The sequence below is a fragment of the Vipera ursinii genome (genome assembly GCF_947247035.1).
Source record: "Vipera ursinii genome assembly, chromosome: 6".
NCBI classification, from domain to species: Eukaryota; Metazoa; Chordata; class Lepidosauria; order Squamata; family Viperidae; genus Vipera; species Vipera ursinii.
Window position 1 is genome coordinate 31,312,113 of NC_139515.1, and position 72,089 is coordinate 31,384,201.

At 43.0% G+C, this 72,089-nt stretch overlaps 1 protein-coding gene across 3 annotated transcripts; it reads left to right on the forward strand.

The window, feature by feature from the left end:
• The first annotated feature begins 20,260 nt into the window (after positions 1-20,260).
• Positions 20,261-48,446, forward strand: SAMTOR (S-adenosylmethionine sensor upstream of mTORC1). 3 transcript variants are annotated; one of them, XM_083366710.1, is made up of 6 exons: positions 20,315-20,431; positions 34,949-35,126; positions 37,776-37,917; positions 40,243-40,407; positions 44,506-44,620; positions 45,351-48,446. In XM_083366710.1, coding segments are annotated over exons 2-6 (1,053 nt in total). In that variant the 5' UTR covers positions 20,315-20,431; positions 34,949-35,125; the 3' UTR covers positions 45,981-48,446. The 3 variants fall into 3 exon arrangements, with proteins under 3 accessions (XP_083222835.1, XP_083222836.1, XP_083222837.1); XM_083366711.1 differs by lacking the exon at positions 20,315-20,431 and adding an exon at positions 31,148-31,183; XM_083366709.1 differs by lacking the exon at positions 34,949-35,126 and having other exon boundaries at positions 20,261-20,431.
• Positions 48,447-72,089: the final 23,643 nt, after the last annotated feature.

The window sequence follows — 72,089 nt, forward strand, 5'->3', positions numbered from 1 at the left end:
AGGCTGGATGGAACCTGGGCCAGGGTGGCAGGGGCAGTCGCTTGCCATCTCTGGGGCATCCCTGGGGGAGGGTCAGTACCGCTTGCTCACTCACTTCCTGCCCTGTTGCTTCCAAACACCATGTGCTTGCTACTCTGGCAAACTCTGCTGGGGTACGGCACATGTGCCCACAGAGAGGGCTCTGAGTGCCGCCTCTGGCATGTGTGTCATACATTCACTACCACTGTTCTAGTCATAGAATAATTGGTGCCGATGTATTTCTACTGATTACAGCTAGATTTTCTTGAAATGTAGATTAATATCTGAGCAAAACCACTTCACATGTTTGATGTTCATCTATACCAAAGTCTGCCTCTTTAGAAATATCAGAAAGCAGATTGATATTCATAGTTAGCAGGTTATTGAGAAGTAGGTGTCAGAACCCACCCAATCCACATCTTAGGAAAGAAGAACTCTTGGAGACAAGATTGTCCAAACAGGAACTTTTACTAAAACATGATTGACAGTGGATAATATAGACAGGATCTGAAGCTGTTTCACAGATCGATACTTTTAAAGTGTCCCCGAGTAATAACCCCACCCCTCAGTCCATTTGGTCAGTCCTGGATCAGTCAAGTCTCAGGTGTCAAACCCCTCATGGGGAAAAAAGAGAATCACCAGTACATTTGCAACATTATTACTTCCTCCCTTTCACATTCCATTCAGAGATGCAAACCAGAATTCCCTCCCCACTCCCTTTCTTTGTTGTTCAGTCTTTTGTGATGGCCACCAGGCAGGCTGAATAAACAAAAAGCCACATCCAAGGGAAAGAGATAGGGCAATAAACTCCCCTGTCTTCTCTTTCCTCCTTGGAATGGCAGAATCCAATAAGGGGGGTGACATATAGGTTTGCACAGATAGGGAGTTAGAAATGAAATATAAATGGATTCTGACATTCTGCCCTCCTTTTAAAAAAGAGAGCGGTCCACCTGTAGAGGAAACAAAAGATAAATGTTAGCCCGGTTTGTTAGGATAGTCTGTATGAAACTTCTTAACCAACTTGGGTGCTCTAATGTGATGTTTATTGACCCACTCATTTTCTGAGCAGGGGAGGTGTTTCCAAGCTACTAAGTATTCTGTTGCTCCATGGTGTTTCCTAGAATCCAGGATTTCTTTTACTTTGAAGTGTTGTTCTCCTTCCACCATGATAAGAGGTGGGGGGAGGGTTGTTTGTAGGGGTGACCCTTGTTCTCTTTTTAGTAAACTGCAGTGAAAAAATGGGTGTATCTGCCTAAGATTTTTGGGTAATTCTAATTCTACTGTTACTGGGTTTATGATTCTTTTAATTGGAAAAGGTCCGATATATTTTGGTCTGAGTTTTTTACAGGGTTGTACGGATTTTAGGTATTTTGTGGATAAATATACCATCTCTCCCACCCTGAATGATTTGGGATTGACTCTTTTTTTGTCTGCTTGTGCTTTGTATGCTTGTCTAGCTTTATCTAAAGCTTTCCTAACAATAGGCCAGATGTTTTGTAATTGTGCAATCCATTCCTTCAGTGTTAGGATTACTGGTTTGTTTGGGGTTAGTTCTGGCATGGGGTTGAAACTTTGACCATTAGCTACTTGAAAAGGAGTGTAACCTGTGCTGGAGTGGACTGCATTATTATATGCCACTTCTGTGAAGGGGAGTAGGTCTGTCCAATTTGTTTGCTGGAAATTAATAAAGCATCTTAAATATTGCTCAAGTATTGAGTTTGAACATTCAGCCGAACCTCCCAATTGAGGATGATGACTAGATGTCAGTCCTTGGGTGCCTCCTAAAAGGGATAAAAATTCTTTCCAAATTGCCAACATAAATTGCACCCGCCTATCAGATATGATGCGTTGTGGTGCCCCATGCAATCTGTAAATATGCTGCATGAAACGTTTCGCTAAGGCTTTTGCGGTGGGTATCCTTTGGCAAGGGATGAAGTGCACCTGTTTGGAAAACAAGTCTGTGACCATCCAGACTGCAGTGTTACCCTTGCTTTCTGGTAATTCCACTATAAAATCCATGGCTATCTCTTTCCATGGGGCTGAGGGGTTCACCACTAGTTGTAACAAACCTGGTGACTTCCCTTGCAGCCTCTTAGCCATTGCACAAGTTTGGCAGCTGGCCACGTAGCTTTCTATGTCCTTTTTCATACATGGCCACCAAAATTGCCTTTTAGTTAAAGGTAAAGTTTTTACAAATCCAAAATGTCCTGCTGATTTTGTATCATGGCACAACTGCATGAAATTGATCCTCTGGGTGGCAGGTATGTATAACTTCTCACCCACGCAGGGTAGTCTATCTTTGATTGTGCACATATGTCTATTTTTCTGGAACCATTCATCACTTTCCAAAGACTTTCGGAATTCTATTCCAGTTTGGCTATGCACCCACGGCTTCATTTTAGCTTTGGTCATGGTGGTGATTGGTGCTGCCAGTTGTTGCTCAGGCATAAGTGGTTTAGAGTCAGTGACCCGTGTGCTGTTATATTGGGGCATGTAAGATAATGCATCTGCCAAGAAATTCTCCCCCCCCCCCGGTAAGTGTTTGAGATTGAAACAGAATCGGTGAAAATGTTGGGACCAGCGGGCAAGCTTAGGAGTGAGTTTCCTGGGTGTTTTTAGTGCCTCCAAATTTTTGTGGTCTTTCCAGACCTGGAAGGCAATTTTATTTCCTTCAAGGAAATGGTGCCATGAAAGTAATGACCACCTCACAGCGTATACCTCCTTTTCCCACACGGGCCAACGTTGTTCTGTCTCCGTGAGTTTCTTGGACGTATATGCACATGGGTGCAACGCCCCTTCATCATTTTCCTGTAATAATACAGCTCCCACTGCCACATCGCTAGCATCTGCCTATATTACAAAAGGTTTATCGGGATCTGGGTGTCTCAGGACAGGTTTGGCAGAAAAACGTCTCTTTAGCTTCTCAAATGCTGCTTGACATTCCATTGTCCACTTCAGGGGCTGGCTGGGTTTCACTGGAGAGAACCCCTTCATTTTCAACAAGTTTGTAAGGGGCAGGGCTATTTGGGCAAACAAAGGGATGAATTAGCAGTAGAAGTTTGCAAATCCCAGGAAACTTTGCAATTGCTTCCTTGTGCAGGGGGGGGAGTGCTCATTCTAATACTGCCCTGAATTTCTCAGGATCCATTTTGATGCCCTGTGGGGATATGCAATACCCCAGGTAGTCTATTCTTTCCTGGTCGAATTCACATTTTGATAATTTTGCATATAGGTGGGTGGCCCACAATTTTTTCAGAACTGCTCTGACTAGATTAATATGCTCCTCTTTGGACTCAGTGAAGATAAGGATGTCATCTAGGTAAACCAGGATCCCCTTATATAGGTGCTCTCTTAGCATTTCATTAATTAATTGCATAAAAACTGTGGGGGCCCCTTGCACTCCAAATGGCAGTACTTTGAACTGGTAGCAACCCATTGGGTAATTGAACACAGTCTTCTATTCATCTCCTTCCTTAATCCTAATGTGCTAGTATGCTTCTCTCAGGTCTACTTTAGTAAAAATCCTTTCTTTTGATAAGTGGGATAGCATATCCTTCATTAGGGGTAAGGGATACAGATTACATTCACAAATTGTGTTAAGGGATCTGTAATCCACACACAAATGAAGAGTGCCATCCTTCTTCTCCCTGAACAGGACTGGGGCGGCCACTTTGGGTTTGGCAGGCTCAATAAATCCCCTTTCTAGGTTTTTTAATGAATCTTTTCATCTCCACCATTTCTTTTGGACTCATGGTGTACATCCTGGGCTTCAGGAGTTTTGCCTCAGGTTTGAATTCTATAGCACAATTTGTGGACCAATGAGGGGAAAGGTCATCTGCCCATTCCTCACTGAAAACTTCAGCAAGGTCCCTGTATTCCTCCGGTATTTCTGGTAACCCCTTCTCTTCCCCCACTGAGGCTGTCTCCTCACTTTGGGTTGGGGGGTGCTTTGGGGTTTTACATTCCTATGCTCCCCCTCTGGAAGTTGAGTTCTGCTGTCCTCCAATTTACCCAGGGGTTCCATTTCCTCAGCCATTCCAATCCTAAAATCATTGGGCATTCCATGCCTGGGGCCACTACAAACGTTATGTCTTCTTCATGAGTCCCCAGGGACAGGTGAATTAGTAAGGTGGCTAGGGTAGCTGGTACTCCCCTTGCTATTTACCCATCTAACTGGCCAAAGTAGATTGATTGTTTTAGTCTCTGTACTGGAATTCCCAAATTCCCCACCAGCGTCGGGCTGATGAGGCAGCGGGTTCAGCCAGAGTCTATTAGGGCTTTTACTTCGACCGCTTTGATTTTCTCCCAGACCTTACAATCAGCCAAAGGGTCCTCAAACCGTCTCCTCAAGGGTGACACGAATCGGTTGTAGTCGTTGAGTTCTGGAGTGTTGGAGTCATGCAGGTTCACCACCCAGTCTGCAGCTTGTCCGTCCAGGGCAGATTTCACGATGCAGATGTGGGCTTTGTCACTGGGGATGTCCCGTCCATATTCTTCCATGTAGCTGAGGACTTGGGTTAGTAAAAACCCCAAGCATGGTGGCTCTCCCCTGAATTTCGCTTCCAGGGGTGGTAGTCTTTGAATGGATGGGTGTCTGCACAGGGGGCGGTATTGCCCCCCATCCTGATCCCCATCTGTGGTTCAGCAGGCGGTGGGTGGTGCTGAGGTGGAAGCTCCTGATCCAGCGGACAGCCCTGGTGTTGCAGGTTCTGGATCCCCCCCCCACTGTCTCTCCAGTTGCGGGCCCAGGCACTGCTACGGCTGCGGTATTCAGGTTTCTCCTCTCTTAGTGAGCTAAGGGTTTTCTTCATCAGGTCAATAGCTTTCTCTAGGATCCACTACGCATGAGGTGCATAACTCCCGTCCTCTTCACTGATGGGCAGGGAGCTCTCCATCTCTTGCCTCCATTCAGGTTGGTGGCCACCCCGCCTCAGGGCCACTTCCCTCGATGCCTTTTCCCACTCGCTTTTCCTTCCAACGCCCATAGACCACTGCGGTTTGTGGTCGTGCATCTCTACCACCTCTTCCCTGGAGGAATATAACGCTTCAGCTTCCGATAGTTGATGGGGTTTTGGTCGGGGGGAAAGTTCCCTTTCCATGGGACTTTCCTGCTTCCTTGCCTCATCCTTAGACACTGTATTTTTTGCAAAGTCCCCTGGTAAGGTTCTTCCTTCCAGGTTGACTCTTAATGCAGATCCTGTCTAATGTCAGAACCCACTCCAATCCACATCTTAGGAAAGAAAAACTTGGAGACAAGATTGTCCAAGCAGGAACTTTTACTAAAACATAGATGACAGTGGAGATAATAGACAGCATCTGAACCTGTTTCACAGATTAATACTTTTAAAATGTCCCCAAGTAATAACCCCACCCCTCAGTCCATTTGGTCAGTCTCGGATCAGTCAAGTCTCAGGTGTCAAACCCCTCATGGGAAAAAGGAGAATCACCAGTACATTTGCAATGTTATTACTTCCTCCCTTTCACATTCCATTCAGAGATGTAAACCAGAATTCCCTCCCCACCCCCTTTGTTGTTTGGTCTTTTGTGATGGCCACCAGGCAGGCTGAATAAACAAACATTACATCTAAGGGATAGACAGGGGCAGTTAGCACCCCTGGCTTCTCTTTCCTCCTTGGAATGGCAGAATACAGTAGGGGGGGTGAGATTTAGGTTTGCACAGATAGGGAGTTAGAAATGAAATATAAATGGATTCTGACTGTAGGACTATGTTTAAAAACTATGTTCGTTGCATATGCTATCAATGAGACAGAACTCTTCAGTGTTTTAGGCTGCTAATTAAAGCCATTTATAACTGAACATTCTGGTTTTAAAGTGTATGCAATTACAGTGGTGAATTATTTCATAATACAACATTAGACAGTAAAGCAACTTACTGTATAATAAATTATATTCATTACAGCTTTCAATTTTTCTTCTATTTCCTTCAGTCCTGATGGCCAACCAACATAACTTCCACTTGAGCATGTGCAAGAGCTAAATTTGAGGTCAACAGGCATGCTTAATGCTACCCTAAGGTTTTCTTGTATATCATATGATTGAGACCTATAGCTGTGATTATTGCACAAGCGGACTTTCATTTGACACATTACATTCTAAACTAAAGTCATTTCTTGAACTTTGGACATCAGATGGATCTAGGCATGGTATATATTATACTACAGTGGACATTCTCACAGCTCTGGAGAGTGGGCACTAGCAGGTAAGCCTATAAAACTCCTAAAATCCCACAAAAATAGATGAAGTTAAAAAGATGGAGAGAGTGCACTCAAGCCACCAACCACCCCTGGTGTAGTGTGCCACTCTTGGATCCCTGTGCCAATATTCTTCTGGGATATTGTTTTTCTTTCATTTATACCACCCCAGCCACGCCCACTCAGTGGGCCACACTCATCCCCATCCCCCCCAAAGGGCACCACAATGCTGATGCAGCCTGGCACTTTGTGATAAATCAGCGGGTTTTGGGTTGCAGTTTGGGCACTCAGTCTCTAAAAGGTTTGCCATCACTGGTCTAGGGTTACCGATTGTGACATTTAAAAACCCAAAATCTGATACTCACAACTCGAAGACAAGTCTGGTTAACAAAGGCAAAGATTTATTGAAAACAAAATTGAAAATAATAAAGAAAATAAAAAAAGAAAGAAAGCATTTGCAAACACGGCCTATTAGACCCTTCCCAATTTGGATTGGGTTCAAAGAGCGCACTGAGCAAGTTTCAAACCAGGCATTTATACTTTCTTTTCTCAATACATGCCCCCCTAAGAAACTTAAGTTAGTCTTTGAAATCATTTACATTTCTAAAAGATCTTCTTTGAACTTTTACATCCAAAAGACTTATTGTAACAACTTCCTTACATCCGTCACTACATTATCTTGTTTTACTCACCACCTTGAGATGTTCCTATCCTTTTTAACATTTCAAAAGAACTTTGTTGATTACCATCTGTGAATTCTCTGTCTAAGCAGGAAATAGATAGCCCCACATCTTAGTGTTACATTTGATACAATTCATTGGTGTTACATTTTATACAATTTATAAAAGAATAACCTTTATTTATTTTCCTTTAATTCCACCCTTTTTCTCTTCTACCTGAATTATTCTTTTATACTTTTAGGAATTCATCATTCCCTAATTTTTCTTCAAATTCCTGTGGAAGCAAGTTATTATATTCTGAGTCTTCTTTCCCCAACCCTTGTTTTCCTACCTTTATTATTAACATTGTTTCTTTCTTCCCTTTTTCAATTGAAGTTGTTATTAAAGTCATACTTTTCATTGTTCGTCTTATTAGTATTTGTATAAGAGGAATCAAACATGGTAAAAACATAATAGCCAAGAATCCTAGTATTGCAAATTTTGCTAGTTCTTTCCAATTTGCAAACCACCCTCCGAACCAGTTATTTACCCCATCTAAGGTCAATCCCTTCCAGGTTTGGACTGGGACATGAGCTAATTTTATCATCTTGTCTGTAATTTCCTTTACTACCTTACCACTCTCATCTACTTCAATGCAGCAATTGCTCAAATTAAATTTTCCACACACATCTTCTTGAGCTAATAAGTAGTCTAAGGCTAATCGATTCTGCATGATGTAGGTTCGAGACTTTACACTTTCCTTAGCTAAATGTGTTAGAGTACTTACAGTGACATTGGTAATTACTTCAAGCACTGCTTGTTGCCTAATTACCCTATTTAGAATATAGATGGGCTCTCTGGCACCTAAAGTGCCATCTTCCGCCCGTGTAGCTGGTCCATAATAGTTGATGATCTTCTCTGGACTCCAATTATCTTTCCAGGTTCCAATTTTTATTTTTTGGACTTTATCATATACAGTTAGTCCCAGCAATTGTTTTTGTTTGATGGGGAGAAGGAAAAAGCTTGGCTTTATTATTCCTAAGATACAAGATCCATACCACCCCTTGGACAGATACCCATAGGCATATTTTCCACATATCCAATACATACCTTCCGGGGCTACCCAGTCCAGGGTGTCGTTTTCAGGATCTTTTAAATAAGCCATCTCAGTTATTTCAATGTCTCTTTCTTTGATATTCCACTTCCTCCCCACCAACTGTCATTGTTCAATACAGTCAAGCAAATCATGTCTCCTACTGCTACTTTCCTATTCTTTCTTTGTCTTTCATAACATACTTTCCCTACTAAATTTGTGGTTAATGCCCATGTTCCCTCTTTTTCTTTTGTGAACTTGAGAGTTTTATTTTTCCACATTTCCACCACAATGTCATGTTTTAATTCTTGAGCCTCCCATGGCCATTGTTCTCCCATATTTGTTCCTCCACAAACAAAGCAATTACTCACTGTTAGAGTCTTAGCAATTTCTTCAGCCAATTGTAGAAACATATTCACTGTTTTCTTAGGAAATTCAGGTAATTCTAATTTTTCGAATTCCTGATAATATGACCAAAAGATACTTTTGCGTATTGGTTTTACTTTAGTGGTTTCTATTTTTAATACTAGCCACTCCCCTTTTTTCTAGTGACTGATTTATATATATACACATTGGGTTACATTTTCAACGAGTGCAATCAGTCCTGGTACTCCCGATACTGATATTCACTTCCTAATATAATACTCTATCTTACACCCTGTACATAAAATGCAATCAATACAATGGTAGCAACAACACCCAAAAAGGCACTTACAAAACCAGCACCTCCGGGAGATATTGGATTTTCTCAATCTTGGCTTTCTCTGGTTGAAGTGGAAGCATCTAAAAAAATGCAATGTTTAGTCCTTATGCCTCTTTACCCCTCCTTCTGTCAAGAGTCCGTTAGGTCCTTCAAAACTTTAACTTCAGTGGATCTCCTTGGTGAGATACCACCTTCCACCTCTCTGGGGCTGGCACAGGCCCTTTCACTCGGGAGTAATGAGTCCAGCCTTTTTCAGATGTCTGGATGGCTGTTTCAGTAATTAACAAGACGATAAGAGGTCCTTCCCAAGTTGGAGTTAGTTTTTCATCTCTCCAGGCTTTTATCAACACCCACTGCCCTGCTTTGTATTGGTGTACTGCAAAGTCCAAGGGTGGAGTTTGAGCAAGAATGCCTTTCTGTCGCAAGAGAGAAAAACATCTGGACAGTTCAAGTACATATTTTCTTATTATTTTATCTTTCAGTTCAACTCGTGGCAATCCCTCCTTTCCCATATAAGGTACTCCAAACATGAGTTCAAATGATGACAATCCAATATCTTTATGTGGTTGTGTTTGTATCCTTAATAAGGCCAAGCGGAGGCATTTATTCCAGGGTAAATTTGTTTCCTCCATTAATTTAATCAAAGTTTGTTTTAATTTTTGATTCGAACATTCAGAAATCCCAGAACTACTGGGGTGCCAAGCTGTGTGATAAAGTCATTTAATTCCTACGGCCTCATTAATTAATTTTACTACCCTTGCCACAAAATGCGTCCCCTGGTCACTATCTATTACTTCAGGAAGACCATACCTGGGTATTATGTTTTCTAACAATATTCTGCCCGTGGAAAAGCTTCCACCCATCGAGTTAAATGATCCACTATGACAAGCAAAAACCTTATTTTTCCCGCTTTTGGTAATTCAGTATAGTCAATTTTAATTCTCTGAAAAGGTCGTATTGCCAACTCCCTTCCGCCCATTGGTTGTTTTCTTAGCGCTGCTTTATTTGTTTTTAGACAGACCATATATTTTCTAACCATTTGTAAGGCCAGGCTATATATTCCTTTACATCTGTGTATCAAATCTATTAAAGCCTGTGCCCCCCAGTGTGTCCCTTTACGTAACCTCTCAATCAAATTTCTCATGATCGGTTTATTTAATATCTTTCTCCCATCTGGCAATATCCACTTCTCACTTTCTTCTACTTCCCATGTTTCTCTCTTTCCGTATTTCTATAGTACATTCTTGTTCCTTCAGCATTCTAAGGCTTGTGTTAAGGCATACAATTCACATGTTTAGGATGACCCCGTTAGTGGCAATCCCCTTTTTTTCAACAATTTTAATGCATGCAATTCGCAAATCTGTGCAAACCAACTTAAAAACAACTTTTCTGTTTCTCCCTTCTATTATCCATTCATTCATTGCCCTTCTGCCACTCTGGCCTAATTTCTGTCTTTTCTGCTTCCACAGCTTCTATCAACTTTTGCATGAGCCAACTGTTTCCCTTAGCTATTAATCAATCCTCTACATTTCTCTTCTCCAAAAGTATTGAAGATTCCATAATCATATTTGGAGTATATGTTCCCCTTTTCCTTTATTAACAATCTCAGAGCCTGCTGTAAGGCATAAAATCCACAGGTTAGTGCTGATTAAGGGAGGGAAATTCTCCCAGCTTCCACTTCCATTTTCTTTCCACTTACTATCCCACCTTCATTGTGTCTTTTTTTTTGTCTTTTTCTTTTTTGTTTTCCCAACTACTTTGCTATGAGCAAGTGGATACCTCCTTTCGGCTTTCTGATTTAAAATTACCCACACTTAACAAGAAATGCTAATCACCAAGACTTCCCCAAATGTCAATTTTAGACAAAAATGCCACTGGCTGCCTCTTTCCCCCCACTTCTGGGTCAAAACCTCCTCCAAGCCATTTCTTTGCCTATATTTACAAACAAATTATCTAGTGAAGAGCCAACAAAGGAGCGCTCACCAAACTGTTAGAGCTTGTTAACATTAGGCTCCTTTTCTAACAGTTTTCAATACAAATCTTTAATCAAAACAGCATAGCTCATATATAATCCCCAAAATTTTCTCAACTCCTTTGTTTTAAACAAGGGTTGAATTACAATTCCTTCAATGCTCTTAGGTATTATTTTCTATCAGTGTGTCCTGCACACAGACATAAAAACATAAAAATAAAAACAACAACAAAAAGCAACTCTACAAAAATAAATAAATAAATAAACAAGCTTAATAAGATTTTCTGAGTTACTGAAATAGTCCTATACCAAACTTTAATATTGCTTTTAATATAAAGTTAGTCAAATTCCAATTTAATCCTATTCCAATCAGATGAAAACAAATTTCCATCAAGTAGGTTAAAACTTACAAATCTAAGCAAAACAATTCAAAGTAATCTCTTTTGGTTGATGAATATATATATATAGGTCTAATTAAAACTCAATTTCAAAAAAAGATTGTCTAACAATTAATCTCTCCTCTTTCAAGTAAAAAAATTGCAAGCTGAAACTGCAAGAGTGGGCATTAAATTTCACATCCACCCCTACTTCCTCAGACTGGAATTCTAAGCAGAGAAAAAAATGGTTAAAATGACCAGCCCCCCCCTCTTTTATCTCTCTCTCTTAAAGTAAGGAGGGGGGAATAGAAAGAGACAGGAGAAAAAGAGTAAAAGAAATTTTACAAAAATCTCACCAGTAAAAATTTTTTGCTCTCCTTCACATACATTTTCCATAAATTCTTTCACACATTGTCCATGAAACTTGTCTCATTGTTTTTTTTTTCATTTACTTTTACAACAATAAAATCTGCAATTTACTATTCCTTTCACAGCCTGGGACTGGTGGGGGTGAGTGATGTTTGAAGGCTAACACACACATTTACATATCAGCAAATTAACTCATTCACTTCCATTCTGACTGCTTGCATAAACAATTTCACATACAAAAATTTCATTTCATACTTTCTCCAGACAAACCATACATTGTTAAATAAGGTCTTTTTGTTTGGTGTTATCAGAGAGGATTTTGACCCTCTTCCAAGTCTTGGAAATAACACAGAACAACACAGACAGATATATATACTCAGATACTATTAAAACAACATTTATTTAGCCATATGGTTTGTCTTGCAAGACGTGAGAAAAATCATGAGGTGATTCTAACCGAACATGGTTTCTATAGGGCCCTTTCACCATCTCCTATTTTTCTCAACATTCCAAGTCCAAGCTTAATATTCCAAATGTCCAAATATATATATAACAAAACAAAACACAAATTTTAATAAATTAAATTAAATTAAATTAAATTAAATTAAAAAAATATCAATGTGGGGTTTTAGGCCAAAACAGGTCTCCCCTTTTAATTAAAAAGGGGGAAAACATTTATGGCTACCTCCAATTTATCCAACCAACTTCAAAAGACAGTGGGGAAAGATTAAAAGGAATTTTGAACCTGGAGTCTTTTGCAGGTGTAAACGGGGAGGGGAAAAGTAGCACCCTCCTCACCTCACCTTTGACAAAGGGAATTGAATAGTCCAAAGAGCTAGATTAAAAGAAAAAGATAGAAGAAAAACTTGCTTTTATTTCTCTGAATTTTCTTTTCTTTAGGTTTACAACAACAACTACAACAATTGCCCATGTTCTTTGAGAGTTTCCCTGATTATAGTTCCCTGAGGTTCTCGATTTTATGGCCACTCAAAATTTTCAACACCAGTTTGCTTCCCTACAGACTGTCCTTTCCCCTCGTGAGTCAACGAAATGCAACCTTTCAGGTCCACACTCGCTTTGGACTTACAAGTGTTCCCAGAACACAGCCCATCACACTCACACAGCCATTATTGCAGAAACCTCCCACAATCGCTCTCCTGACCACCCAGGTACAATTGCGTGTTTCCCTCCTTTGGGGCAAAAATTTCTTACCTGGGCCAGTGCACTGGGTTACCTGGTCCTGGGCCTCAGTTGTTGACTCTCTTCCTTTTTCCTATTCTTTGATTTTGTAGACCAGAATTGTTAATTTAGTTTGGCTTGGAGCCTGCAATGGGAAGCTAGATCTCAGACAATTCCAGGCAGTTGAAATCAACAGGTGCGCCCCTGGACTTTACTGAGAACAGCTCCTCCCTAGAGGCTCTTCAAGCCCCATGTTGGGTGCCACGATTGTGAGATTTAAAAACCCAAAATCTGACAGACATCTGGGTGGCAAGGCTCCGTCGATGGCGGCCGTTCCAGCCATCAGCCCCGTTGTTTTCTGTTGGAGCCGCTAAAACAGCGACGATCAGCTGTTTTGTGGCTCGGAAACCCTCTCCTCAGGAGAAGAGGGGGTGAGCGTTTAGGTAGGGGTAGAGCTTCCCTAGACCACCAGAGTTCAAATTCTGGGGGTTGAAGGGTGAGAGCCCCCCCGAAGCCTGAATTAGCTCCGGACTCAGGGACTCCTCTGCTCCAAGGATTTGGAGCAGAGCAGGACACTGCAACCATCCCTGCAATCAACAATTAACTTTGGATTACCTGGATGCAGGCATAGCTGTGCAGGAGAATATTGAAACAGCAAGTATTTGAACTTTAACTCTGTTTACTTTGAAAGAAAATGTTGCAAGCGGTGTGGAAAGTGAAAGTGCGCAACAGAAATTAACTGGGTGTTAAGATGGCTTCTAAACCAACTAAAGTTCCTAGAAGTGCTGGTGCCTCACCAGTTCAGCATTCTTCACTACAGGCTTTGGTGCCTCCTCCTGTGGCACCTGCACCCGCACCTGCATTAACAATAAAAGATTTACAAGATGCTTTAAAAATACAATCCCAGCAAATAGCTGAACTTATTGAGGAGAAGAATACTGAAATAAGAGCAGACATTTTAGCTGCATTTCAAGGGCTTGCAGTCTGTATTGAGCGTCTGGATGATCGTGTGGAAGAGCTCAATCAAAATAATTTGAGATTAGATGCTAAAATGTTGGAAGCTGAAAATGTGATGGAAAAGATTGATGATGATGTAGTCATGTTACAATATAGAGATATGGAGTTTGGTGTGAGGATTAGAGGAATGAAAGAAGACCCTAAGGAAAATCTGAAAGAGTTATTGGCACAACCTCTCGAACTGGTTTTGGAGCGTCAAGCAGAAGATATTATGGGGGATATAGATAAAATATTTCGTGTTAATTCTTGGATTGCAAGACAAAGAAAACTACCTAGAGATGTGGTGGTTTACTTTACAAAGAGATCAATTAGAAATGTGATTATCCAAGCCTTTTACAACAATAGATTTAAAGTTGCTGAGCAAGAAGTTCTAATTCTGAAAGAGATTCCTCCAAGAATTCTAAGGAGAAGAAAAGAATTTGCTTTTTTGGCAGATGAATTAAAGAAACGCCAACTTCAGTTTAGATGGGAGATTCCAGTAGGCTTGGTGGTGAATTATGCTAGCACGAGATATCGTCTTAATACAGTTTTGAAGGCACGAGATTTTTACTCTAACATATTGAAGGCAGGGTTTTCCGCCATCTTCAGAATTTAAAGGAAGGAAGGACGAAGGAGCACGTCAGCCTCGAGTGGAGAGTATACAAGGAGCTGAAGGAGTTACTTTGCAGAAGGATAAAGAATCTCAGCAAATTTCAGAAGTGGAGCCAGATGCCATTAGAAGAGGTTAGAGAACAAAGAATGACACGGGCTGCAATTAGACGAATGAGACAAAAACAAGAACAACAGAAAGCTACAATCATATCTCAAGAACCTACTTACAGTGAAGCAGTGGGAGGAGCAAAACCGAAGAGAGTGCAGGTGGTTTTGCAAGAGGCGCTCCGTAAGCTTCAGGTCACAAAAGATGGCGACAAAGTTTCTAACCTGGAATGTTAATGGCTTAAATTCCCCACACAAGAGAAAGAAAGTATTTCAGTATTTGAAACAATTTAGAAATGATGTTATTTGTTTACAGGAAACGCACATTCGAGCAGCTGATCAAAAAAATTTGATAAACTTTAGATTGGGTACACAGTTTAGTGCATCTGCTCCAGATAAGAAAAATGGAGTAGTCATTTACATCAAGAAGAATTTAACAGCTAATTTAATTGAAACAGACAAACAAGGAAGATATGTTATAATTGAATTGTTAATAGAAGGCAAGAAAATACTTTTGGTTGGATTATATGCTCCTAATCAACAGCAAGGAGAATTTTATAAACTTTTACACAGTAAGATAATTCAATGGGATTATAAATCGTGTATTTTGATGGGAGATTGGAATGGTGTCCTGGATGCACAAAAGGACAAAAAAGGTATTTTCAGAAGTATACCAAATCATGCTAGATTGCCTAAATCTTTTTTTGAGATGAAAGATGACCTGGAATTGAGAGATGTTTGGAGAGAAAGAAATATGCAAGAAAAAGATTTTACCTTTTTTCCGATAGACATCAATCCTTTTCTAGGATTGATTTTGTATTAACTACTAATGATTTTTTTTCTAGGATTAAGAAGATTAAGATATGTCCAAGAACTCTATCAGATCATAGTCCAGTATGGTTGGAACTGGAAAAAGAGAGTGGAGACAGGTAGTCTTGGAGAATGAATGAAAATTTGTTTAGATAAGAAAATGTGGAAGAATGTAAAAAACAGATGAAAGAATTTTTTAATACAAATATGCATAAGGGTACTTCTATTGAAATGGTTTGGGATGCAAGTAAAGCTTATATGAGAGGAGTGTTAATATATTTGAATAATAAACATAGGTGTAAACTGGAATATAAGCGAAAAGAATTAGAGGAGGAAATTAAGAGGAAAGAGAAGGCTCTAATTTTGAATCCATCTGATAAGAAGATTAAAGAGGTAATTACTTTGTTAAGAGATCAGTTTAATATGTTGATGGCAGATCAAGTGGCAACCAATTTACGGTATGTTAAACATAATACTTTTTGTAATGCTAATAAGCCGGGTAGGTGGTTAGCTTACTTGGTAAGGAAGAAACAAAGGTCACGTAATATAGATAGAATAGATTACAAGGGTAAAGAGGTGTTTCAGCAGAATCTTATTAAAAAGGCTTTTGTTGAATTTTATTCTAAGTTATACGTTAAGGATAAGATTCAAGATGTAGATATAGATACATATTTACAAGAAGTTAATATCCCTGTTATTACACAAGAGCAAAGGGAAGGGATGAATCAACTGATAAATGATGAAGAAATTATTTTAGCAATGAAACAATTAAAGGTGGGGAAAGCACCAGGAACAGATGGCTTGACTGCCATTTACTCTAAAGATTTACAGTTAGAAATGGTGGAGCCTTTAAAAGAATTATTTAGAACAATTCAATCTGGAGGAGAAGTTCCTCCATCGTGGAAAACAGCCTTTATATCGCTGATTCCGAAGGAAGATCAGGATCTTACCCAAACCAAAAATTATAGGCCAATATCGCTCTTAAATACTGATTATAAGATATTTACAAAAATTTTAGCAAATAGATTAATGAAGGTAATGCAGCAAATGATTCATAGTGACCAAACAGGATTTATAAGTGGTAGCCAAATGAAGAATAATGTGAGACATATTGTAGATTTATTGGAATTTTTAGAAAGAAATAACCAGGTCTCTGCAGTGCTGATTTTTTTGGATGCTGAAAAAGCTTTTGATCAATTGGACTGGCATTTTTTATTTAAGGTACTGGAGAAAATGGAGTTTGGGGATAATTTTTACAACCTATTAGGGCAATATATCAGAAGCAAACAGCTCACATAATAGTCAATGGTAGTTTGACAGAAACATGTAATATTAAAAAGGGTACAAGACAGGGGTGTCCATTTTCACCTTTGTTGTTTGTTTTAACATTGGAAATATTATTGATTAAGATACGAGCCTCAAATAAAATTAAGGGAATTAAAATAAGTGATCAAGATTATAGATTGAGAGCGTTTGCGGATGACTTGGTTATTACATTAAGTCAACTGACTTACTCAGTTGCAGAATTGATGGAGATAATAATGTCATATGGAAAAGTTTCTGGATTTAAGATAAATATGCAAAAAACTAAAATATTGTCTAAAAATATGACCATAGAACAAAAGGTTGTTTTAGAAGAGCTAACGGGATTTGAAATAGTTAAAAAGATTAAATATTTGGGGGTATATCTTTCAGCTTCAAATGTAAAATTATACAAAAATAATTATGAATTGTTATGGTTAAAAATACAAAAAGAATTAGATAGTTGGAAAAAATTACTATTATCCTTATTGGGAAGAATTGCAGCAGTAAAAATGAATGTTTTGCCAAAAAATTTATTTTTGTTTCAAATGATACCTACACTTAAAAAAGATTCAAATTTGGAGGAATGGCAGAAAGGTATTAATAAATTTGTTTGGGCAGGGAAAAGACCAAGAGTTAAATTTAAGATAATGCAAGATGTACGTGAAAGAGGTGGTCTTAAAATGCCCAATTTTAAATTATATTATGAGGCTGCTGCTTTATCATCAATTAGTGATTGGTTTAATTTAACACAAGGGAGATTATTGAATATTGAGGGTTATGATTTGTTATTTGGTTGGCATGCATATTTATTGTATGACAAGAAGGTGGATAATGTTTTTAAGTTGCATATATTAAGGTATGCTCTGTTGCGAGTTTGGAAAAAATATCGACATAAGTTAAATTATAAAATACAAATTTGGGCAATACCTAAACATGCAATAGAAAATATAAACATGGGATTTAAACATGATGTGATTACATACAAAGAAATTCTAAGGATAGAAAGGAATGTATGGCAATTAAAGCCATATAATATTTTAAAAGAAGGAAAGATAGTATAAACTTGGTTCCAGTATGGGCAGTTACAAGCAAGATGGAAAGAAGATCAGAAAGTTGGTATTTCGATAACTGATGGAAATTTGGTAAAACAAATTTATTTATTTTATTTATTTATTTAATTAAATTTCTATACCGCCCTATTCCCGAAGGACTCAGGGCAGTTTACAGGGCAGCATAAAATACAATATAAAAATAATATAGAATTAAAATACATTAAATTAATTAAGCCCAATTAAAACAATATTTAAAAAGCTAAAACCCCTTCAGTCCAGGTCTGATAGATCGAAAAACCAGGTTTTCAGGTCCCGGCGAAATGAACACAGATCGGGGGCGGTCCTAAGTTCCATGGGTAAACCATTCCAGAGGGCAGGCGCGCCCACAGAGAATGCTCTTCCCCTAGGAATAACCCGCCGGCATTCCTTAACCGGCGGTATCCTGAGAAGGCCCTCCGTGTGGGAGCGCAGGGGACGAAGGGAGCTTGATGCCGGCAGCAGGTGTTCCCTCATATAACCATTAAGGTTATCAAGCCATTAAGGGCTTTATTGGTCATCACCAGCACCTTGAATCTCACCGGGAGGGCAACCGGAAGCCAATGCAGCTCGCGGAGTAGAGGTGTTACATGGGAGTATCGGGAAGCCCCCATCACAACTCGCGCGGCCGCATTCTGCACTAGTTGAAGCCTCCGAGTGGTCCTCAAGGGCAGCCCCATGTAGACAGCATTGCAGTAGTCTAAACGAGAGGTCACGAATTAGAGATCAAGGTCAAGCACATATAAGAAGGATATATAATGCACTGATAGAAATTGACTCAGAAATGGAACTTGTTAAAGATTGTATGATAAAGTGGGCCCAGAACTTTCAGGAGGTTATAACGATGTATAGTTGGGGAAAGATTTGGGTCAGAAATGTAAAATTTACACAGGCTCAAAATTTAAGAGAGAATTTTTATAAAATGTTTTATAGATGGCATTTAGATCCTAAAAAATTAGCAAGTATGTATCCGAACTGCCAGCCCAAATGTTGGAGGTATGGTTGTGAGGATGCAACCTATTATCATATGTGGTGGACTTGTAAAAAAGTTAAAGCTTTTTGGATTAAAGTTTGGTGGAATATGCAAAAGATATTTAAGAAAAAGATCAGGTTTTTTCCACAGTTATTTCTGTTGGGTATTATTACAGATTGTACTGTCATAGATACTAAATTGATGTTGAATTTAATTACGGCAGCAAGACTTTAAGTAGCGCAATACTGGAAGAAGGAGGAACTGCCGACTATAGAAGAGTGGACTTTGAAAGTTTCAAACCTGGCGGAAATGGCAAAGATTTCAGCATATCTGAAAGAACAATTGCAACAGAGATATATTGTGGAATGGAGAAGATGGATTGAATATATTCAGAATAAATATGGGACTAAAAAATTTCATTTAGTATTTGAATAAGTATTAGTTTTACATGATGTATTATCAGTTATTCATTATTGGTTAGTAATTTAGTTATGTTTAAGGGGAGTTAAAGTGCAATAGAATTTAATATGTTTTTTTAGTTAGGTAGCATATTTTAGCTTAAGTTTGTAAAGTTAATACCCTGTATTCAGCTCTGGGAAGTGGGGGGGGGAGGGTTAGGGAGGGCAAGGGGGAGGGGAGGGGGAGGGAGGGAGTTTATGTTATTAAAAAATGTATTTTAAAACTCTTCAATAAAAAACCCCCAAAATCTGATACTCACAACTCGAAGACAAGTCTGGTTAACAAAGGCAAAGATTTATTGAAAACAAAATTGAAAATAAAAAAGAAAATAAAAAAGAAAGAAAGCGTTTGCAAACACGGCCTCTTAGACCCTTCCCAATTTGGATTGGGTTCAAACAGCGCACTGAGCAAGTTTCAAACCAGGCATTTATACTTTCTTTTCTCAATACATGCCCCCCTAAGAAACTTAAGTTAGTCTTTGAAATCATTTACATTTCTAAAAGATCCTTTGAACTTTTACATCCAAAAGACTTATTGTAACAACTTCCTTACATCCGTCACTACATTATCTTGTTTTACTCACCACCTTGAGATGTTCCTATCCTTTTTAACATTTCAAAAGAACTTTGTTGATTACCATCTGTGAATTCTCTGTCTAAGCAGGAAATAGATAGCCCCACATCTTAGTGTTACATTTGATACAATTCATTGGTGTTACATTTTATACAATTTATTGGTGTTACATTTTATACAATTTATAAAAGAATAACCTTTATTTATTTTCCTTTAATAAGAATCAGTCTGATAGCACCTTTTAAGATGCAGAAATTGTATTAAATGCATAAGCTTTTATCAGCTGTTTCTATTATAAGCAGGGTGATCATTTTTATTGAAAAAAATAAAAGATAAACCTGAAAAAGGGACAGAGGTTAAAGAACTTTGCTTTACAGAGGAAAATTCAAGAACAAAAATGATTACACAGAAGATTACATTAAATCTAAAGACAGTTTTCTGAAATAAAAGATGTGTGGTTGCTTTAATTCTTAAGGCAGATGCTTTCACAATCTCTGAAGTGAGCCGTAATTTACAACACCTTAAGCCTTGCAATGAATGGCGTTAATCTTAAAAGGCTCTACAAGACCTTTGGGTACAGCTGGTCCACTCTGAAACTTAGACTTAAAAAGGCAACAGCCGAAAAGGCTTTCAGACGTGAAGACTATATTTCCCAACAGGCACCGGGAACCTAGTGATCACATGACTCTTCCCATTCGCAAACCTAGCCTGCCGGCCGTGTCATAGAGACCACGGCCACCGCCCCCTTCTGGGGAAACGGAAGGAGGGGGGTTGCGGAGCGCTAGTTCTAACACCATGGAGGTTGAGTGTGGGACGCCTATCCTGTTTCTGCCTCAGCCCCGAGAACAAGAGCGGAAACTGCAGCAGGAGAAGCTCTCCGGGGTGGTGAAGAGCGTTCATCGGCGCCTGCGCAAGAAATACCGGGAAGGTAATAAGGTTCGGGTCTTAATTCGCCCCGCAGAGAAGTGGGTCTTCACCACGGGATGAGTAAGAACGGAGACCAGGGCCGGGTTCGCCCTCTTGCCGTGGCTCCATATCGCTTTGGAAGGGATTTGGGCCTGGGCACCGCCCGCCGCTTTCTTCTTTCAGTCCTGGGACCGAAGCCTAGGCAAAGGAGGAGGAGGAGGACGACGATGGGCCCTCAGCCTATGCGGGGGAGGAAGGGGCTGCGCCTCCTCCCGTGTAAATGTGGAAAACGGTAAAAGAAAAAATCCATTACCTTTGAAGGCAGGGACGACGTTATAGTTGAGAAATTTCCGGAAAACCAATCATTAGATCGGTCAGAATTTATCAAAGAAAAGGGCTTCACATTTCAAAGTTAGGTGATTTTCGGTCTATGAAGTGCCTTACTCTAAAGCACACATTTCCTTTTTTTGTAAAGAGTGGCATTAACCGCAATTGGTGAACTTTTAAAAAAAGAACTACCTGGCTAATTTTAGTAGGAGGTTCTTTTATAGGTTGCAAAATCAGAGTGCTGGTACTCTTTCTGAAAAGAAGCAGTGATGCAAAGGTCTGGAAAGAGATTTGTTCGGAATATAAAAACTTGATTCAAGAGCATGTATATAAGATTATTAGGTTTAAACATAGGGGTTCAGATTTCATTGTGACAATCCTCTGGTTTATTTTAGCTGTCAGTTGGATTGAGAGTGTAACACCTATCCTGTAAAAGTGTGACCAAGATTTGTTTTAAAAACAGCCATTTATCCCAGAATTTTATGGAATTTATGTTTATCTCAGAGTATTTCAGGCTGGGTACATGGGAATAATAGTGATTTAACTGTCAAATTAGGATAATCTTGAAAGCAAAACAAGAATATTGTAATGTCTACTCTTTCTTTGAACAGATACTATAAAAATGAAGTTTCTCATAGTTTCTAAAGCATTCTTTAACAAAACTGTTCACCATGACAGTAAAATGGCCAGGTATCTCTTCAGCTTTGAACCTTCAAAAAGTAACTAGAAATATTTAAGGGCAAAAAAGATAAAAAGATGAGGGACACTAGTACTGTGTAGGACCAGATCTTTGTTGTCCTATACAATTTTGTTCCCATACTGGAAGTCTTTCTTTTAAGCATTAAGCCATTGAAAGGCATTAATAGCAAGAGGGCATATCTACTTTGTAGATGTGTTCCATTTTTTGGGAAAAAAAGACTCTATTTGTAATCTCAAGGCTGAAGTGCATTTCCATTTCGTGGGACAGCCCCTTGGAAACACTCTGCAAATTGCCATTGGCTCAGAATGTGATACATTAAGTGGGGAGGAACTTCAATAATTGCACTGGTTAGCACTTGCTTTCTGAGCCCAATTTAAGGTAAGTATTAGAACAATCTGTGGTTTCTGCCACAAGTTCTAGGGTTTATATTATGGATTAATTGTCATGGAATGAGGCTGGCCTTAATGTTTAGGAGCCAATTTAAAACCACTTATTCAAGTTTTGAGGAATTTTTATATTGATATTTTAAATAGCTTTAATTAATTGCCTTGTTTTAATTGTAAATGCTTAGAGCCACTAGGGTTGCCAACAAGTACATGATTACATCAAATATCACATTTTTAAGATACCTTCAGAAACAACCTTGTGGTTTTAGTCTTAATTTATTGTCTCGTGTCATTGTCTTATATTCTTTTTGCTTCTTAGTTGTATGTTTTAAAAGAGAAAGGATAATACTGGGGTGGACATGATTTGTACTTGTGAATAATTTATTATAGTAGTTGTAAATCTGCTGAGTTGATTACTATTGTTCATAGTTACTCAAAGCCACACCTCATTTGATTCAGTAGCCATAATCCAAAATGAGTTTACAATTAGATCATTGAACTATCTATGTACATATAGAATATATTTAAGCTTAAATTATATGTAAACATTTAGCAACAAAAGTTTGTATACATATATCTGCTCTACACAGAAATATATATTGTTTTTACTTTGCTAAAATATGAGTATTAAACATGCAGTAGTTTTGTTAGCAAAGCAGACCTTTAAGGAATTATTATATGACTTCAATCTTGATTCCATTTTAACAATTCTGCTAATAGTTCATTATATAGAGGAAGTATTAACCCTAATAGGAATCCTAGTTCTGGAATTTCAAACTAAAATAAGATGCTGTTTGTTTTTCTTTCCCATGTTAGGAGCAGAAATCTAAATTTTAAAGATGGCTTTTGATTACTAGTTGAACTAAAGTATTCAGCACTTATTTTTATTTGATGGATTAAATGATGGCTGTAAATATAAGCAGAGTTGTTCAAGATTTAATAAATCTTAGGGTGGTGTAAGTATTACCAATTATGTTTTCCTTTGAATAACTGGAAATTCACTAAAGGGAGTGCTTAAAGCCTTCTTGTATCCACTGGCCAGAGTCTCTCTCCCCTCCCCCCCCAATCTTCCTTTCCCCATTGATAATCTGTAACAGCTGACTGTCAGCGTATATGGAGAAGCAAGGCTCAGGCAGTGTGGGTTCTGGCCAACTGATTTGCTACATGGATCTGTAGTGGTGAATAGGCTCTGGCCAGCTGAGTGCTGGTATACTTGAGATTTCTGACAGCCTGCTTGGCACTTCAGCCTTTCCTCCCTATATTCATTAATGGTTAGTTTGCCAGAACAGAGCCTGCTTGCCACCTCAGCATCTGCCTTAAATGGTAATTATATATTTAATTTTGTATTATATGCTTTGGTGAAAAATTTACATACAGAATTATTTATTCATTAAAACATGAACTTGATGAAAACATAGATGTTTATTTAATTTGATGTTCCCCATGCTTTTTGAACATTTTCAGAAAGTTTGACAAACATTGGGTGCTATAAATTATGTATACTGTTAAATGCAATATTTAATTTCTTAAATTAGCAATAATTACTACTTCAAGTAAGTATAAAGCATTTCCTTAGAATTAGTTCCTCATCTAATAAAATAAAATAAAATAAAATAAAATATACATTAGAGGAGTCTTCTGTGAACATTTAGGGTTTCCTAGCAATTGGTGTTCATGGGAAAAGCTTGCCATTTCTATCCAGCAATTCTGCAATTTTGTAAATTCTGGATATACTTTTTTTAGTGTCACTTCTTTGGAAATAAGAAGTTATACAATTTCATAGAATATTTTTCTTACAGATATTTTGCTGTAAAGTCAACCCAGTTATAGTCTGCTATACGCCTCTCTGATATTTATTATTGATCCTGAGATTCTAATGCAGGGCTACCATATGAGGACTGTAAAAATTGTGCTTTTGTCTGTATATTTGTTGTCATCTAGCAGTCACCTGGACTTTCTGCAGCTCAGATCTGGCAGCCCTATGCTAATGCAAAATAACTTAAACCAAAAAGAGAAGTTCTCTCATCTTGTTTTTGACAATACTCTACAAGGTGGAGGCAGAACTGAAAATGGAACATTTCAGTTCATTATATAGTTCCATAACTCATTAATGACCTGATCTTTTTAAGCAAGAGGAGGTGAATATAGCTTCTTAACTGCAGATTGCAGACATATCTTCTATTGATTGTATTAGGTCATTAATCAACTGAAATACTTTTTTTTCAATCATAACTATGAAGATGTTGAAGGAATGCACTCCATTTATGGCCTTTGAAAAGTAATAGTCAAAAGAAATTCTTGTGCCCTGGTCATCTCCTATATCAGACATGTCAAATTCAAGGCCCGCGGGCCGGATCCTGTGGGGGCTGCGGCATCCCCCATTGCTGTATGGGCTGGGTGGTCAGTAAGTGTGTCAATCCGGGGATTGTCCTGGCGATGGCTCAGGCTCTTATCTCGTCATTGATTTGGGCTTTTGGAGGGGCGATGATTGGAGCTGTCTATCTTCACGCGGCTGGAGGCCCTGGTAGGTGGTTTTGAGGATGGAGAGGCTGCCTGGTCTGCACAGGTGGGACTGAGGGTTCCCCTCATCAGGAGTTGGTTGCTGCCTCGCCGATCATCATGATCCTAGCGTATGGGGAACAGGAAGGTTGCTCTCCACTTCTCATCTCTAGCTCCTCGAATCTTTCCACCAACTTCTCCACTGGCTGACTGACTACAAGTTATGGACAGGTACTTCCACTCACCCGAATCCTCAGCGATTTTGTGGTTTTCCACCAATCTGGGGAATGTGATATGCAGGAATCCCCTCTTCGCAGTTCAATCTCATCCACCTTTGAAGCACTTTGTTGTAGCAAGGCCATCTCAAGGTGTCTGAAGTCTCTACTAGGTAAGGTCCACTCCGACGACCAGATTAGCTGTCCTCAGGGCTTGGGCTTTGCTCCCAACTGAGAGGCCTGGAAAAGCTTCTTCTCTGCCAGGCTGCTGGTGTCAGGCGCTCTTTCTTTCTCCATGCTGAAATCTTCCCCGAATCTTTGTCTATCCCTCAATTCTAGGGATAGTGACTGGGGCCCGGGACCCCAAGGTAGTTAGGTAAAAGTTGAGAGTTTTTGGCTTAATGTCATGGTTCCGACAGATGAAACTCTTCAAAAGAACTTTGAGGCATTGTTTACCTTAAAGCAGGGGTGTCAAACTCAATTTCACTGAGGGCCACATCAGCGTTATGGTTGCCCTCAGGGGGCCGGGTGGGTGTGGTCGGGTGGGCGTGGCCAAGTGGGCGTGACCGGGTGGGCGTTGCCAGCTCAATGTTGCTCACTCAGCGCAGCTTACTTGAAATGCCTGGGTCAGGAGAGAACAAGTTGCACCAGCTAATTTGATGTGGGGACATCTCATTACCCCACAAGTTCTTCACCTCCCCAAACATCTGCAGCCAAGCATGTGCAGAGGATGGAAAGGGCCTTCTTCCAAAGCCCAGGCATGATTGGTAGTTTGTTAGCTCAGATGTAGATAGCCTCCTAGTCTTCAAGCTTGGAGAGAGAGAGTGTGTGTGTGTGTGTGTGTGTTCCTTCTTCTGCCTTGACAGATCTCTGGAGAGCAAGAGGAGGCACGGAGAAGCACTTCCCAGTCCTGCATGAGGGAGGCTGGCCCTTCTTGAAAGGGAAACCCCATTTCCACTCATGCGTGGAAAGGATGCTGGCTTGTTGGAGCAGCCTTCCCTCATGCAGCTTCCCTGCCACCTTATGCTCCTCTCCAGAGATCTTCCCTCAGCAGCGGCCGGCAAAGTAGCTCGCACACGAAAGAATCCCGGCAGAGGAGCCCGTGTGTGAAATAAGCCCGGCAGAGAAACCGGAGCGGCTCCGCTGCTGGGGGCACATCTCAGCCGGGCCTTGCAGGATCCGGGTCGGGCGCCTCTGCTCACTCTCAGCAGCGCCCGGCAAAGGAGCCCGTGTGCAAAAGAAGCCCGGCAGAGGAGCCATCTGTGGCTCTTTCTCCGGCTACCTCAAGTCTGCCTTCCTGCCTGGGCATCACTCCCCCTCACCGGCTGGGTGTTGCTCGTCCTCCCCCCCCCCGTGTCCCACCTCACTCCCTCTTACCTCCTACCTCCTCCTCCTCCACTTTTTTTTTTGGAGCCGCAGGAGACTAACGAGATGCAAATGGTGCTGGGTTCCACCAGCCCACGTGCACTTGCCTCCTACTGAGCAAGTGCTCAGCCGGGCCGGCACCAAGGTGGTGGGGGCCGGACCTTTGTAATTTCTGGGAAAGTTGTGCGGGCCGGATTCAATCATGTGGCGGGCCGTTTGTGGCCCGCGGGCCTTGTGTTTGACATGTCTGCCTTAAAGGATCTTTTATTTGAGTAGCATAATATCGGCACTACATAATCAAAGCCCAAAACTGAATTCCCCTCCCTTGGGCATGTAGTATCAAAGCACAATTCCCTCCTCCAATTAACAGTCATAAATCACATTCCCCAATTATCTTGAAGTGCTGGCTTCCTCTCTGTTGTGATTCAGCGTCAGCCTGTGATACCAGCAGCTGAGTCTGATGATTCTGAAGAGGAGGAGGAGGAGTTTGGAGAGCCTTTGGTGTCAGAGGGAGGCTCTGATGCACTGCAGGACTCTCAGCCTGGCTCTTTCCATCATGTTCCTCATCAGACTCAGCTGTGTGAGCATGAGGTATTGGACGTAGGTGATTCACAGCTGGATCTATTCAGATATGCTAGGAGCAGGAGGCAATCCAGCAGAGTAGAATAGAGAAAGGCCATGAGGCAACTCGGTGAGAGTAGGAGAAGGCAATGAGAAGCCATGCCTTGGGACTGCTGATAAAAGGGGAAGGTGTGGGAGATGCTGGTTGCTGAAGGCAACCGTTTGAAGATCTTCTGCTAGAGTCCTGGTCTGTTATTCCTGTTTAACTCTTGTTTGAACTTTTGGCTTAACTCTTGTTTGAACTTTTGATTTCTTTGTAAATAAATTTGGTTGGGTTTTTCCAGCCTGTTGACTATAAAAAGGGGTTGTCCCTGACATTCAAACAGGGCCGGTCATAGGCTGGAACAGAACACTCTCCAGCTCTCCAGCCGGCCAATTCTTTATCAGCTCTGGGCTCAATAACCTTGATTCTCACGCTAGGTTTAGTGTTGTTATGTCTAGCTTGACTCATTCACATCCTCCCCTCCCAGCATTATCTAACTCTAAAAGCAAAAGGAAAAAAATGGTTACATTTCCATCTGTTGTCAATGCAAAAACATCCAATGTACAGGAGAGAGGCTGAAGTAGAAAAAATTACTTGAAGTGAGTCCTTGGTGAGAAAATGTGCTCACTTGGAAGTTCTTAGTCAAAGGAAACATCACTGGGGAAAAGGAGAGTATGAAACTGACAGCAAGGTTTTAAAAGGGGTGGGTTATTGTTACAGAGCCTTTGTTGCTCTGTAACTTTTCTGCATAACTTTTCTGCATAAACGCTGCTGGCCTGAGAACAGAGTAGTGGAGGCAGTCTTGACCGAGTTCGCCTGGGTCACATACTTGGTACAGGACTAGCATATACCAGAAGGAAGGGGAGTAGGGATTGCATTTATCTGATAGAATTCTCTCTCATCTTTCTGAGGTTTGGAGCTCTACTTCCCATCTTTCCGGTCAAAGGCAGTTATTGAAATGATCTTGGAAAAATTTAGTACAGTTTTTCTCCAAATTTTCATATCAACATTAAAGTTGACAACTAGTTTAGCTGTGTCATGACATCCATGGATTAAAGGGTAAAGGGAATAGGTGTCAGAATCCATTTATATTCCATTCCTAAACCGCTATCTGTGCAATCCTAAATCTCACCCCTTAATGGATTCTGCCATTCCCAAGGAGGAGAAGAGAAGATGTTAATTGGCCATCCCTATCCATTAGATGCAAGGTTGTTTATTCAGCCTGCCTGGGGGCCATCATAAAAGACCAGGGAAAGAACCTTTGAACTGAGAAGAACAAAGAAAGAGTGGGGGGGGGATTCTGGTTTGTATCTCCGATTTAGAATTTGAAGGGGAGGAAGCAAATGTTGTAAATGCATGAAGTTTCTCTTTTCCCATGAAGGGTTTTGACACATGAAACTTAACTGATCCGGGACTGACCAAATGGACTGAGGGGAGGGGTTTTTACTCGGGGACACTTTAAAAATATCAATCTGCAACACAGTTTCCAGATCCTGTCTAGATTATCCACTGTCAATCGTGTTTTAGTAAAAGTTCCTGCTTGGACAATCCTGTCTCCAAGAGTTCTTTCCTAAGATGTGGATTGGGGTGGGTCCTGACATTAGACAGGATCTGCATTAAGAGACAACCTGGAAGGAAAAACCTTACCAGGGGACTCTGCAAAAAATACAATGTCTAACGATGAAGCAAGGGAGGAGGAAAGCGCCATGGAAAGGGAGTTTTCCCCCGAACAAAACCCCACAAACGGTCGGAAGCTGAAGCATCATATTCCTCCGGGGAAGAGGTGGTGGAGACGCATGACCGCAAACCGTGGTGCTCCATGGGCGTTGGAAGGAAAAGTGAGTGGGAAAAGGCCTCAAGGAAAGTGATCCTGAGGCGGGGCGGCCACCAACCTGAATGGAGGCAAGAGATGGAGAGCTCCCTGCACATCAGTGAAGAGGAGTGGAACCTAGAGAAAGCTATTGACCTGATGAAGAAAACCCTTAGCTCACTAAGAGAGGAGAAAGCTGAATACCGCAGCCGCAGCAGCGCCTGGGACCGCAACTGGAGAGAAAGTGGGGATCCAGAACCTGCAACACCAGGGCCGTCTGCTGGACCAGGAGCTGCCACCTCAGTAGTTACCCCCCCAGAATCACACGGGGGTCAGGATGAGGGGCAATACCGCCCGCTGTGCAGACGATACATTCGAAGACTATCGCCCCTGGAAGCAAAATTCAGGGGAGAGCCACCATGCTTGTGGTTTTTCCTAATCCAAGTCCTCAGCTATATGGAAGAATAAGGACGGTACATCTCCAGTGACAAAGCCCGCATCCATATCGTGCAATCCGCCTTGGACCGGCTGCAGACTGGGTGGTGAACCTGCATGACTCCAACGCCCCAGAACTCAATGGCTTCAACTGATTCATGTCATCCTTGAGGCGGTTTGAGGACCCTTTCGATGATCATAAGGCCCGGGAGAGAATCAAAACAGTGAGGCAGGGCAGACGGCCGGTGGCTGAAAATACCCAAGAATTCCGAGCCATTGCCAACAAGCTGAACTGGCCGGAAGACATCCTCCTTAGCCATTTCAAAGATGGGCTAAACTACGACCTGTATGACACTTGCCTGCCTCGAGGAGACCCACACCATCTCGATGACTGGTATGTCCTTGCAGAGGAGGTGGAGACAGACCTACTAAAGAGGTACCACCAGAGAAAAACATGGCGCTGCCCACCGCCCGAGTAAACACGCGAGCCGGCGAAACCACTGGCTCGCCATGTCCTGGCAAAGGAGGCGGAGATACAGGGAGTGCAGAATTATTAGGCAAGTTGTATTTTTGAGGATTAATTTTATTATTGAACAACAACCATGTTCTCAATGAACCCAAAAAACTCATTAATATCAAAGCTGAATATTTTTGGAAGTAGTTTTTAGTTTGTTTTTAGTTATAGCTATTTTAGGGGGATATCTGTGTGTGCAGGTGACTATTACTGTGCATAATTATTAGGCAACTTAACAAAAAACAAATATATACCCATTTCAATTATTTATTTTTACCAGTGAAACCAATATAACATCTCAACATTCACAAATATACATTTCTGACATTCAAAAACATAACAAAAACAAATCAGTGACCAATATAGCCACCTTTCTTTGCAAGGACACTCAAAAGCCTGCCATCCATGGATTCTGTCAGTGTTTTGATCTGTTCACCATCAACATTGCGTGCAGCAGCAACCACAGCCTCCCAGACACTGTTCAGAGAGGTGTACTGTTTTCCCTCCTTGTAAATCTCACATTTGATGATGGACCACAGGTTCTCAATGGGGTTCAGATCAGGTGAACAAGGAGGCCATGTCATTAGATTTCCTTCTTTTATACCCTTTCTTGCCAGCCACGCTGTGGAGTACTTGGACGCGTGTGATGGAGCATTGTCCTGCATGAAAATCATGTTTTTCTTGAAGGATGCAGACTTCTTCCTGTACCACTGCTTGAAGAAGGTGTCTTCCAGAAACTGGCAGTAGGACTGGGAGTTGAGCTTGACTCCATCCTCAACCCGAAAAGGCCCCACAAGCTCATCTTTGATGATACCAGCCCAAACCAGTACTCCACCTCCACCTTGCTGGCGTCTGAGTCGGACTGGAGCTCTCTGCCCTTTACCAATCCAGCCACGGGCCCATCCATCTGGCCCATCAAGACTCACTCTCATTTCATCAGTCCATAAAACCTTAGAAAAATCAGTCTTGAGATATTTCTTGGCCCAGTCTTGACGTTTCAGCTTGTGTGTCTTGTTCAGTGGTGGTCGTCTTTCAGCCTTTCTTACCTTGGCCATGTCTCTGAGTATTGCACACCTTGTGCTTTTGGGCACTCCAGTGATGTTGCAGCTCTGAAATATGGCCAAACTGGTGGCAAGTGGCATCTTGGCAGCTGCACGCTTGACTTTTCTCAGTTCATGGGCAGTTATTTTGCGCCTTGGTTTCTCCACACGCTTCTTGCGACCCTGTTGACTATTTTGAATGAAACGCTTGATTGTTCGATGATCATGCTTCAGAAGCTTTGCAATTTTAAGAGTGCTGCATCCCTCTGCAAGATATCTCACTATTTTTGACTTTTCTGAGCCTGTCAAGTCCTTCTTTTGACCCATTTTGCCAAAGGAAAGGAAGTTGCCTAATAATTATGCACACCTGATACAGGGTGTTGATGTCATTAGACCACACCCCTTCTCATTACAGAGATGCACATCACCTAATATGCTTAATTGGTAGTAGGCTTTCGAGCCTATACAGCTTGGAGTAAGACAACATGCATAAAGAGGATGATGTGGTCAAAATACTCATTTGCCTAATAATTCTGCACTCCCTGTAGACCTCACTAAAAAGGGACCACAGGGGTCGCCTGCTGCCTGAGCAAACGCGAGGGGGGAAAACCGTCCACGGCTAAGAAACCAACAGGCTGTTTCAAATGCGGGAGAGAGGGCCACCATGCCGCAGAATACCACTCAAAAGCCCCTCAGCGTAAATCAAAGGCATCACCCTCCAGGAGACCATGGAAGTCCCAAAGCAACCCAAAAGAACCCTCCATGAGGGGAACAGAGGCTGTAGAGTCCACAACCCCTGCCAAGGACAAGGATTGGATTCCGGCTTACACCACAGGGGCAGTGGACACCTTGGAAGACAGCTTGGAGGGAGAACCATTGGTAAGTGGATCCATTCCACCCATCCTTAAGACAGTGACTATATTAGCTTCCTCTATGCCTGAAGCCGTCAAAGTAAAAACCCTAATAGACTCTGGCTGCACCCGCTGCCTCATCAGCCCGACGCTGGTGGGGAATTTGGGCATCCCAGTGAGGAGACTAAAACAACCAGTCTCCTTTGGCCAGTTAGATGGGTCAATAGCAGGGGGGGTCCCAGCTACCCTAGCCACTTTACCAATTCACCTGTCCCTGGGGACTCATGAGGAAGACATAACGATTGTAGTGGCCTCAGGCATGGAATGCCCAATGATTTTAGGACTGGAATGGCTGTAGAAATGGAACCCCGGGATAAATTGGAGGCCAGCAGAACTCAACTTCCCAGAGGGGGAGCATAGGGGCTTAAAACCCCAAAGCACCCCCCAACCTGAAGATAGAAGTCAGCATCAGCGGGGGAAAAGAAGGGGTTACCAGAAATACCGGAAGAATACAGGGACCTTGCTGACGTTTTCAGTGAGGAACGGGCAGATGAGCTTTCCCCCCACTGCCCCACAGACTGTGCTATAGAATTCAAACCCAGGGCAAAATTCCTGAAGCCCAGAATGTATGCCATAAGCCCAAAGGAAACGGCGGAGATGGAAAGATTCATAAAGAAAAACTTAGAGGATTTATTGAGCCTGCCAAACCCAAAGTGGCCGCCCGGGTCCTGTTCAGGGAGAAGAAGGACGGCTCTCTTCGCTTATGTGTCAATTACCGAAATATAAACACAATTAATGAATGTAATCTGTATCTCCTACCACAAATGAAGGATATGCTATCCCACCTATCGAAAGGAAGGATTTTTACCAAACTAGACCTGAGAGAAGCATACTACTGCATTAGGATTAAGGAAGGGGATGAATGGAAGATTGCCCAATGGGTTGCTACCAGTTCAAAGTACTGCCATTTGGACTACAAGGGCCCCCCACAGTTTTTATGCAATTAATTAATGAAGTGCTAAGGGAGCACCTATATAAAGGGATCCTGGTTTACCCTGATGACATCCTTATCTTCACTGAGACCAAAGAGGAACATATTAACCTAGTCAGAGCAGTTCTGAAAAAGTTGCAGGCCGCCCACTTATATGCTAAACTATCGAAATGTGAATTCCAAGAACAGACTACCTGGGGTATCGCATATCCCCAGAGGGCATCGAAATGGACCCTGAGAAAGTCAGGGCAGTATTAGAATGGGCACCCCCCCACACACACACACAGAAGCAATTGCAAAGTTTCCTAGGGTTTGCAAACTTCTACCGCCAATTCATCCCTTCATTTGCCCAAATTGCCCTGCCACTCACAAACTTGTTGAAAACGAGGGGGGAGTCCCCAGTGAAACCCAGCCAGCCTCTGAAGTGGACAATGGAATGTCAAGCAGCATTTGAGAGGCTAAAGAGACTTTTTTCTGCCAAACCTGTACTGAGATACCCAGATCCCGATAAACCTTTTGTAATACAGGCAGACGTTAGTGATATAGCGGTGGGAGCCGTATTGTTACAGGAAAATGATGAGGGGGCATTGCAACCATGTGCATATACATCCAGAAAACTCACGGAAACAGAAGAAGGTTGGCCCATATGGGAAAAGGAGGCTTATTCTATAAGATGGGCATTAATTATATGGTGCCAGTTCCTAGAATGAAATAAAATCCCCTTCCAGGTCTGGACAGACCACAAAAACCTGGAAGCATTAAAAACACCCAGGAAAACTCACTCCTAAACAAGCCCACTGGTCCCAACATTTTCACCAATTCAATTTCACTCTCAAACACTTAACGGGGGGAGAATTTCCTGGCAGATGCATTATCTCGCATGCCCCAATATGACAGCACATGGACCACTGACTCTAAACCACTTGTGCCTGAACAACAACTGGCAGCACCAGTCACCACCAGGGCTCAAATAAAAATGAAGCCGAAGGTGGATAGCCAAACTGGAATAGAATTCTGAAAGTCTTTGGAAAGTGATGAATGGTTCCAGAAAAATAGACATGTGTGCACAATTAAAGATGGACTACCCTGGGTGGGTGAGAAGTTATACATACCTGCCACGCAGAGGATCAATTTCATGCAACTGTGCCATAATACAAAATCAGCAGGACATTTTTGGTTTGTAAAAACCTTACACTTAACTAAAAGGCAACTTTGGTGGCCATTTTTTGTGGCCATCCATGAAAAAGGACATAGAACGCTATGTGGGCAGCTGCCAAGTTTGTGTGACAGGTAAGAGGCTGCAAGAGAAATCGCCAGGACTGTTACAACCAGTGGTGAACCCCTCAGCCCCATGGAAAGAAATAGCCATGGATTTTATAGTGGAATTACCAGAAAGCAAGGGTAACACTGTAGTCTGGACAATCACAGACATATTTTCCAAACAGGTGCACTTCATCCCTTGCCAAAAGATCCCCACCGCAAAAGCCTTAGCAAACGTTTTCGTGCAGCATATTTACAGATTGCATGGGGCACCACAACGCATCATATCTGATGCAGGGGTGCATTTTACGTTGGCATTTTGAAAAGAATTTTTATCCCTTTTAGGAACCACCCAAGGACTGACATCTAGTCATCATCCTGAATTGAATGGTCAATGTGAAAAATCTAACTCAGTATTTGAGCAATATTTAAGATGCTTTATTAATTTCCAGCAAACAAATTGGATGGACCTACTGCCTTTTGCAGAAGTGGCATATAATAATGCAGTCCACTCCAGCACAGTTTACACTCCTTTTCAAGTAGCTACCGGTCAAAGTTTCAACCCCATGCCAGAACTAATCCCAAACGAACCGGTAATTGCCAAAGTGAAGGAATGGATTGCTCAATTACAAAACATCTGACCAATCATTAGGAAAGCTTTAGACAAAGCTACACAAGCATACAAGACACAGGCGGACAAAAAAAGAGTCAATCACAAACCATTCAGGGTGGGAGAGATGGTATATTTATCCACAAAATACCTTAAATCACTAAGGTAAAGGTAAAGCTTCCCCCGCACATGTGTGCTAGTCGTTTCCGACTCTAGGGGCCAGTGCTCATCTCCGTTTCAAAGCCGAAGAGCCAGCGCTTGTCTGAGGACGTCTCCGTGGTCATGTGGCTGGCATGACTAGACGCCAAAGGCGCACGGAACGCTGTTACCTTCCCACTGTAGTGGTCCCTATTTTTCTACTTGCATTTTTACGTGCTTTCGAACTGCTAGGTGGGCAGAAGCTGGGACGAGTAACAGGCGCTCACTCTGTTACGCAGCACTCGGGATTTGACCCGCCAAACTGCCTACCATTTGATCGACAAGCTCAGCGTCCTAACCCACTGAGCCACCATGTCCCATATATCACTACAACCCTGTAAAAAACTCGGAGCAAAATATATTGGACCTTTTCCAATTAAAAGAATCATAAACCCAGTAACAGTTGAATTAGGACTACCCAAAAATCTTAGGCAGATACACCCAATTTTTTATTGCAGTTTCCTAAAAAGAGAACAATAGTCACCCCTACGAACAACCACCACCACCACCACCTCCCATCATGGTGGAAGGAGAACAACACTTTGAGGTGAAGGAAATCCTGGATTCTAGGAAGCACCATGGAACAATTCAATATCTAGTAGCTTGGAAACACCTCCCCTCCTCAGAAAATGAGTGGGTCAATAAATATATTAGAGCACCAAAGTTGCTTAAGAAGTTTCATACAGAATATCCTAACAAACCAGGCTAACATTTATATTTTATTTCCTCTACAGATGGACCTATCTTTCTTTAAAAGTATCAATCTGCGACACAGTTTCCAGATGCTGTCTAGATTATCCACTGTCAATCATGTTTTAGTTAAAGTTCGTGCTTGGACAATCCTTTCTCCAAGAGTTCTTCTTTCCTAAGATTTGGATTGGGGTGGGTCCTGACAATAGGATTAGATTAGAAGTAAGTGGTTAATTCATTGCATGAAAAGATCATTACTGTTACAATTTGACCTGTCCAAGGACCAATTAAGATGGTTTACCCTTAGAGACAGATGGAATCTGAGGACTTAACGTTCTCAGATAACATGGTAGTTCACAGCACTGGAGTTTTTTTTTTATCCCATTTACATCCCGCCCTTCTCCAAAGACTCAGGGCGGCTTACAATCTGAGAAGCACAAATCAAGGTGCTTAGCAATAGCCTTCATTCTATGTATATGCCTGCTTATTAGGGCTTTTGCCCCCCCCCAGTGGCATTTTTACAAAGTCAGCTTATTGCCCCCAACAATCTGGGTCCTCATTTTACCTTCCTTGGAAGGATGGAAGGCTGAGTCAACCTTGAGCCTGGTGGGACTCGAACCTGCACTAATTGCAGGCAGCTGGTGTTACTTAAGGAGGCATTAGCCCACTGCTCCACCAAGGCTTACAGTGATACAGTAAGTAGAGGATGGGTATTGTCCTATTTTTCCTGAGTTCCTCTCCAATTACATACAGTCTAGAGTGCTCTTTTGGTTCTGAGGAACTGTGTGCAGTAAAGCAAAAATCATTAGATTGGTAGAACAAAGCTTGTAATAACTATGCCTAAGCACAAGCCAGAATACCTTAGTCTTTTAAGTTGCAGTGTTAGCAACAGAAAATGATTATTTCTTGCCATCATTACATTTTCAGAAAAGAACCCAGCAAAACTTTTTTGAGTGGTAGGTTGCTGTTCAAAGTTAGTCCTGAGGCAGATGCAGCGTGTCATTTAGCAGTCTATTGTAATAAATGTTGAAGATAAAGTCATCCATATATGCTCTAAATTGGCCCACATAATTGCTGCTCATAAATTTATGTGAGCACTAATTAATTTGTTACTGTGGCCAGATTGTTATTAGGGAGGATAGGCAAGCTACTTTTTCTCTAACAATTTGCCCAGTATGACTGTTAAGATCTAGCAGGGACAGTCTAACACGGCTGTGTTTCTTAAAACTGTCAAAAACAAGAGTGACAATCATTGATTTCTCTTTGGGTTCATTGTGCTTAGTGACAACCTCACAAGTTTTTTTGTTTTTTGTTTCTTCAGGATTTCCATAAAGCCACTTGGGTGTGGTAGTTCAGATATTTGATATCAGTATGCTTATCTCCTCTTTCCATTTTAATCAGGGGAGATTGTGCAGGTACATAACAGCTGTCTGAAGACCAAGAAAGTGGGTACAGCTTGGAAACTGAAGCTGAATTCATACAAAACACTATGAATAGGTAGTTATGAGGCATGGGAATTAAGCTGCTTTTACAGCTTTTGCAGTACCAGGCCTAATTTAAGTTATTAACTTTCATCTATAATCAGAGGCCCCCAACCTTTTGAGCACCAGGGACCGCTTCCACAGAGGGTGTTTTTTCATTGACCTTGGGTGGGTATGGTTTCATCCACTGCCTAGGTCCCACACATATGCGGATGGGGCTTTGTGCACTTGTATGGCCTGATTCTTGGCAGGCAGTGGGTTGGGGATTGGGGACCCCTGCTCTAAATGTTTGAGGAATAAAAAAAAATGCTCTCCCAATATCACCCAACTCCTGCATTAAGATCAAGTAGAGAAGCCCAGTTTGTTTTTCACTAAAGGGTTCAATTCACAGTGTGATGATAAAAGACCTTCAAGGTGGCAATTCCCAACTATGAAACTTGTTCCTATGTCTCCACACTGTTCTCTTAATCAATAGCTGAAGACATACCTATTCAGTTGTTTGTTTGTACTGAACAATTGCTTCAGCTTCTTAGATTTTTTTTAATGAACTTTAATTTTCATGCTTAACTTTTTAAAGAATGTTTTGTTTAATATTTTTTATTCTTTTGACTGCTGCATGGACCTCACTGGGGAAATAGAGAAAAATCTAAATAATACTTTCTTTCAAATAGACACCCTGTGTGTATGTATGTGTGTGTGTGATGATTCTCTCACACAGAGAGACACACACTGTTCAGTGGAACCAGTTACTTGGTGATGTTCCTCATTTGTTAAGTCAGCCAATTTTGATTGGTTGCAGGTGAAGACCAAATTGAGCTGTGATAAGTCTGCCATGTCAAGTTATTTCTGAACACCTTGAAATAACAAGCTCCTGATCACTGGCCTGAGCAATAGTACCTTAACTGAGATTTTGCACCATTGTTATACAATCTTCAGTGTCAATTGTGCCACTGTGATGAGAAGTTTCAAGAAATGGTGGTCGGAGTAATTGTGTTAATAATTGGGTAGTGCAGTTTTGCCTGTTAAGACAGCAAATCAAGTAAATGTTTTTGATTAGGGAATTACAAATCTTTTACCAAGCATGGGAAGGAAACTGAAGGAATGACTTCTATTTTTTAAAATTCTTCACTTCAGAAATCATGGCACAAAATGTTTCAGACATGAATACCATCACAGGGAATGTACTTTTTAGAACTGATGTCCTAATGGATATATTCATATCCTCAAGTAAGCCTGCGAAGGGGTAGGACTGTCTGGATCAGTTTTTTTGTAAGCTCACATTACACACTGGGTTTTGTTAAGTAGAAAATATATAGGAATATACTATAGCCTAATATTTGTCATGATTTCTTTCACAGTGAAGTTTCATATTATGTGTGTTTTTGTTTAGTGGGTGACTTTGATAAAATATGGCGTGAACATTGTGAGGATGAAGAAACTCTTTCTGAATATGCTGAGGCAATGAAAAACCTGGCAGATAATCACTGGACTAAAACTTGTGAAGGAGAAGGTCGCATTGAGTGGTGCTGCAGGTAAATCTTTATATGGTCTAATGAAAGAAAATGCTGTAGAATATTAAAAATGTTTCTCACAGCTTTATGGAAGATAGTGGGAATACTATACATTTCCAGTTTTGAAGGATGTGTTTTGCAGTCTGAGCATATGGTAAATGTGCTTGAAGAGCTCCAACTATCCACTTATACTCTTAATCTATGCCTATCTTGATTATTTCTAATCATGCTGCAAGGGATGGCTAATGGTTATCAGTGTCTAAAAGACAAAAATCTATCTGTAGTGAAGTAGAAATTTGTGACATAATCTTGAGAAAAGCTTCATTGGACCTAAACGTTATTAACAACTATCAACCGTGAATTTTCTGTTTTTAGCCTAAGTATAGCAACTAAATGATGATAATCCAGTTCCAGGTATTCTTGAATAAAATGTTATCTTTACCAGAAGTGAATTGTAAAAACTTGATGCCCGCTACCAGTTTTTTTAATTACATTGTCCCAATTCTTGGCTTTTGGTTGTACTTGCTTGAGAGTTGAAATTCTAAATATGTGGAGAGTTTCAGACTGCCTACTCCCGATCAAAACTCTATAATATGTATTAGGCTTAGGTTCTGCACAAAACAAAACTTAATATAAAGATCTCTAATCAGAGAAAGATTGGGTTATGTGATGAGAGCCAGTTTTATATAGTGGTTAAATCACTCAGCTAAAAAGAGGGAGGCTGAGTTCTAGTCTTGCCTTAGCCACAAAAGCCAGCTGGGTGACCTTGGGGCAGTCTTAGCCCAAATCACCCCCAAAGTTGTTGTAGAGAAAATAGGAGGAGGAAGGTGTGTTGTATATATTCACCACCTTAAGTTACTATAAAAATAAAAAGGGATCCAAATAATTAAACAATGTTGATTTTTTGTAACCTTTTGGCAGCTTTAAGTACCAATGACTATAATATCCTATTTACCTAGTTTTGTGGATTAGGACTGAAAGTCATGAGGATTCAGTTTTATTTGCAAATCTGGTTTCAAAAGTAATTTGGAGCTTGTGCATTACCCTGTGGCACTGAATCTATAATGGCCCTCAGAATCCCATACAGTATTTTCCTTCATGCTTTCTAATATATAAAGCCATTAGCAAAATTACTTTATGAGCTCTGTGGCATAGACACAGGAGTTCTGTACAGGTAGTTCTCAATTTACAACCACAATTGGGACCAGAACATCTGTTGCTAAGCAAGGTAGTTAAATAAGTTACGCCCAGTTTAATGATCTTTTTTGGCACAGTTGTTAAGCAAATAACCACAGTTGTTAAGTGACTCATGCAGCCTTTAAGGAAATCTGCCTTCCAGAATAGAATGGAATAGGAATAGGAATAAATAAGAATAAGAATTAAACCTTGGAGGTCTTCTAGTCCAGCCTCCTATTCAAGCAGGAGAACCTATACCATCTCAGACAAGTGACTGTCTAGTCTCTTTTTAAAAGCCTCCAGTGATAAACCACCCACGATTTCTGAAGGCAAGCTGTTCCACAGGTTAATTGTCCTCACTGTTAGGAAGTTTCTCCTTCATTCCAGGTTGCTTCTCTCTTTGGTCAGTTTCCAACCATTGTTTCTTGTCCTACCCCCCCCCCCCCGGTGCTTTGGAGAATAGTTTGATGCCCTCTTCTTTGTGGCAGCCCCTCAAATACTGGAACTCTGCTCACATATCACCTGTTCCGACTTTGTCAGAAGCTGGCTGGGAAGGTTGCAAATGGTGATCATATGACCCCAGGATGCTGCAATCATTGTAAATACATGCTGGTTGCCAGGTACCTGAACTGTGATCATTTGACTATGGGAATGCTGCGACAGTCGTAAGTGCAAGGCCCTGTCGTAAGTCACTTTTTTCAGTGCCAAAGTAATTTTGATCGCTAAACATATGGTTGTAAGATGAGGACTACCTGTAGTCTTTACTTGGAATGATATTAAAGAGTTCATTTCAGAACTGACAATTTAATCATTGTTTTTAATTCCTAGATAACTTAAGAAATATACTTTCTAGAAAAAGTAATTCGCTACAGAAGATGCATAGGGAAGAAAATAATGAAGGATAAAGTGAAAAAAGGGGAAATGGTGAGGTCCATGCAATTCTACAGTACTGCATGAACTGAAAGAATTGTGCAATACTGAACAGTTTCTGTGGTTATTTTAGCATTTAGCTTAAATCCAATTGTTAATTTTATATGCATTTTGATGTATAATTAGTTCAAATTACACTATCATAATATGCAATAATTACAGTGTTTTAAATCATGAGTGTAATAGAATACCACAGGAACATGTTTTGTTTTTTAAATCTATCTGCCTTTCTGCCTTAAGTGTGTCCCGGGAATATTTTCAAAATGGTGGAAAACGGAAAGCACTGGAAAAAGATGAGAAAAGAGCAGCTCTTGCTACTAAAAGCATTCAAGCTACCAGCATTCATCCAAGTTCAAAAATGGAAATTTCTACTGATAATTTAAGCCATAGTTCTATAATGGATGAGTAAGTGTCTAATTGTGATGTGATTATGAATAGGAAGATAATTTTTGTAATATCCTTTCAATTTATTAATTTAGATAGGACTTCTGAGCACTGCTGTGCTTAATGCATTAGTTAACTGTGCCATCTAGATTTCCTGTTTAAAACCAGTGTGATTTAAATGTTTAGCTTTGGTTGGTTTATATCTTCTTATAAAGCATACACAATACACTTACACAACCAGTGACTCTTTATTAGGAATAGCTTTTATGGCTCTCTAACAAGAATAAAAATATTACCATTGTCAAACTAAAGTTTTCAGGGTTCATTGGGAAAAGCATGACAATTAACCCTCTTTCATATAGTATGGCTACAATGCATTGTATAGAATTAAAATATTCTGAAGTAAGTAGCCAATTTAGATGAAAAATATAGAATAGGCTTTTTTTGTTAGAATTCATTGTATAATCACTATATAACGTATATACTTGAGTATAAGCCCAATTTTTCAGCCCACTTTTTGGGCTGAAAAATCCACTTCGGCTTATACTCCAGTGAACAAAAAAAAGAACTTCCACCCCCCAGTTTGGAGAGCTGCTGCTTTCATCAAACATGGACGAAGGCAGCAGCTCTCCAAACGGGCTGCGGCGGTTTGGAGAGTTGCGCGCGCAGCTCCGCCGCCACCTCTGCAAGCCTCCGCTGAGAGAATGGGGCGGTGGAAGCTTGCCACCCATTTTCTCGGCGAAGACTTCTTTCGGGGGATGCAGCCTCTGTCACCCCCTTCTCTCAGCTGGGCAGCTGAGAGAAAGGGGCGGCAGAAGCTGCATCCCCCGAAAGAAGTCTTCGCCGAGAAAATGGGCGCTGAGATTTTCTCAGCGAAGACTTCTTTCGGGGGATGCAGCTTCTGTTGCCCCCTTCTCTCAGCTGCCCAGCTGAGAGAAGGGGGTGACAGAGGCTGGATCCCCCGAAACAAGTCTCCGCTGAGACGAGAGAACGAGGCGTTGGAGCGCTCCGCGAAGTATGGGGCGGGGAAGCTTGCCGCCCATTCTCTCAGCGGCAAAGACTTCTTTCGGGGATCCAGCCTCTGTCGCCCCCTTCTCTCAGCTGCCCAGCTGAGAGAAGGGGGTGACAGAGGCTGGATCCCCCAAAACAAGTCTCCGCTGAGACGAGAGAACGAGGCGTTGGAGCGCTCCGCAAAGTATGGGGCGGGGAAGCTTGCCGCCCATTCTCTCAGCGGCGAAGACTTCTTTCGGGGGATCCAGCCTCTGCCGCCCCCTTCTCTCAGCTGCCCAGCTGAGAGAAGGGGGTGACAGAGGCTGGATCCCCCGAAAGAATTCTCCACCGAGATGAGAGAACAGGGTGGCAAGCCGCCGAGAGAATGGGGCAGTGGAGCGCTCCGCCAAGAGAATGGGGCGGCTTGCTGTTTTCTCGGTGCAGCACGGCAGAGGCTGGATCTCCCGAAAGACGTCTCTGCTGAGATGAGAAAACGGGGTGGCAAGCTGCCGAGAGAATGGGGCGGCTTGCTGTTTTCTCGGTGCAGCACAGCAGAGGCTGGATCTCCCGAAAGACGTCTCTGCTGAGATGAGAGAACGGGGTGGCAAGCTGCCGAGAGAATGGGGTGGCTTGCTGTTTTCTCAGTGCAGCACGGCAGAGGCTGGATCTCCCGAAAGACGTCTCTGCTGAGATGAGAGAATGGGGTGGCAAGCTGCCGAGAGAATGGGGCGGCTTGCTGTTTTCTCGGTGCAGCATGGCAGAGGCTGGATCTCCCGAAAGACGTCTCTGCTGAGATGAGAGAACGGGGTGGCAAGCTGCCGAGAGAATGGGGCAGTGGAGCGCTCCGCCGAGAGAATGGGGCGGCTTGCTGTTTTCTCGGTGCAGCACGGCAGAGGCTGGATCTCCCGAAAGACGTCTCTGCTGAGATGAGAGAACGGGGTGGCAAGCTGCCGAGAGAATGGGGCAGTGGAGCGCTCCGCTGAGAGAATGGGGTGGTGGAGGCTTGCCGCCCATTCTCTCGGCAGAGACTTCTTTCGCGAGATCCAGCCTCTGCCGTGCTGCACCGAGAGAACAGCAGGCCGCCCCATTCTCTCGGCGGCTTGCCACCCCGTTCTCTCATCTCAGCAGAGACGTCTTTCGGGGGATCCAGCCTCCAGCTGCTGCATTTCCCAGCCTCGGCTTATACTCGAGTCAATAACTTTTTTCAGTTTTTTGGGGTAAAATTAGGGGTCTCGGCTTATGCTCGAGTCAGCTTATACTCAAGTATATACGGGTAATCATAATGTGTATATATACAGCTAGGCAAATAGCTTGTTGTATTAGAACTTGAAAAAACAGATTTGTTACGTATATACAGTGAGGGGAAAAATTATTTTATCCCCTGCTGATTTTGTACCTTTGCACACTGACAAAGAAATCATCACTCTAAAATTTTAATGGTAGGTTTATATTAACAGTGAGAGACAGAATAACAACAACAAAAATCCAGAAAAATGCATTTCAGAAAAGTTATAAATTGATTTGCATTTTAATGAGTGAAATAAGTATTTGACCCCTTCGCAAAACATGACTTGGTACTTGGTGGCAAAACCCTTGGTGGCAATCACAGAGGTCAGATGTTTCTTGTAGTTGGCCACCAGGTTTGCACACATCTCAGGAGGCATTTTGTCTCACTCCTCTTTGCAGATCCTCTCCAAGGCATTAAGGTTTCAAGGCTGATGTTTGGCAGCTCAAACCTTCAGCTCCCTTCACAGATTCTCTATGGGATTAAGGTCTGGCTAGGCCACTCCAGGATCTTAATGTGCTTCTTCTTGAGCCACTCCTTTATTGCCTTGGCCATGTGTTTTGGGTCATTGCCATGCTGGAATACCTATCCACGACCCATTTTCAATGTCCTGGCTGAGGGAAGGAGGTTCTCACCCAAGATTTGACGGTACATGGCCCTGTCCATCATCCCTTTGATGCGTTGAAGTTGTCCTCTCCCCTTAGCAGAAACACACACCCCAAAGCATAATGTTTCCACCTCCATGTTTGATGGTGGGGATGGTGTTCTTGGGGTAATAGGCAGCAGTCCTCCTCCAAACACAGTGATTTGAGTTGATGCCAAAGAGCTCGATTTTGGTCTCTTCTGACCACAACACTTTCACCCAGTTCTCCTCTGAATCATTCAGATGTTCATTGGCAAACTTCAGATGGGCCTGTATATGTGCTTTCTTGAGCAGGGGGACCTTGCGGGTGCTGCAGGATTTCAGTCCTTCACGGTGAAGTATGTTACTAATTGTTTTCTTGGTGACTATGGTCCCAGCTGCCTTGAGATCATTGAAAAGATCCTCCCATGTAATTCTGGGCTGATTCCTCACCATTCTTATGACCACTGAAAGTCCACGAGGTGAGATCTTGCATGGAATCTCAGACCGAGGGAGATTGACAGTTATTTTGTGTTTCTTCCATTTGCGAATTATCAAACCAACCGTTGTCACTTCTCACCAACCTCCTTAGCGATAATCTTGTAGCCCATTCCAGGTCTACAATCTTGTCCCTGACATCCTTGGACAGCTTTTTGGTCTTGGCCATGGTGGAGAGTTTGGAATTTAACTGATTGATAGCTTCTGTGTCTTTTATAAAGGGAGTGCTCCTAATCTCAGCTCATTACCTGTATAAGACACCTGGGAGCCAGAAGTCTTGCTGATTGATAGGGGATCAAATACTTCACTTATTAAAATGCAAATCAATTTATAACTTGTTTGAAATGCGTTTTTCTTGATTTTTGTTGTTGTTATTCCGTCACTCATTGTCAAAATAAACCTACCATTAAAATTATAGACTGATCATTTCTTTGTCAGTGGGCATATGTACAAAATCAGCAGGGGATCAAATAATTTTTCCCCTCACTGTAGTTGCTAAATCTTGAATGTTCCATATCTCTCAAAATTTGACATGTTTAATCTGTTGTTTAAATAAAAACCTAGTTCAAACATTACCTCATTGATTACCTGAAAGATTAAAAAGAAAACTATTTCTATGCAAATCTCACTCATTAATTCTGAAACTGCAACATATTTACTATTTTAAATAGAATTTCCATGATTAAGATTCAGAGACATTTCAGGTTTTTTTTCTTCTACCTAGATTGTTACATCCTTCAGGAAAAATAAGATTACTTGATGTTGGCAGCTGTTTTAATCCATTTTTGAAGTTTGAACAGTTTCTGACTGTTGGTATTGATATTGTCCCAGCTGTTGAGGTATGAAATATTAATGCAAATCATAAAATGTATTACTTATACAATGGTTGCTAATTTTACAATTCCCTTTTGATTAACATCTGCTAGTATAGTTTTGAGGTTGAAAGTGAATATGTTAATAAATAGTTAAGCTCAAGGTATGGACAGATGACTGAAAACTTCAGCTTTACTGTGTATATCTAAAGCCATTGCTTAGGTTATAGTATGGTTAAAGCTTGAGTACTCAGTGATGTGCCACATAGTTGTATTTCACTACTGGAATTTGTAATATTTCCTGTATTATTTTCAATGTCATAGTTCATTGTTCTCATGCTTCACAAAACAGCATATATTTTGGAGGGAGAGTCAAGGTATCATAATAAAGCAGTCTTCTTACAAAACAAGACCTCCTGCTTTCCTTTTTTCCTCCCCCCCACCCCCAAATCTCTGCTTTGTAGAAACTTCAGATTTTGAGAATATAGCGGGCCTAAAGGAGAAATTCTGTACAAAAAAATAATAAAAAATATTCATAAGTACATATTTTATTACATATTCCCTTTTCATATAGGCAAAAACACACCTACATTACCTGAAACCAATGCCTGCCTAACTTAAAAAAGTTATACTCAGATAAAAATGTAATTAATTGATCAATGAAAAATTTTATTGCTGATTTTAAGAATTCTTTAACTGAGTTATCTTATTTACTTGTATTCCAAGTATATCATTGCATCTATATTTCCTCCCCCAGAGTGTCTACAAATGTGACTTTTTAAACCTTCAGATTCATCAGCCTCTTCAACTTGCACAGGATGCCATTGATGCTTTTTTGAAACAGTTGAAGAATCCTATTGATTCCCTGCCTGGAGAACTATTTCATGTTGTGGTCTTTTCCCTCCTCCTTTCTTATTTCCCTTCACCCTATCAGCGGTGGATATGTTGTAAAAAGGCCCATGAACTACTTGTATTAAATGGATTGCTCCTTATTATCACTCCTGACTCTTCCCATCAGAATCGGCATGCTATGATGATGAAAAGCTGGAAAATTGCTATAGAATCTTTAGGGTTTAAACGTTTCAAATACTCAAAATTTTCTCATATGCATTTGATGGCCTTTAGGAAAATCTCACTCAAAACAACAAGTGACTTGGTGAGCAGGAACTACCCAGGGATGCTATACATTCCACAGGATTTTAACACTGTGGAAGAGGAGGAATTTTCTAATAATTCCTGCTATATCCGATCAGATGTTGAAGATGAACAACTGGCTTTTAGCTTCATGGAGCTTCCAGATGCTCCTTATGATTCGGACTCCGGAGAAAGCCAGGCTAGCTCTATACCCTTCTATGAACTAGAAGACCCTATATTGCTTCTAAGTTAATGTAACAATTAAAATCTGCTTCGGAGTCCAAATTCTCTTTCCTGTAAAACTAATTTTGCAAAATTGACATCTGCTCTGCACATGAAGCATTTACAAAAAGGAAATGCTAAAGATTTTGAAAACTATTGCTATTTTTTGTACTTATAAATTTTAAAATGTATTCTTGTATTGAAAAATTAACATGTGCTTTATGAAGTATGACTCAACATATCATGAACAGGGTTTACTTAGTAATATTCTAGAAAGATACCATTCCCTTCCAGTGCTGTGAACTGTGATTATGCATACTATGCTGATGTGCCCTGGTTTGATACTTTTAATGCTTTTGATTGAGATTCATGATAGCATTTTTGAGGTTTGCACAAAATAGATGATATTCACTGTTAATTGTCTAAGAAATATGTTTAGAAAGCTTTGTTACCCTTGAACAAAGGTTTTGCTTGAGTTAATGTTGATCTGGCGAGTGAAAACAACTGCAAAATCACTTCACTTAAGTTGTATTTGCAACTGGAGTACTTTCACAAAATACAGATCCTGTTAATTGTGCAATTCAGTGAATACTATATAATATACATAAGCATAAACAGGTTTCTTTTAGTTAACTCACAACTTGTGTATTTGTGCCATTGTTTCAATTTCACTGCTTTATCAAGTTTTCTCAAATTAATATGTTTATCCTAAATATATATAAACATTTTAGGGAATGGGAGAAAATAGAAGATTGTTGCTTAATTCTCTGTCTAGATGTCAGGTTAGATAGCTAATCTGCATATGAAGACATTAAGTTAAAAAATTAAGATTATTTTCATTCATTCTAGTTAAAAATGAACGATAAAACATTTTAAGAACAACCCCAGCATTTCCATTCTTAGCTGTCCCAGAAATTTACAAATATCTAAAAATTATTTCCTGATTTAATGATTAAATAATTTATGTTTTATTTATTTTATTTATTTTATTATATTTATATACCGCCCTTTCCCGAAGGACTCAGGGCGGTTTACAGGGTGATTAAAACAAAAAATACAAAAGTTAAAAACAGATTGAATGAGGATGTAACCAATATATTTTGAAATAGACAAAAGATAAATCTAAAAAACAAAATAGTTTAACAGTTTCAGAAATGATAGTATTAATATTAACCATTCATTTCAAGAAGTCCACTGCTTAGTTTCCTTGAAAGTATTTATGAAAGGTATTTTTAAAACATTACAATGCTTTTACTACTAAATTTTTTGTACAAAAGTTTCACAACTGACTTTTAGTTTTGCTTTTTACCTTGTGTGTTCAGTAATTCATGGAATAAACCTTATCTAAATGCATTCACTGGTGACACCTGAACTAAATAAAAGACCACAATTTTTAGCTCCAAAATCAGATTGGCAAACCATTTACTCCACAGATAAAGCAAAATGGGGTGTGAATGAGCTATATATGTAAAAACGGTGCTAGAAAGTTTGCAGCCAACATGTTACATCCTCAGCAGCTTTTTTAAGTTGCATAACTATATGTTAGCCAGGCAAAAGTTTCCTACTTCTAATTAAAAATTCCTTTTAACTAGAATTTAAAAGCTTGCTCCTTTTATATTGTTGGACTAGTTTAAAAATCTGTTAGTTTTACCCTCTTCCCATAATATTGTTTCCTGTTTATGTATCCAGACTATGCATGATGCACTGTTTAATTAGCAAAAAGTTCTCAAAACTCCATAGTACAATGCATTTATGCTGTTTGTATATATGTGGTAATGTTGTTTTCCAACTCATTCTGATGCCTAATCCAGTTCAAGATATATGTAGATGAAATAGTTTCAAATTTGAAGGGTAGATATTGGCCAGTAATACCTGATGACTTTGTGAAAAATATTTTCTATTTCTTGAATGTTAGTGGATATGGTTTAAACTACTTGCTATATTTTACTCGATATATTTTCACTGGATGTACAAATTTCAAGACAGCTATGTAGATCTTGCAGACATTCCAAGAAAGGGGTTCTTGAAAACAACAAGAGGTTAACCTAGGACTAACAAGGAAGATATCCTTTTCAAGTATACAACAAAATGTCTCATTTTTTTATGTTCTCAGAGCACATCAGAAGAAAACATCAGTTTTCTGAATAGTGTTGATGTATACTATTTCATTCAATTTGCCTTTAATGATCAAGAAAGCAAAATGCCATTGTTACATTATTAATAGAGAATTTTAGAATATAAAATAATATTTTATAACAAAGCCATAATAATGCTTGGTTATATTTATACACAATCTTGTGAGCAACTGCTTATACAGATCAGTATTAATATAATCAATCAAATATTACCTTCAGTGGAAGACAGTTAACATTCTGTGGCTTGCTTTGTTGGTTGTACCCTGGTTTTTGATTTTTAAATATGTTTACAAACTAGTGTAATGTTGGCATCTAGCCAATAGTAGCTTATTCAACAACTGAAATTAAACTGGCTTGTTACACTATGTTGTACCTCCTTGGAAACGTGATTAACCTTCAGTTCTTTAGGATTTTCATATTTCTATGTTTAAAAAATATTAATATCAAGCATCAATTGCAATTCATTCAATCTGGTATATTTGCTCTTCATTAAAATGTTGAACTCTTATGTACTTCCAGCATCTATGAATAAGTCTGCCTTTTGTCATTAGACTAGTTTTTACTCCTTTTGTTTAAATAGTTAATACATTTTCAAGGCGAGAAATGACACTGATGTTTAAACAATTTATAAAGTGGTACATAGTCAAGGCTATGGTCTTCCCAGTTGCAATGTATGGCAGTGAAAGCTGGACCATAAGAAAGGCTGAGTGCCAAAGAATTGAAGCCTTTGAACTATGGTGCTGGAGAAGACTCCTGCGACTCCCTTGGACTGCAAGACGATCAAACCGGTCAGTCCTAGAGGAGATCAACCCTGACTGCTCTTTAGAAGGCCAGATCCTGAAGCTAAAACTCAAATACTTTGGCCACCTAATGAGAAGGAAGAGAAGAGCCTAATGCTGGGAAAGATTGAGGGCAATAGAAGAAGGGGACGACAGAGAATGAGGTGGCTGGATGGAGTCACTGAAGCAGTAGGCGTGAGCTTAAATGGACTCCAGAAGATGGTAGAGGACAGGAAGGCCTGGAGGAACATTGTCCATAGTTATTTGGTTACTCACCACCAGATTAGTTCCTGGCTGACTGGCCGTATTCAGCATGTGGTCCTCAATGGAACTGCATCTACATGGAGGGAAGTTTGTAGTGGGGTGCCCCAGGGCTCTGTTCTGGGCTCATTGCTCTTCAACATCTTCATTAATGATTTGGATGAGGGGAGAGATGGAGAACTCATCAAATTTGCAGACACTAAGCTGGCAGGAATAGCCAACTCTCCAGAAGATAGCCTTAAGATACAGAAGGATCTTGACAGACTTGAACATTGGGCATTATCTAATAAAATGAAATTCAATGGTGAAAATAGTAAGGTTCTACATTTATTTATTTATTTATTTATTTATTTATTTATTTATTTATTTATTTATTTATTTATTTGATTTATATACCGCCCTTCTCCTGAAGGACTCAGGGCGGTGTACAGGGCAATAAAAATAAGAATACAGGTTACAAGATTTAAAGTTAAATGATTCTGCCCAATGTTGTAGGTTAGTTAAAATAATGTTAAAACCCAAACCCATCAGGCCAGGCCGGCTTGTTCGAATAGATAAGTTTTTAGATCACGCCGGAAGGAGCGAAGGTCGGGGGCCATCCAGAGTTCAGCCGGTAAGCAGTTCCAAAGGATTGGTGCACCCACCAAGAATGCTCTCCCCCTGGGGGTCACCAGCCGACATTCTCTGACCGGTGGTACCCTGAGGAGGCCCTATCTGTGGGAACGTACAGGACGGAGGGAAGTTGACGCCGGCAGTAGGTGCTCCTGTAGGTAATCCGGACCCATGCCATGTAGGGCTTTGTATGTCATCACCAGCACCTTGAATTTCACCCGGAAGGCAACTGGAAGCCAGTGCAGCTCACGGAGCAGAGGTGTAATATGGGAGTATCGGGAGACCCCCAAAAGAACTCGTGCAGCTGCATTCTGTACCAGCTGAAGCTTCTGAGTGGTTCTCAAGGGCAGCCCCATGTAAAGAGCATTGCAGTAGTCTAGATGAGAGGTCACAAGTGCATGGGTGACTGTACGCAAGGCATCCAGGTCCAGATAGGGTCGCAACTGGCGCACCAGACGAACCTGGGTGAAGGCCCCTCTAGTCACAGCTTTTATATGATGATCTAAGGAGAGCTGTGAATCTAAGAGGACACCCAAATTGCGAGCCTTATCTATGGGGGGTAATAACTCACCCCAATATTAAGAGATGGAATAATCTGAATTTCCTGAAATGCCGGTATGCACAGCCATTCAGTCTTGTCCGGGTTGAGTTGAAGCCTGTTCCTCCCCATCCAGACCCGGACCGCTTCCAGGCAACAGGACATCACGTCGAGGGCATCACTGGGGTGGTTTGGGGTCGAGATGAAAAGCTGGGTATCATCAGCATACTGATGATATCCCACTCCAAAACCACGGATGATCTCACCCAGCGGCTACATATAGATGTTAAACAGGAGAGGCGAGAGGACCGACCCCTGAGGAACTCCATAAATGAGAGGTCTTGGGGTTGATCTCTGCCCACCCGCTAACACCGACTGTGAACGTTCCAGAAGGTAGGAGGAGAACCACTGAAGAACAGTGCCTCCCACTCCCAATCTCCTGAGATGCCGCAGTAAGATACCATGGTCGATGGTATCAAAAGCCGCTGAGAGGTCTAATAGGACCAGGACAGAGGAACAACCCCTGTCCCGAGCTCGCCAGAGATCATTCATCAGAGCGACCAATGCCGTCTCCGTGCTGTTTCCGGGCCTGAAACCCGATTGGTACGGGTCTAGATAATCAGTATCTTCAAGGAACAGAGGAAGCTGATGCGCCACTATGCTCTCAACAACCTTCGCAAGAAAGCGAAGGTTGGAGACCGGGCGAAAGTTGTTTAAAACAGCTGGGTCCAGGGAAGGCTTTTTGAGGAGGGGTCTCACCACCGCTTCTTTCAAGGCTGTGGGGAAACTGCCCTCTTTCAATGAAGCAGTTATCACTGCATGGATCCAGCCTCGTGTTCCATCCCGAGCCGCATAAACCAGCCAGGAGGGGCACGGGTCCAATAAGGACGTAGTGGAGCTCAGCTTCCTCATGATCTTGTCTACCTCGTCCAGAGTCACAGGATCAAACTCTTCCCAGATAACATCAACAAGACTGTCCATGTTCTCATCATCAGATTCTGCCCAGTCAGAATCCAGACCGGTCCGGATCCGAGTGATTTTGTCCAGCAGATGTTGGCTAAATTCCTCGGCACGACCCTGTAAGGGATCCTCCTTCACCTCTTGATTAGGGAGGGAGCAGGTCACCCTAAACAGGGCGGTCAGGCGATTATCTGTGGACACGATAAGGGTAGCAAAGTAATTAGACCTTGCCCTCCTCAACGCCGCGAGATAAGACCTCGTAAAGGACCTTAGTCGTGATCGGTCGGATTCGGATCGGCTGGATCTCCAACAGCTCTCTAGGCCCCGTCTCCGATGTTTCATCTCCCGGAGCTCCGTAGAAAACCATGAAGCCCACTGGGATCTGCACCGGGTCAGGGGCCGCATGGGTACAACTTGGTCGAGTGCTTCTGTGGCTGCCTTTTCCCAGGCTTCCACCATGGCATCGGCCGAGCTATGAGCAAAGGAGGCAGGTGGGGGCCCAAGCGCTGTTTGGAACCGCCTAGGGTCCATTAGCCATCTGGGGCAGTACCATTTCGTTGGTTCAGTAACCCCATGACGGGGAGTGGCAAAGCGGAAGGTCAGTCGCAGGAGATGATGATCTGTCCATGACAGGGGTGTAACAATTGGGGAACCCCCACCCAGATCATCTAACCACTGTCCAGATAGGAAAATCAAATCGAGCGTGTGACCTCCTACATGAGTCGGGCCCTGGATTACCTGCGTCAGGTCCACGGCCGTCATGGAAGCCATGAACTCCTGAGCCAACTCAGATGATCCCCCCAGGGATGGTAGGTTGAAGTCACCCAAGATCATAATTTTGGGGAACTCAACCACCAGTCCCGAGAGGATGACAAGAAGCTCGGCCAGGGCTGCCGCTACGCGACTAGGTGAAAGGTACACTAGCAGCAAGCCCAACTGAGCCTTAGGGCCACATCTTTGGAGGAGAGATTCACACCCGGCTATTTGGACAACAGTGGCCTCCCGCGGATATAGGTTCTCCCTCACCGCTACCGCCACTCCCCCGCCTCTTCCCTGAGCCCGAGGCCTGTGTAGCACCCGGAAACCTGGTGGGCAAAGATCCACCAAAGGGACACCACCCTCTGGTCCTAACCAGGTCTCCGTAATGCAAGCCAGATCCGCATATTCTCCCTCAACCAAATCTCGGATGAGAGGAGCTTTATTGGCTACGGATCTGACGTTAAGATATAGAAGCCTGAGCTCAGGTGGTTGTTTATCTTCGCTCCCGGAACCATGGGCCGAAACCAGAGGGTCGGAGCGCATCACCGCTTGAAGATAGCGGGGATGCACTCCCGGATGTTGATGCGGCCCTCTGTTCATACACCTACTGCCATTCCCTACCGTCGTGGGAATAGGTAATCCCACACCCCGCTTCGGGGCCCCGGGGGTAGCTAGTCCAAGCTCCATCTCAGCGTGATCAATCTCAGGCCTGGCCTGAATAGTGGTTGGTGGACACCCCCCAGTATCCAACTGAACCTGTAATCCCTCCCCTCTCCCTAACCCCACAAAAAAATTAGCTAAAAAATAAACCAGGGATCTCTTATTGGATTTGTATCGGAGGTCCCTGTCCCTGCCCAACCATCTCTCGGGGTCCCAATAATTGGGTCCGTCATCAAGAGGAGAAGTAGAGAAAGAGGCGGGTCGCACCCAGGAAGAGGTGGTACCCCTGAGAGCGAATAAGGCTGTGTTAGTATAGCAAAGGCAAGCCATAATTGTTCATAAGGTCCAGCAATAGGCGATTCCATGTTTGATCAGGAGGATTTAAAGTCAGAAAGTGGGCAGATATCCAGACCATCAAACCAGCTCCACTGCCACTCAAGCTGGTTAAATCTCCGGAGCAGGTCAGCCACCGTCCTCTCACGATGGTTATAGGCCTGATCCGGTAAGCGGCTTGGAATATACGCCCAGGGTAAGGCATACCCCCATAGGTCTCTCACCTCTAGGGGGGTAGCCGATGGAAAGTTTAAGCCACTCTCTCACAGTGACTTTATATCCGGGTCTTTCTGAGTCCTTTGGGGGAATGGCAGACAGAGGGATTGAGCAGCTATTGGTCAAAGGCAGAGCAGTCAGTTGAATAATAAAATGGAAAGGTCTTCCGGCTGCACATATTGTTTTCCGTATCAGGAGAGGGTTGGGTGATAAGTGTAACCAAAATCGGCTGGCTGAGCACCAACAGCTTCGAGTCCAGCATGCCCCATCATGATAAAGGAGCCATAAAACCAGAGCTCCCAGGTATAGTTGGCAGGACAGTGCTAGTTTAGATAGATTAAATGGACTAAACAGGTCCACATTCAGCTTGCCAAATCCTGTGACTCTGGATTTATTAGGGCAAGTAGGGAAAAAAATTAAAATCCCTGTAGATCTTCCATTTGGTCTAGCTGGCCTCACGGAGCGCGAATGATGGAGAGATGAGCTGTGTTGCCCAACAGTCTGCGGCTCAAACTGCCTGCATTCCATCACTGGGCTGTGGGTCTCAATGTCGGAGTGGCTGGGGCATTTCAGTTCTGCTCCCCGCCAGCCGGTCCAGACGTTGTCATTTTCCGGATATTTTGGTGTTTCAAGCATTGTTCTAAGCTGCAGCTCCATCAGCTCCGAAAATCAGCTGATCGGCGTTATGTGGATTGCAGCTCTTCCAGGCCTTCCAGGCTCTTTAGAGGCCGTTCCGAAGGTCGCCGGAAATCTCGGAGCTGATTTCTGATACGGAGGGCTCTGCCGCTGCTGAAAAAGTGGCAGCACAAAATCGTCTTCTGTCTGCGTGTTTTAACCCCAATACAGAAGGTAAAAACCTCTGTACGGCTCCTAGGATCGCCTAAATAGCTGGAGCTCTTCGTGGAGCTCAGCCAAGTACGTCCGCCATCTTGGGCATGCGCAAAGAATTTAGGCAAGAAAAACTAAATGCACAGGTATAATATAGGTACCTTGCTCAATAGTAGCAACTGTGAGAGGGATCTTGGAGTCCTAGTGGACAAGTCAACACAGTGCTAGGCTGCATTAACGGAGAGATAGAATCAAGATCATGTGAAGTGTTAATACCAATGCCTTGGTAAGGCCACACTTGGAATACTGCATCCAGTTTTGGTCACCACGATGTAAAAAAGATGTTGAGGCTCTAGCAGGGTAGGGCTGAGGAATTCGTACAGTATCTGCAGGACAAAATCGCTCAGATCCGGACTGGCTTGGACTCCGACTGGGCGGAATCCGGCGGAGTGGTGAGGGCAGGTATTGATCATACCATTTGGGGTGAGTTTGACCCTGTGACTCTGGAGGATGTGGACAGGATCATGCATAAACTGAGCACTACAAGTTGTTTATCTCTACCCCAAGCCAACCCAGTGATGCCCTAGACGTGATGTCCCGGTGCCTGGAGGCGGTGCAGGTCTGGATGGGAAGGAACAGGCTCAGGCTTAACCCCTCCAAGACCGAGTGGCTGTGGATAGTAGCATCTCGTATTGTCCAACAAGTTCCATCTCTTTCGATGGAGGGGGAGGTATTGCCCCCCTCAGAAAGGGCTCGCAACTTGGGTATCCTCCTGGATTCATGGCTTAATTTGGAAGATCATCTAACGGCCGTGACCAGGGGGTCCTTTGCACAGGTTCGCCTAGTGCGCCAGTTGTGCCCCTTTTTGGACTGAGATGCCCTATGCACAGTTACCCACGCCCTCGTCACTTCTCGCCTGGATTACTGCAATTCTCTTTACATGGGGCTGCCGTTTAAGAGCACCCGGAGGCTTCAACTGGTGCAGAATGTGGCCACGCGGGTGCTTATGGGAGTATCTTGGTACTACCATGTCACACCACTCCTGCGCGAGCTGCATTGGCTTCCAGTTACCCTCTGGGTGCGATTCAAGGTGCTAGTAATAACTTTTAAAGCCCTACATGGCTTAGGCCCGGGGTACTTGCAAGACCACCTGCTGCCATTGTCAACCTCCCACAGAGTCGGCCTCCTCAGGGTGCCGTCGGCCAGGCAATGCCAGCTGGCAACCCCAGGGGGAGAGCCTAATCTGTGGGCACACCTACCCTCTGGAATGAACTGCCCCCGGAGCTGCGGACGGCCCCTGACCTTCGGTCCTTCCGCTGTGACCTGAAGACCTGGTTGTTCCAACAAACGGGCCTGGACTGACTACGTTTTTTGAATTTTACTGGGTTAAATTGTCTCGTAATTATTGCACTTATTGTTTAATTCTTTTTTAAAAAAATTACTCTTATGTTTTTTGTTTTTTATTGTTGTGAGCCGCCCTGAGTCCTCAGGGAGAAGGGCAGCATATGAACTAATAAAATAAAATCAAATCAGAAAGAGTACAGAGAAGAGCAACAAAGAGGATCATGACTGGAGGCTAAAACATATAAGGAATGGTTGCTGCAATTGGGAATGTCTAGTCTAATGAAGCCCCTTTATGGATTAGTGCCTTGTCATGGCAAAGGGGCTTTTGTAACTCAATCAAGCTATGAGCTATGCTGGCTTCTGGTGGTGACGCTGTGCCGATGACGGCTTTCTTTTGGCCGCCTGTCCTGGGATTTTGTGAAAGCGCGCCAAGACAGCGAAAATCAGCTGTCCCGCTGCTTGAAAACCTCCCCCTTGCGAGAAGAGGGGGAGGAGAGTTTCCCTCGGGTAGAGGCAGAGCTCCCCTAGACCCCCTTAATTATTTGTGGGTCGGAGGGTGAGAGCTCCCTTGGAGCCCAAGGCTTTCTCCATACCCAGGACACCTTTGCTCCGAGCTTAGGAGTGATGCAAGACGCCGCTTCCACATCTGCTATTTAAAGTGACTTGTGAGTAATTTAAAAGCAGACAGAACTGACCAGGAGAAGTTAAAATTACAAGTGCTGGAAACTTTAACCCGGGGAGAATTAATCTTCTCTATATTTTAATTTGATTTAAAGGGGAAAAATGGCACCAGATTGCTGTTTCTTTGTGTGAAAGTACAGTGTCAAGAAAAAGATACATTTGGCAACAAAGTTTAAACAACGTATAGGACTTTGTGTATTCAAGAGTTTTTTCTTTTCTAAGAAATAATTCTCACAGAATATTTTTTTCTTTTTTCTGGGACTTTGTTTTTACTTTTTTTTTAACTGCTGATTTTGTTGAAGGGGAAGTGGATTTTTACAAGCAGAAAAATGGCTTCAAAGCGTTTGGGAATTTCTGCTGTTTCTAAAAGTACAATCTCCTCTCCTGTAACACAACCTGCAGTACAATCTACAGCTAAGCCTAAATCCCCTCCAACTTCTCCCCCACCACCAGCATTTATGCTTAAGGATATTCAAGATGCTTTGAAGCAAGCAACACAAGAAATAAAGGAGGAGATGGCTGATCTCCTTGACAGTAAAATGAAGGAGGAGATGGCTGACCTCCTTGAGAATAAAAATAGAGAGATGAGGGAAGACATACTGCTTGCACTTCAAGGATTGGCTACACATATTGAATGCTTGGATGACCGGGTGGATGAAGTTGTGGAAAATACTGAAAAATTAGAAAGCAGAGTTGTTAAAGTTGAAAATAAGATCGATAGAACAGAGGACAAAGTGACCATCTCACAATATAGAGACATGGAATTTACGTTGCAAATAAGAGGACTAGAGGAGGATCCACGAGAAGATTTCCAAGGGGAGGTGGCAAAAGCTATAGCTCCCATTTTGGGATATAAACCTGAGGAGTTATCAAGAGAGATGGATAAGATATTTAGGGTCAATTCTTGGATTGCGAGGCAGAAAAATTTATCCAGAGATGTGGTTATTTTTCTAGGAGATCACATCGAAATGCAATTATTCAGGCTTTTTACCAACAGAGATTCCAAATTGCAGATCAAAATATTATAATCTTAAAAGAAATACCTCCAAAAATTCTTAGAAAAAGAAAAGATTTTGCTTTTTTGTCTGAGGAGCTTAAAAATCGACAGGTCCAGTTTAGATGAGAGATACCTATTGGAATAGTGGTGAATTATGCAGGGACACGATATAGAATTAATACAATTTCAAAGGCAAATATATTAATGCAAGTTTTGAAACAAATGATTCATAGTGATCAGTCTGGATTTATAACTGGAAGTTATATAAAATATAATGTAAGACAAATTGTTAATTTAATTGAGTATTTGGAGAAGAACAACCAAGTCCCTGCGGCATTGATATTTTTGGATGCTGAAAAAGCTTTTGATCAGTTGAATTGGCATTTTTTATTGAGGGTTGTTGATAAAATGAATTTTGGGGATAAATTTTTACATTCTCTTAGGGCTATATTGTCAAGGTAAAAATCACCTTTGTAGAGGGCGACGGACCGTGCTTCAGAGAATGCATGATGTGCATGCAGGAAGGCAAGAAAAACACGACGCATAATCTTACTAAATACCTTTTACTTACAAAAATATAAAAACTAAATATATAGTATACAGAGAGCTGGCTAGCTACATCCTAACGTAACAGACAGTAACAGCAAAGAGAATAAAACAATAAACAATAACTCTGAGAACGTTTTCTAGACATGCGCACTAAACAGACTGAAACCATAACATAACTAGTCATATGGGATTCACTATGGTTACCAGATAAGTTATCACAACAGGTGCAGAGAACAGGGGAAATGTACAGTTAGAAATGAACTTTTCTGACGAACAAAAAAAACGTGCAGTGACATTCCCCTTCTTTCGTCAGAAAAGTGAAGACTCAAGTAAGGCACATCTTCTCACGCAGATACTCATGCTGGGCTGTAGGAAGTGGTTTGTTCAGCATATCAGCAATTTGATTACGTGTAGGCACATACTGTAATGTCACAAAACCTTGTTTAACCAGTTGCCTTATGTTTTGATATCGGATGTCAATGTGTCTGGACCTTGAACCTGTAAAACGTGTTTCAGAAATACAAACCACAGATTCATTATCTTCCATCTCTGTGATCGGTCAAATCGGATGTGTCCAGATATCTGTGACTAAAGCATCAAACCAGGTTAAAGAATTGCATGCATCAGACACACAAGCATACTCAGCTTCTGTAGAGGAACAAGAAACAAAATTCTGTTTACGCACATGCCAGTAAACAGGACATCCATTTAAGAACATCATGTAACCTGATGTACTTTTCCGTGACTTCTTATCACTCGCCCAATCTGAATCTGCAAAACAACATAACTCTGCATAGTCAGTATGTGTTGGTTCCAACAACAACTTCATGCCTTTGGTGTGTTTTAGATACCTCAATAACTTTTTAACACATGTCCAATGAAACTGTTTTGCCTTGCCTACGTGTCGTGATAAAAGATTAACACTAAGTGCAATGTCGGGTCTAGTCCAACTACTAATATACAGCAGCGACCCAATGACTGAGCGATATAGTGTTTGATCTTCGAACTCAGGACTTGGTTCATGTGCCAAAATGTGAAAGTCAGTTTGCATGGGTATACTCACAGGCTTAGCGTCCTCCATGTTACAGTGATGTAACAGTTGTTCAATCTTCTCTTCTTGTGTAAGACTGAACCCCTTCTGAGTTTTGGCAATTTGAACACCTAAATAAGTGTTAATACATCCTAAACACTTCAATGTGAAAAACGTTTGTAAAGCTTTAACAAAAACCTCACTCATCTGCTTATTTGGACCAATATAAACAATATCATCGACATAAACAAGAATTATCTCATACCTATTACCGGATCTTTTAGTAAACACGCATTCATCTGTTTCGGACTTAATAAAGCCCATTGAATTTAGTTTGTCAGAAAGACATAAGTACTACATTAAACCAGACTGTTTCAGACCATAAAGACTTTTGTGTAGAAACCAGGTATCCCCTTCTTGCTGTCTGAAACCTGGAGGACCTTTGACATAAATTTCTTCATCAAGATCAGCGTGTAGATAAGCCGTTTCAACATCGAACTGGAAAACTTCCAGGCCAAGGATAGTTGCAGTGGCTAAAGCAATTTTCACACTTTCAGTCCGCACTGTGGGTGAGTATGTATTTGTATAGTCCTCAGGATAACGTTGAGCGAAACCCTGGGCTACGAGTCTGGCTTTGTACAACGATTCACCATTCGGCTTCTTTTTGATCCTGTAGACCCATCGAGTACCAATAACTTTCTTGTTTGCTGGAGGGCTTGCAGGCGTAAACACTTGAAGTTTCTTTAGACTGTCCATTTCAGCCTGCATTGCCTCAAACCACTTATCTTGTTCTGATTCAGGAAGATGTTTGATCTGTGTGAACTTCTCAGGTGGAAGTGTAACATTACAAATCAAAGGTACAGGTGTTTTTGTTACTTGCCACGAATACCGTTTTGGAGGAATTCCCTTTGTGGACCTCTTGGAACGTCTCGGGCCAACCGTCCATTCTTCTTCCGTGTCGTCCTCGTCTTCATCATCGTCGCCAGCGGCAGCAACGGCGGCTTGCAAAGACGGAACAGTAGGTTGAGAAGAACTCGTGGAAGGAACATTCTCCTGTGAATCTTGATCATCAGGTTGCGTGGCATCAGCAACATCATCTCTAGGAAAATAAACTCCATGATCGTTAGAATGAATCCTGGACCAGTCAGCATCTTCCTCAAAAGTAGCAGATTGTGAAACCACAATAACATGATGAGAGTCAATGTATTTGCTCCATTTTGAATTATCATCAATGCCCATAAATCTCATCCTTTTTGCTGCAGGACCCCCTTTCTTTCTTTGGGCTAAAGGTATATTGACCATAGCATAGGAACCAAAAATATGGAGATGTGAGAGATCAGGCTTGTGTCCATACAACATGAAATAAGGGGTCTGATTTATCACACTACTCCAAGTACGGTTGATGATATGGTTAGCATATTTGATAGCTTCACCCCAGTATGGAAGACTGAGGTTAGCATCTTCAAGGAGGCAACGCATCATGGTTTGCAGAACTCCATTTCGGCATTCTGCCACTCCATTTTCAGCTGGAGTATAAGGAGCAGATGTCTGATGTACTATCCCATTCTCACGCATCCAGTCCTGGAAACGCTGAGACATGAATTCAGCACCGCGATCACTCTGGATTCTGGCAATGTTGACTTCGAATTGGGTATAGACAAGACTAGCAAAGTCTTTAAAGATCTGAAAGGTCTCAGATTTTTCTTTCATAGGATATCCATATCCATATCTAGAATAATTATCAATGATTGTCAAGAAATATCTTTTACCACCAAGTGTTGGTGCAAAAGGACCAACTATGTCAGTGTGTACCAAATCAAAAATGCGTGTTGAGAGGCGTGTAGCGCGTTTTGGAATTGCTGCCTTAGATTTGGCTTTCTTGCAGACAGCACAGTCCAAGAACACCTTACACCCCTTTAGATCCAAACCTCTTGCGAACTCTGGCATCTTCTTCAGAACACGGTAACTGGCATGACCCAATCTTCTGTGCCACTTATGGATACACCTGGAATGCAAAGGTTTACCTGTTAGTGAATTCTCAACATTAGCATTTTTATTAGGAACCCCAGGCTTGCTGTGAGCAACCTGTGTCTTTTTTGTATTTTTATCATTATTAGGAACCTTTGGAGTAGCAACAGGATCTCTCTCTGGGACGTCTCTCTCTGGGCCTGTGCTTTTTGGAACGTGTATACTTGCCTGCTCTTGCTGCTTAGACTTTGGTTTTAAGTAATAAACACCACCAATCAACATGGTTTCAGCAACAATATCTCCATCTTTGACTATATAACTTGCTTTTTCAAGATGGTGGACCTGAAAATGAGAAAACCTAGACAAATGACTCTGACTAAGCAAATTACTACTGGCAGACGGAACATAGTAAACGTCTGGAATGAGAGCACCAAGCTCTTCAATATAAACAGTTCCTTTTCCCATGACCTGAACAGGATGATTGGAAAAAGAGTAAAGTTCACGAAGTTCAGGTTCAGGCTCGTGCATCTCTGTGTAAAGCTCTTTTCTGTAGGTAACATGTAATGCTGCTCCGCTGTCCAAAGTCCAAAGAAGTCGTCTGTCGTACTCTGGTTGAGGCTGTGGATCGTTGGCCACAACCAATGTGACAAGTGGAGCTTGTGGATCACACCTGGAACCACGACCACGACCTTGTCGTCTGCCTCTACCTCTGCCTCCTCTGGAATCTGTTCCTCTGGGCTGGTATGTGACGGGTGCTGGAATTCGTTGGGGACAATCCCGGGTGGCATGTCCCACACGATTGCAGATGTAGCATCTTGGCGTCCTTGGAATGTAGGTCCTTCCACGGAAGGCACGCCTCGCTGAAGCTCTTGATGCAGGTGGTTCCCTTAAATGTGGCGCAGCTTGCATAAGTGCCTCTTCTTCGGCTAAGATTCTGCATACATGATCCACTGTGCATTGAGCAATAGGCACTTGATTGATCTTGGAAATAGCATCTTTCCACTCATGATTCAAAGAATTGATGATAATGCTGATCATTTGAAAATCATCAATAGGATAGCCTTTTTCACCCAGTTCTTTTCTAATATCTTTCATTTTAGTTAAGTGTTCTCCAATATGCTCTCCAGGTTTTAATCTGGAACCATGGAACTCAGACAAAAGTAAACATGTAGACTCAATTGATGTAGGCCGATAACATGTCTCTAACTGAGTCCAAATTTGTTGGGCAGTTGCATCTTGTGAAAACGTGAGCTGCAATTCAATGTCCATTGACATCAATAATGTTGTGCATGCTCTATTATCCAAGTCCCATATGTCAGGAGTCCATGGCTGGGCAGGAGGATTAAACACCATCATGTGAGTACCTTCTCTGTGTAGCAAAAGTCCAACCACACTGACCCATGCCCTGTAATTCTGTCCTGACTTCTTTAATTTTGAATCACCAGCCAGTGGTACAATGGAAGGTGTTTGATGAGGAATATACAATTGAGGTACTGGCTGTGCGGGTTGTGCAATCCGACCATAACCTGCAGGGGGCACCAGTGGCGTCTGTGCCTGGACATGCGGCAGTTGCATTGAAGCTGCCGGTAGTCTTGGTGCTGGCTGTGACTGTCTTTGAGCTGCTATTCTACCCTGGCCAGCAGGAGGCGCTGGCGCTGGGGCTGGTGCATTAGCATAATCTGCAGATGACACTGGCCTTCGCATATAAGAACCCGGTGGCAATTGCATGTGGGCTAAATATGGCTGTGCTCTGCCAGGTAGAGGGACTTGCATAGAAGCAATATTAACAGGAGAAGCAATAGTAACAGGAATCCTAGCACCATCAGGGGCCGGAGCCTCAGATAACGGCAGAAATCTTGTATCTCTGAGCAAAGACTCCTCCATAGACAATTGCGAGAGTGAGAGCTCCAATTCATGCCTTAATGCAGCTTCAACAGTAGATGGTGCTATAACATTTGCTTCAGGCATCACTGTGGCTCTGTATGGCTTTTGGGACAGCCCATAATCATGTGACATAGGAGCCTCCGGTTCCCATTCGTCTTGCATGGCACTCAATGATGGGCGTGACTTTGGCTTTGGGGAAGAAGGAGGCAATATGGCTTCTCCTTGTGGGTGTGGCAATATGGCCGGTTCATGCTCATAATTCCTCTCATATTGCTGAACCATTGACACATATTCCTTTGCCTGCTGCAAACGCCTTTCAAAAACCCCAATTTGTTCACAGTAGCCTTGCATAGCCCTATCTCGCATAGTTTGCTTGGGGCCTGAAGGAGCAGAAGGAATTTTCTTCGGCTGAACTTTAGGTTTCGCTCCAAGCCTTTGAAAATCATTTTGAGCCCCTGGAGTGTGAACATTTTCAAAAACAGCTGCCAGGGAGCTTGGAAAAATAGAAAAAAAGAGTGACTGACCTTGCATCGTCGACAGGAGCAGGTGCGTCTTCTCCAAGGCGTGTGGCCGAAGCTATCGGAGTTTTTAAAGTTGAAGGGAGCTGCCCCACAGAAAAACTCCTTTTCAGCCGTGGCTTCCTTCCTGACATGTTTCAGCAGTTAATCACCGCTGCCTCGCTAGCACTAACTAACTGATAACAGCCGCAGAAACATGCATCTCTAAAAACATAAATCAAACCATCCTCGATACCAAAATGTCAAGGTAAAAATCACCTTTGTAGAGGGCGACGGACCGTGCTTCAGAGAATGCATGATGTGCATGCAGGAAGGCAAGAAAAACACGACGCATAATCTTGCTATTAGAAGACAAGAACAACATTCACAGGTGTGGACACACATGGCCACACACAACCATGCCTTTAATCTAGCAGGGACTGAGGCAATTGACAGTGACAACACTAAAGGCGGCCGCTTGTTTAAGGAAGCTTGTTTTTCAAACCATTCCTCCATCAACCGGCATATAGACCTCCCCCCTGCATACCAGGCACTAAGAAATTGGGAAGAGCAACAACGTGCGTGACATGAAGACAAACAGCGCAAGAATTCACAAATTACCTCATTGCATCAAATCCAAGATTGCACCAGCACACAACCACTCTGCAATGTCGAACACAAAGAAGAAGAGCAACAACCATTTAAGATCCCTGGCATGAGAACACGGACAATGACCAGGGTTATGGCTACAACACATGGAGCTATAAACAATTCACTTTTAACAACAGATACCCAGAGACAAATACATCCCAAAAACGGATGCGCGACAACTAAAAGAAATACGGCAGACCTCAACAAACAGATCTGAGCGTGCTCCATGAGCAGAGTGCAGACACCAACAGTATAAACGGAATCTCCCCACCCCAGCATCTCCATCCTGATGACGTTGGCAGTTGGCCAACGAAAGCTTGATTTTTCAGCAATAAAAACTGTTTTAGTTTTTAATTCTATCCCAGTGTTCATTTGTTTGTTAATTTTAACATGCCTGGGATTCGTATTTTTAATCTTATCAAGGAATAATCTTACTAAATACCTTTTACTTACAAAAATATAAAAACTAAATATATAGTATACAGAGAGCTGGCTAGCTACATCCTAACGTAACAGACAGTAACAGCAAAGAGAATAAAACAATAAACAATAACTCAGAACTTTTTCTAGACATGCGCACTAAACAGACTGAAACCATAACATAACTAGTCATATGGGATTCACTATGGTTACCAGATAAGTTATCACAACAGGTGCAGAGAACAGGGGAAATGTACAGTTAGAAATGAACTTTTCTGACGAACAAAAAAAACGTGCAGTGACATATATATCAACAACGAACAGCACAAATTATAATTAATGGGGGATTATCAAAGGCATTTAAAATTGAAAAAGGCACAAGACAGGGATGCCCCCTATCACCATTGTTGTTTGTTTTAACATTGGATATTTTATTGATTAAAATTCGTGAATCAACTATAATAAGGGGAATAAAAATAAAACAGAATGATTATAGGTTAAGAGCTTTTGCGGATGACTTGGTTGTGACATTATCTCAACCGACTCAATCGGTTATAAACTTGATGGAAATTATAACTCAATATGGAAACGTTTCTGGTTTTAAGGTAAATAATAATAAGACTAAAATATTATCTAAAAATATGACTATGAATGAAAAGGAAACAGTAAAATTGACAGGTTATGAAATAGTGAAAAAGGTTAAATATTTGGGAGTATATATTACAGTCTCTAATGTGAAATTATATAAGAATAACATTATGGCTAAAAGTACAAAAGGATTTAAATAATTGGAAAAAACTACAATTATCTTTGCTGGGGAAAATTGCAGCTGTTAAAATGAATGTTTTACCAAAGTTTCTCTTTTTATTTCAAATGATACCTATATTGAAAAAGGATGCTAATTTGGATGAGTGGCAGAAGGATATTAATAAATTTATCTGGGCGGGAAAAAAACCAAGAGTTAAACTTAAGATTTTACGGGAAAGAGGAGGACTTAGGTGCCTAATTTGAAATTATACTATGATGCGGTGGTTTTGACACTGGTTAGTGATTGGCTTAACTTAACAAATAAAAGAATACTTTATCTTGAGGGATGGGACTTATTATATGGGTGGCATGCATATTTAAGGTTTAAGGTTTAAGGTTTATTAAATTTTTATACCGCCCTTCTCCCGAAGGACTCAGGGCGGTGAACAGGGCATATCATAAAACTACAAAAATACAAAAGTTAAAAAAGAATTAAATTATTGCCCACAGTAAAAACAATAGAAAATATATATAAATATTAAAACCCTAAATAACTCCCCATCAGGCCAGGCCATATTGTTCAAATAAATGGGTCTTTAACCCGCGCCAGAAGGAGCGGAGATCCGGTGCCATCCGGAGCTCAACCAGCAGCTGATTCCACAAAGCCGGAGCGCCCACAGAGAAGGCCCTCCCCCTGGGGGCCACCAGCCGACATTCTCTGACTGTGTTCTAAACCAGCCCTCTTCTCGCACCCCTAATCAAAGGAAGAGTCTGGAAAGCGTCCAAGATCAAAAGGCTTCTGCCAAGTTTTAATTACACTGTTACAAAAATACAAGAGCTTGACTTCTCAAAGAAAAAGTTGCTTTCAGCAACTAGCCCCTCCCCAAACACTTCTTTTATAGAGAGCTCAGGGCGTGGTCTCCCTGTGCCTCCTCCCGAGGAGTCCCATAGCCTTCCTTTGTTTGTCCCTGCTCGTCTGCCTCCTGCGTCGGGCGTCCTTGAACAGGGCCAGCTGTGGGTCATCATCCTCCGCACTCTCGGGCTCACACAGCTGAGAAGAGGTTCCCGGCTGAGGACTCTGCAAAGTCTCCAAATCATCATCAGCCGGTTCGTTTCCCTCCTCCCCCACATCTGAGTCCTCCGATACATCGGACCCGGCTGTCGGGCCCACAGGCTGGCCCTGAGTCACAACACTATCCCGCACCGCAGGGCCCTTCCCCCGGGTCTGCCGATCCGGATGCGGTCGGGATGGGAACTGTTCGTGAAAAGCAGTCACCAACGCAGGGGCATGAACGGCGGTCGCGTCTTCCCATGTGAAGTCCTCCGGCCCGTACCCTTTCCACTCGATCAGGTACTGGAAGCGACCTTTCAGCCAGCGGGAATCCCTGATGCTGGCGACCTCGTACTCGGGGGTGCTGTCGCCATCACGAGGTCCTGATGGGGGAGGTTCCGCTTGGCGAAGTGGACAAGCCGGTTGTTCGGGGACCAACAAGGACCGATGGAAGACGGGGTGCACGCGCAGGGAACGTGGCAGAGTTAAACGATAGGCGACCGGGTTGATGACGGCCTCGACTGGGAACGGTCCAAGGTAACGGTGGTCCAGCTTCCTCGCCGGCCGAGTGGATGGTAGGTTCCTGGTGGACAGCCAGACCCGATCCCCCACCGATAATGGAGGCGTATCCCTTCTCGACCGATCGGCGAACCTCTTGTAGTCGGCCTTGGCCTTCTCCAGCTGCCGTCGCACCAACCGATGGATCGCCTGTAACTCCGCCATGAATTCGTTCGCTGCCGGCTCCGGTGAGTCCACGGGAGAAAGGGGGAAAAACCGAGGGTGATAACCCACATTGGCCAAGAACGGTGTCATCTGCGTGGAGGTGTGCTGCGAGTTGTTAAAGGCAAACTCGGCTATGGCCAAATAGTCCACCCAATTGTCCTGCTGCAGGTTAACGTAGCAGCGCAGATACTGCTCCAAAATGCCGATGACCTTCTCGGTACCCCCGTCGGTCTGAGGATGATGCGCGGACGAGAGACAAACCTTAATGTCCAACGCCCGCATCAACTCCTGCCAGAAGCGGGCTGTAAACTGGGCCCCCCTATCGGAGACGACTCTATCGGGAAGGCCGTGCAGCCGGAACACCTGTTGGATGAACATGCGACTAGTGGCGCGAGCTGACGGTAAGCCGCGACAGGGGATGAAGTGCGCCATCTTGGTCAACATGTCCACCACCACAAACACTGTCGTGAAGCCGGAGGATGGGGGTAGATCCGTCAGAAAGTCCATGGACACAGCCCCCCAGGGTCTCTTGGGCGTTGGCAAAGGCTGCAGTAAACCAGGCGGGGCCCCTGTCGCTGACTTGGCCTGCCTGCATGGGACGCAGGAGGTGACATAAGACTGGACATCGTGTCGGACTCGGGGCCACCAGAATGTACGGGAGACCAGGTTCAGAGTCTTGAACAGGCCAAAATGCCCCGCAGCCGGGTTATCATGACATTGGCTGAGGACGAGTCCCCTGAGTGGCCCTCCTGGAACATAGAGCCGGTCACGATAATACAGGAGTCCATCCGTGACCGACCAAGGCGAATCTGGCCCCACCTCTTCCTTCCGCTGAGCCACCCACGCCTCCTGCTGCTGCGCCTCCCGGATCCGAGCCCGTATATCCACCGGCTCCCGCACCGCAGCAAAAGACTCGACGGGGATCACGGTCCTGGGCGGAAGCTTGTCTTCCACTCGGGTGTACTCGGGCTTCCTGGACAGAGCATCCGCTCTCTGGTTGTGCCCGCTTGGTATGTACCGCACCCGGAAGTCAAACCTCGCAAAGAAGAGGGACCACCGGATCTGGCGTTGGTTCAAATTCCGAGCGGTCTGCAGGCTTTCCAGATTCTTGTGGTCCGTCCGGACCTCGATTTGATGCCGCGCCCCCTCCAGATGATGCCTCCAAGCCTCGAACGCCGCCTTGATGGCCAGCAGCTCCTTCTCCCAGATGGTATAGTTGCGCTCCGAGGGATTCAATTTCCGTGAGTGATACGCGCAAGGGAAAAGGGTACCGTTGGGCGTCGCTGCCTGAAGTAACACGGCCCCAATGGCAATGTCGGAGGCGTCCGCCTCCACGACAAACGGCCGTTGCGGGTCAGGATGCTTCAAGATGGGCTCCTTCATGAAGGCGTCCTTCAGAGCTTGGAACGCCTGTTGTTCGGGGGCGTTCCACTGGAACCGAGTCTTCTTCTGCAGGAGCCGGGTGAGGGGGGCTGTCAAGGCAGCAAAGCCAGGGATGAATGTCCGATAGTAGTTGGCAAATCCAAGAAGTCGCTGAATATCCTTCACGCGACGCGGGGGTTGCCAACTCTGCAACGACTCAACTTTACTCAGTTCCATGGCGATGCCCTCAGGAGAAATGCGGTGACCCAAGAAATCAATGGTCACCTGGTAGAACTGGCACTTCTCCAACTTGGCAAACAGCCGATGATTCCGGAGGCGCTGCAGGACCTGACGGAGATGCTGATGATGCGCTTCACGCGACGGGGAGTAAATCAGGATGTCGTCCAGGTAAATCACAACAAACTGGTCCAACAGATCCCGAAAGACGTCATTCATAAAATGCTGAAACACAGCGGGGGCGTTGGTCAGGCCAAACGGCATCACCGTGTACTCGAAATGTCCATAGCGAGTACCAAACGCCGTCTTCCACTCATCACCCGGCCGAACCCTGACGAGGTTGTAAGCTCCACGCAGGTCCAGTTTCGTGAAGATCTTAGCCTCCCGGAGTCGGTCCAAGAGCTCGGGGATGAGGGGCAGCGGGTAGCGGTTACGCACCGTGATAGCGTTGAGTTTCCGGTAGTCACAGCAAAGCCGTAACTCGCCCGACTTCTTTTTGACGAAGAGCACGGGCGCAGACACTGGCGAGGACGAGGGCCGGATGAAACCACGAGCCAAGTTCTTCGTCAGGAAGTCCCGCAATGCAGCCAACTCGGGCTCCGACATGGAGTACAAACGCCCCACTGGGAGAGGCGCATCAGGGACTAGGTCAATGGAGCAGTCGTAGGGCCTGTGCGGGGGTAATTGGTCCGCCTCTGACTCGCTGAACACGTCAGCAAAGTCGGACAGTTCGGGAGGCAAGGAAACCCCTGAGGAACCCTCCACCTGGCCGGCACAGATATGGCGGGTGTGGTCCACGCACTGCAAACTTGGGAAGGTGACCAAGTTCTGAGACCAATAGATCTGTGGATCATGCGCCCGGAGCCACGCCAGTCCCAAGACCACGGGGAAGTGCAGATCCGAAGTGACGTAGAACTGAATGGCCTCCACATGGGTACTGATGGCCATACACACGGGTTGCGTGGCGGCCGTGATAGGCCCGGACAGGAGCACTCGACCATCGATGGTCTCCACAAGCATGGGCGGATCCACTGGACACTGGGGAACAGCCCATTTGGCCACAAAGGCCGAATCCATAAAGTTAGTGGTAGCCCCAGAGTCAATTAAGGCATGGACTGGAATCCCCTCTGACTTGCCAGGGAGGATCAGACGTGCCTCCAAAATCAAATGCCGTGGAGGTTCACAGGCACCGTCGGAACGGCGTCGCTCGGTGTGGATGTTGTGGGTCGCCCGATCTTTCACACCGTCTAGATCGGGCTCGGGCCATTTCCCGATAACAAAGCAGGGGACTTTCTCGGGGCAGGCTTGGTCACTGACGCCCGCTGACGCTTCTTCGGGCAAGAAGCAGCCAAATGTCCAGGGTCCCCACAGTAAAAACACAACCCCTCCGATCGTCGTCTGTCCATTTCCGTCACCGATAGACGGGACCTGGCGGCACCCAGCTCCATTGGCTCCTCCCTCTGGACCGGGGGCTCACGCACAACAGGGGCGGCAGGGGTCTGTGGGGTGGCACGGCGACTCTTACGCTGCTGCAGCCGGGCATCGATCCGCAGACAAAGATGGATCAGCCCATTCAGGTCTGAGGGAATGTCCACGCGGGCCAGCTCATCCAACATCTCCTCTGACAAGCCATCCTGAAAGGCATCCACGAGCGCAGCCTCATTCCAGGCGGAATCCTGGCTAAGCAGCCGGAAATCGCTGATATAGGCCTGTAGAGGGCGCTGACCCTGCCTCAAAGCTTTCAGGCGTCGGGTGGCCGTCTGTGCCTTAATCGGGTCCTCGTACATGAGGCGCATATGGTCACAAAACCCCCCAAAGTTATCCAACAAAGGGCTAGGCTGTGCCAACAGAGGCGTGCCCCAACGAGCTGCATCTCCCGACAGAAGGCTCAACACGAATCCCACCTTATCTCGGTCAGTGGGGAAATCAGCTGCTTTCACGCTGATATAAAGCTGGCATTGTCCCAGGAAGGCAGGAAACAGTTCTGGATTACCAGCGAATTTATCCGGCATAGCTATCTGACATTTCCTCCTGGGTGGGGGGGCAGCATGTACCTGAGCCTGCAGTTGTGCCACCTGAGTGGCCAGCAAGGTGAGTTGCTGGTTGAGCTGGACATTCTCGGCAAGAAGCTGCTCCATCGTAGTATTAAGGGGTGGGAGGCTGAAAGCAAACTGTTCTAAACCAGCCCTCTTCTCGCACCCCTAATCAAAGGAAGAGTCTGGAAAGCGTCCAAGATCAAAAGGCTTCTGCCAAGTTTTAATTACACTGTTACAAAAATACAAGAGCTTGACTTCTCAAAGAAAAAGTTGCTTTCAGCAACTAGCCCCTCCCCAAACACTTCTTTTATAGAGAGCTCAGGGCGTGGTCTCCCTGTGCCTCCTCCCGAGGAGTCCCATAGCCTTCCTTTGTTTGTCCCTGCTCGTCTGCCTCCTGCGTCGGGCGTCCTTGAACAGGGCCAGCTGTGGGTCATCATCCTCCGCACTCTCGGGCTCACACAGCTGAGAAGAGGTTCCCGGCTGAGGACTCTGCAAAGTCTCCAAATCATCATCAGCCGGTTCGTTTCCCTCCTCCCCCACATCTGAGTCCTCCGATACATCGGACCCGGCTGTCGGGCCCACAGGCTGGCCCTGAGTCACAACAGACTGGAGGCACCCTGAGGAGGCCCTCTCTGTGGGAACGCACGGGGTGGAGGGGAGTCGACACCGGCAGCAGGTGGTCCCCAAGGTATTCCGGACCCATGCCATGTAGGGACTTAAAAACCATCACTAAGACCTTGAACCTCACCCGGAAGACAACTGGTAACCAATGCAGCTCGCGGAGCAAAGGTGTAACATGGGAGTACCAGGAAACTCCCAAGACAACTCTCGCGGCCGCATTCTGTACCAGTTGGAGCCTCCGAGTGGTCTTCAAGAGAAGCCCCATGTAGAGAGCATTGCAATAGTCAAGACGAGAGGTCACGAGCGCATGAGTGACCATACACAGGGCATCCCGGTCTAGATAGGGCCGCAACTGACGCACCAGGCGAACCTGTGCGAAAGCCCCCCTAGTCACGGCTACTACATGATCTTCTAAGGTAAGCCGTGCATCTAGGAGAACTCCCAAGTTGCGAGCCCTATCTACGGGGGGTAAAGTGATGGAACATTTTGAATGTCCCAGGATGCCGGAATGTACAGCCACTCAGTCTTGTCAGGGTTGAGTTGAAGTCTGTTCCTCCCCATCCAGACCCGAACCGCCTCCAGGCAACGGGACATCACAGCGAGGGCATCACTGGGGTGGTTTGGGGTCGAAATGAAAAGTTGGGTATCATCAGCATATTGATGATACCCAACTCCAAAACCACGAATGATCTCACCCAGCGGTTTCATGTAGATGTTGAACAGGAGAGGCGAGAGAACCGAATCCTGAGGAACTTCACAAACAATTTATGATAAAAAAGTTGACAAGGCTTTTAAATCTCATATTTTAAGAAGTGCTTTATTGCGTGTCTGGAAAAAGTATTATTATAAGTTAAATTATAAAATACCAATTTGGGGGATTCCTAGACACGCGATAGAGGGCGTATCTATGGGTGTGAGTTTGGATATGATTTCTTACAAGGAATTACTTAGATTGGTAGGGAATGATTGGCAATTAAAGTCGTTAGGTGAATTAAAACAAGAAAATATTGTACAGTCCTGGTTCCAGTATACGCAACCGGAACATTTGTTATCTCCAGGTTTTTTATGCCTGGCAATTGCTGCTCAAACCCCTCTTTCCCCTACGACCCCACTGGACTCAGAAGGTCCCGGAGTTGAGTCACTGTGAGAGGGTGGCTCAGTTATACCATCTGCTGCCTCCCTAGAGGTGAGAGATCTAGGGAGGTATGCTTCTCCCGGGTTTGTATCCTGTTCTGCTGCCGGATTGGCCTGGGCCCGCTGT

Bases quoted from the DNA above. Each gene is read 5' to 3' on its own strand.
- SAMTOR (XM_083366709.1), top strand. From the start codon at position 20,299: ATGGAGGTTGAGTGTGGGACGCCTATCCTGTTTCTGCCTCAGCCCCGA. The intron at 37,918-40,242 runs GTAAATCTTTAT...TTCTGCCTTAAG, and splicing joins CGCATTGAGTGGTGCTGCAG to TGTGTCCCGGGAATATTTTC. The intron at 40,408-44,505 runs GTAAGTGTCTAA...TCTTCTACCTAG, and splicing joins CATAGTTCTATAATGGATGA to ATTGTTACATCCTTCAGGAA.